Source organism: Symsagittifera roscoffensis, chromosome 1 (genome assembly GCF_963678635.1).
Source record: "Symsagittifera roscoffensis chromosome 1, txSymRosc1.1, whole genome shotgun sequence".
Taxonomy (NCBI): Eukaryota; Metazoa; Xenacoelomorpha; order Acoela; family Convolutidae; genus Symsagittifera; species Symsagittifera roscoffensis.
The window spans coordinates 26849214-26919748 of record NC_087062.1 but is presented as its reverse complement, the minus strand read 5'-3'; the positions used below and the strand labels follow the sequence as shown (position 1 = coordinate 26919748).

General features: G+C 35.6%; 7 protein-coding genes and 1 long non-coding RNA gene across 9 annotated transcripts in view; 6 read left to right on the top strand and 2 right to left on the bottom strand.

Moving 5' to 3' along the window:
* Window positions 1-4858, top strand: part of LOC134842013 (uncharacterized) — a 16521-nt gene extending 11663 nt beyond the window's left edge. Inside the window, exons 8-9 of the mRNA XM_063858155.1 lie at window positions 3373-3514; window positions 3916-4858. Coding sequence (XP_063714225.1) covers window positions 3373-3514; window positions 3916-4117 — 344 coding nt within the window. The 3' untranslated portion in view covers window positions 4118-4858. The remainder of the gene's footprint in view (window positions 1-3372; window positions 3515-3915) is intronic.
* A 17428-nt stretch (window positions 4859-22286) lies between these two features.
* LOC134841994 (leukotriene A-4 hydrolase-like) lies at window positions 22287-45798 on the top strand. 2 transcript variants are annotated; one of them, XM_063858136.1, is made up of 5 exons: window positions 22287-22710; window positions 23011-23190; window positions 23770-23917; window positions 43454-44449; window positions 45195-45798. In XM_063858136.1, exons 1-5 carry the CDS (start codon window positions 22377-22379, stop codon window positions 45418-45420), a joined length of 1884 nt encoding a protein of 627 aa, XP_063714206.1. In that variant the 5' UTR covers window positions 22287-22376; the 3' UTR covers window positions 45421-45798. The 2 variants fall into 2 exon arrangements, with proteins under 2 accessions (XP_063714206.1, XP_063714197.1); XM_063858127.1 differs by lacking the exons at window positions 22287-22710; window positions 23011-23190; window positions 23770-23917 and adding exons at window positions 41385-41739; window positions 42040-42219; window positions 43044-43191.
* Window positions 24269-26565, top strand: LOC134856045 (leukotriene A-4 hydrolase-like). The gene is made up of 2 exons (XM_063872417.1): window positions 24269-25180; window positions 25924-26565. The coding sequence occupies exons 1-2, from the start codon at window positions 24327-24329 to the stop codon at window positions 26147-26149; spliced, it is 1080 nt and encodes a 359-aa protein (XP_063728487.1). The 5' UTR covers window positions 24269-24326; the 3' UTR covers window positions 26150-26565.
* LOC134842007 (uncharacterized) lies at window positions 29135-30360 on the top strand. The gene is made up of 3 exons (XR_010162478.1): window positions 29135-29205; window positions 29506-29685; window positions 30280-30360. It is a non-coding gene; the product is annotated as an uncharacterized LOC134842007 (long non-coding RNA).
* Window positions 30802-33062, top strand: LOC134856035 (leukotriene A-4 hydrolase-like). The gene is made up of 2 exons (XM_063872409.1): window positions 30802-31677; window positions 32421-33062. The coding sequence occupies exons 1-2, from the start codon at window positions 31031-31033 to the stop codon at window positions 32644-32646; spliced, it is 873 nt and encodes a 290-aa protein (XP_063728479.1). The 5' UTR covers window positions 30802-31030; the 3' UTR covers window positions 32647-33062.
* Window positions 35653-37712, top strand: LOC134855036 (leukotriene A-4 hydrolase-like). The gene is given in 6 exon segments (XM_063871419.1): window positions 35653-35703; window positions 36004-36183; window positions 36779-36910; window positions 36953-36959; window positions 37180-37381; window positions 37383-37712. Coding segments are annotated over 5 exon segments (813 nt in total). The 5' UTR covers window positions 35653-35703; window positions 36004-36041.
* A 1595-nt stretch (window positions 45799-47393) lies between the features above and the next one.
* LOC134841984 (vacuolar protein sorting-associated protein 8 homolog) lies at window positions 47394-58958 on the bottom strand. Its single transcript, XM_063858116.1, has 9 exons — window positions 55970-58958; window positions 54623-54772; window positions 53677-53872; window positions 51474-51589; window positions 51069-51250; window positions 50623-50759; window positions 49944-50186; window positions 49233-49450; window positions 47394-47807 (listed from the first exon to the last, which is right to left on the bottom strand). The coding sequence occupies exons 1-9, from the start codon at window positions 58785-58787 to the stop codon at window positions 47467-47469; spliced, it is 4401 nt and encodes a 1466-aa protein (XP_063714186.1). The 5' UTR covers window positions 58788-58958; the 3' UTR covers window positions 47394-47466.
* Window positions 58959-59799: 841 nt separating this feature from the next.
* On the bottom strand, window positions 59800-61460 carry LOC134841977 (methyltransferase-like protein 17, mitochondrial). Its single transcript, XM_063858103.1, has one exon. The coding sequence runs from the start codon at window positions 61371-61373 to the stop codon at window positions 59835-59837; it is 1539 nt and encodes a 512-aa protein (XP_063714173.1). The 5' UTR covers window positions 61374-61460; the 3' UTR covers window positions 59800-59834.
* Window positions 61461-70535: the final 9075 nt, after the last annotated feature.

Below are 70535 nucleotides of genomic sequence, written 5' to 3'. Positions count from 1 at the left end.
GCTGGTTGTTAAGCGTTCGTGGCCGAGAGGGTAGGGTGTTAGACTCCAATTCTAGGGGTCGCAGGTTCGAAGCCCATATTTAGCAAGTTTTGCTAATTCGGGGCCTGTTTTCCATCTTTTTATTTCACTTTAAGTTCCTTTTTTCTGGTGGTAAAAGATCATTTACTCATCAATTCACGTTTTTCTGACACATTGAGTGTCAAGAAATTGTAGAAGTCATAGAACAATCCAAGAGCATATATAGATAGCACTAGTTATTCAACATAAATAACGTCTTCATAAAACGGCTGAAGGAACTGATTGTGGATCCATTAGAGTTGATTTTTAATTTCAACTGCGAGAGCAAGTCACTTAAAATTGGAAACTAGACTTTTGTTTCCGTAAACAACTTTTCTTAAACTTTTACCGCTCAATATTTTTTGCTGCACAGATATGCTCAATTTCCTGAAACTTCAAAACTACTTCTTAGTTCACTTAAGGTTGTAATTAATTCTTTGAATTTACTTATTGAAAAAATATTAATGTTTTTGCTGACTTTTGGTTCTCGTCCTAATTTTGCCGACTGATTTTCAGATTTTTTTCCAAATGCAATCTGTAGTTTCTGGTGTGCTTTTTTTTCCGAATCTTAGTCTATTAATAATTCAAACAGTTTGCTTCTGTTTGATAGAAACATGTGTTTTGAAAATATATGGGATTTGGTTTCTTTTTCATTTTTTGCCTGGTCTATTTTTTACTGAACTCCAGTTTCTACTGCCTTCGGAAAAGTCAGTGGGGGAATTTTGACCCATTTTTTTCAGTTTTTCGAACACTACCTTCCCAAATATGAGATTTTAGACAGCTTTAGGCAGTAGGAAGCTCTACTGTTTAAGCTGGTTTCCACAAAAACTTATGGTCCTCGGAAAACATAAATTTTTGACCATTTTTCAAACTGTTCTAATTTTCTTGAAAACTAACCTTCTTAATCTTGAGATTTTGGGTTCAATGGAGAGAAATGTTTGCGAGATTTTGTAGCAGTCTGAAAAACAGGTTGAGTGATGCTCGCGGCTATGCCCAAATTTTTCTTCACAATTTTTATGGCCCTCCGAAAGGTCAAATATTCTCAAATTTTCTCAAAAACTACCCTCCTAAATCTGAGATTTTGGATTCAATCAAAAGACAGTTGAGAGAAGCTCCCCTGGATAAGCGGTTACGTCTAATTTTTCTTGCAATAAATTATGGCGCTCAGAAAAGTCAATATTTTGATTTCTTCTCCCTTTTTTGAAACTTTTTGACTATTTTCGAAAAAATGGTAGTCCAATCTGATAGTAGGTTTTAAATGAGGCATGAGGTTGTGGGAATTCTCCATGTACAAGCGGCTACGCTTTAAACATCAGAAATTTATTTGTTGGGAAAATTCCAATCTCTCAAAAAATTTCAAATAGGTACCTTTAGATGGGCTCCTAGTACTATAATTGAAAATTGTTCTGTAGGTTGTGATTTTAGCAACTCTGATTTTGAATAATTGTAATTTTTTTTCGTTAAACGGGTCCGATTTATGTTATATCGGTTTTGTCAACTTATGTTGCGTAGTTTCTCGGATTTCTTAAAATATTTTTGCCTGTTGCAGGAGGGGTGGGTCGTAAATTTTTTGATTTAAAATTTTGTAGCTTGAAATTTTTCTAGAAAAAGTTTAGTTTTCGGCCTAACGAGGGTCGACCCATTTTTTTTGCTTTATTTGCCGCTTGACCATTGATTCTCAACACTTGCTAAAACTGTTTCTGAGTCAGTTTCATCCAAAACAGAGGTATAAAACTGTTGTAGTGTAGTTTTTCGGCTGGTTTTTCAAGTAATTTTTTCAGCTCAATTTTTTTAAAAAAAATTACTTCTTTTTTCTCTATTCAACATCTTTTAATAATTTCGCAATTTAATGCGAAATAATCTGTTTAATTATTTCGCAATCGTTGTGAAGCTCCGCTTAGCCTCTGGTATTTTTTTCTGGTATTTTTCCCAAAATGCTTAAAAGTGCCAACAGCAGAATTAGTGCCAATTTATAAAGGTGTCTTTCTAGGTATTTTTGCAATATGCTTCAAAATAGCACAAATAGAGCCATTTATGACCAATTTCACTTCCTCCAATCATAAAAAAGATTTTTGAAATGTATATGTATGTATCGCGGATCTAGGCGTAGAAATTGTGGTCAATATAGAGTCTTTAGAGTGATTTGGGAGAGCTCTGAAGATCAATTTGGTAGACCTAAAAAAAGTCGAGAAAAATTTAAAATTTTTTGAAAATCCGCCCCCCCCCCTCGAGAAATTCCTAGATCCGCGCCTGTATATATCGTATGAAACTTTTTTCAAATTTATTTACCTCCTTTCCAATAATCAATTGGCGGGCGATCAAATGTAGACGCAATTGTGATCTTAATTGAAGAAATTAAGAGTCATACGTAACCAAACACCATTATGCAATGCATTTCCACTTGCAGTAAGCATTTAATAAATAGATCATTAAATACTTCTTCTTAAACTCCTGTGCTTTGGTTTAAGCAGACCATTTCATCAACTTCTTAAGTTCATTTCTGTGAACAAGGGTGTTGCAATCGGGTATTGACTTTTTCCCAGTATTGACTGTTTCCCAAAAATAATTCCAGGTATTGACTTTTTCCAAATAATTGTTTAATAGAATTTCCTGAAACTTCATGATATGCTCAGTTACAGAAAATTTGCATAGAGCTACCGTTATTTAGGTAGTATGGAGTTGAAGCTTGTTTTTTTTTTAATTTTTTTTGTCCTAGTTTCGGTCGGTTTTTTTTTCAGACTTTTCCTTAATGCCTTTTGTTTTAATCGGTACAGTTGTTTGTTCGTTTACTTTCCAAAGCATGGGTTTACTCTGATTTATACAGTTTCAATATAGTTGAAAGTTCCATTAATATTTAATTTACCAACTCTGTTTTTGAATAATGTTATTTTATTTTTTTTTCGTTGAACAGCTTTCACGTCAGAGCAAGTTAATGATTTCAATCATCAATTTCTTTCAAGTTAATCGTTGACACAGAAACGTGTAAAGTTTACAAAATCTTATCAGCGGGGTATGGTGTTGTTTCTTTTTTTTTGGTTTCTAGATCTCGAGCATTATCCAAACAATGGAAGAACAAAAACAGCCTATCTTTTTTCTTTTGTCCTAATGGCGTCCTTCTACTCTATATATTCGTAAACGAGTAAATAGAAGCCCTGAAATGAATATGGCAACCCTAAATTCGGAAAAAAATTTACGATTATTATTAAACAGTAGTTGGCAAATTTGTCTGCCTCGGTGTCTCTGATTACTAGGTTGTCTTGTCACCATGTAGTCTTCATTAAATATGTTGAAATGGTTATTTTTGTCGTGTTTCAGATGCGCAGACATGGTCTCTGGGACCGGAGACAAAACAGAAAGTGACTCGCTACTTACTCTCTCTAGATAAATCCTCACAAGTCCAACTTGGAAGAGCCTTTCTGGATATTTTCAAACTAGAAGCACAAGCACAGAATAGAAGGTAATGGCACTTAGTTGAAATCAAAGTCATTTGTTCAAAGTCATGTTTTTCTATACGTGATTTATGAGGAATGGCGATTATTTCGGTTATAGTTAGTGGTTAGTGCACTCAGTTATGTCAAAAAAGGTATTAAAGGTATTTGAAATAAGGCGATGTAAAGGTTGTATTTCTTTAATACTGCTACGTGTCTGTTATGACCGGTGAAAATTGTCCTACATATTTTATGCGATTTTGGCAGCCGTTCCTGAGTAACATAAATATGGAATATTTTGATGTCGATAAAAGATGCTTTTATGACTAGAATGAGCCTCGGATCATGAAAAAAATTGTGACATGTCTTTCTGAGCAATTCATGTAATATTGGTTTTAAGTTCCTGATATTGTTGTATTTTCTCTTAAAGGCTAAAAATGGACGAAGTGGTTAAGCTAGTGGTTAACGACAGTCAAACTACAGTGTATGACCTGGTGCTGACGACCTTCAACAATTGTATGGACATCAGAGTAGTGGACGCAATTTGTGACGAGTTGTTCTCCGCCAAGAAGAGAGCACAGCAAAATACTGCAGCAGTGAACTTAGACACAATTATAGAAGCAAATGCTTAATTTTTTGCTTTTGTAAATGTGTAAAATTATAGAATAGTTGGTTGACCTTATAATTACTGAGCGCAATCAGTGAATTTATGGTCGAAACAATTTTAAAGGCGATAGACAGTTTCTTGTGTTAGTACATGAAGCAAAACGCTTCGAAATTGGTCAATTGCTCTATGAAGTTAATGTGTCTGTGAAGTTTAGTAAACTCTATCATTGACGCCTAATTGTTCGAAAAAATAGCAGTGATCTCGCATTCTATGAAAAAGTGTTCCAGTAATCCAGTTTACAGCAAGATTTTGTAGATCACCAAAAATGCCGTAGTAATCTGGCATTAATTATGAATCTGAATTATTCGATTCTGTTGCCTAGAAAATTTTCATAAACCTAGATCAACCAGAACTCAGATTATAGTTCCTATAGATGGAGTTGAATGTGTTAACATTACCAACCAACTTCATTTGAAGTTTTTGAAATTGAGTGCAAATCATTTTTAAATTTTGCTTTTATCGGCTAGTCTTTACGATAGTATATAATACTTGGTTTATGTTTCTATCAGTAAGAGTTATCTCGCATCCAATTTTGATTATTTATCGAAATTTCTATTTAATTTTCTATCATGATATTTATGATTCTTTCGATCATTCTAAAAAGCGCAGGAAGCAGTGCTAATTTTGCAGTATTTAGTAATTTAAATTTAAATTTGTAGTGAAAAGCAAGGCTTGTTATGATTAAAATACTAGATTTTCAATGTTTAAGTTTGTATGAAATAGCAATTATGAATTTACTAATCAAATTTAAAATGTTTTCAGTTGGAAGTAAATGACTGAAAAGCTCCTTCGCTGATCCAATTAAAGAGCTTGCCCACCTAATTTGGTCGTTTTTTCAGGTATTTTTAAAAGTTTTTGTTCGCAGCTGGTCTTCATGCTTAACTTTTTCAGATTTGACTTTTGATTTATTTTTACACTTGCGAGAGCAAGTGTATTGTAATCTGGAACTATAACCTTTGCTGCTTGGAACTCTGGTTACTTTATTAGTGAATTTCGTAGACTTCGATGCTTCTTTTTAGCCTAGAGGTTAAGTGTTTGTCTCTACACCCTAACGTCAGTGTTTCGAGTCTCGGTCGTACCTTGTTTTTTTCAGTATGAATGAAATGAAAGTTTTTTCGCAAACAATTGAATTTTCAGACTTCCGTTTGTCTGTTTTTATTTCGTCGGCTCAGTTGCCACATTGTGTATTTTTTGTGCGGTCGGAAGTTTTATCATAGATGCAAGTGTTGTTAATATTTTTATGCAATTTTCATCATTGCGATAACTAAGGGTATTGCAATCGGGTACTAGACTTTTTTCCCTAATTAACTTTGCTTACAGATGGTGTTTTCAATTGAAGTAAAAATGTAGGCGTGAATTATAAATGCAGTAAAACTGAAGCTCAACTTCAGCTTCAGTTTTACTGCATTTATAATTCATGCTTACATTTTTATTTCAATTAGAAACCAGGACGTAGATTTGGAAGCAAAGCATAAACCGCTCGGTGATATGCTCTTAATGAATAAAAACAGATCTATAGAATAGAGTAGTAACTTAAAAATTACCAAATTGTTTTGTGTTAGTTGCGTACTAACTACTTAATCACTTAACATACTACGGAATTTTGTAAAAATGTGGAAAAAAAATCAATTTCGACCTTGTGTGGTGACCTTGTTTGATCGTGTAAATTTGAAATCGGTTTAAATTTTTTGATTTCCTTCTAGAGACAGGTTAACTGTTTTTGATAAGGTCTTTCAGCGTAACCAACCCCTAAAGAAAAAATGAAAAAAGAAAGAGACGCAAAAAAATGATCATCGCATTTGATGACAATCTGAAACAATAGTTTTGATTTCCTGATTACATTTTTTAAAAGGCTTTCAAAATTAGATTGGAACGAAATAATTGAGCCCAAAATTAAGCTAAACTAATTACATTCAGATTTTTGAAAGTGGTTAGCTTTTTTGTTAAGCCGTTTTGTTTTATGTTTTGCTTTTCGTTTATAATGAAACATTATCAACTCCGATTTCGAAGCATTCAACTTCAAGTGCTTGGGTCGAGAAAAGTCAATTAAGTCGTCTATTGATTTTTGTCAAAGAGCGAGTGATTCTTTCGCTGGAATAAATGAAGCTATTATCATACACATGCCTGCCATAGTGAACCAAAGTGAACTCAGGAGAAAAGCATTTCCAAAAAATATTTTATCAAATTTCAAGCAATAATATAAAATCTAATTCTTTCTTCTTCCTTCGTATCGCATCACGCACCAAAAAGAGCACAAAATTTTAAAAAATTTATTTATATTTTTTGTTGTTCAGTTTTTGACGAGTTGGTACTTTGCTTGGTACTTGCAGATTAAACTCGAAGTTATGGCCTTAGAAGCTTAAAGTGTTACTCTTTTAAAAAACTTCATGCCAGGTAGAGCAAATTTCTCTAATATATCCAAAGCTCATGTACAACATTGTAGAATCAATTTCTTTTCAAGTGCAAAAAGGGCCAAATTTTTTTTAAAAAAATTCGAAAATGCAGATGTATTTGATATGTGTCCTTTTTGTTATAGTTCTATAAGGGATCATTTTTTGTGGCGAGGCTTCCTATTTGTTCTTATGTCTTGTTATTTAGGCTATCCTGACTCATAGATGTGATACCTTGGTGCTGCAATCTAAACGCTCGTTATTGACGCGCGGCGAAATATGCCGCACCACAAAATCGTTCCAAATCAATCCAAATGAAGCAAGCTAATTGGTTTTATTAATTCCACACAAGATTCTTACAATTAAGCTTAAAAATCATGTATACCCATAACACCAGTTTATGGACAATCGTAACATTCAGGTAATTGCCCTGGTACGAGCAGTCATGTCTTGTCTGTATTGATTGACATTTGGACTTTTAATTTGGAATTTTCAAAATTAGGACATTTCAAAATTAGATTGGAACGAAATAATTAAAGCCCAAAATTGTGCTAAACTACTTACACTCAGATTTTTTGAAAGTGATTAGCTTTTTTGTTAAGCCGGTCTGTTTTATGTTTTGCTTTTGTTTTTAATGAAACATTATCAACTCGGATTTCGAAGCAATCAACTTCAAGTGCTTGGGTCGAGAAAATATCAACTAAGTCGTCTGTTGATTTTTTGTTAAAGTGCGAGTGTTTCTTTCGCTGGAATACATGAAACTATTATCATACAATTGCCTGCCATAGTGAACCAAAGTGAAGTCAGGAGAAAAGAATTTTCAAAAAATACTTTATCAAATTTTAAGCAATAATATAAAGTCTATTTATTTCTTCTTCCTTCGTATCACATTACGCACCAAAAAGAGCACATTTAAAAAAATTTAATTATATTTTTTGTTGTTCGGTTTTTTGACGGGTTCAGATCAAAATCAAAATTTTGGCCTTAGAAGCCTAAATTGTTACTCTTTTAAAAAACTTCATGCGAGATAGAGCAAAAGTCCCTAATATATCCAAAGCTCATGTACAACATTGTAGAATCAATTTCTTTTCAAGTGATGTTAATTGATGTAATTTTCTAGTTTTGCTTTGATTTCAACATACAATTTTTCGTAAAGAACTTCGAATATGCAGGTGTATTTGTTATTGTTCCGACTTTCGATACGAAAGTAACGGAATATTTGTGCTCGGGGTGGTTTTTTTTTCTTCAGACAAATTTCGACTTTTTAACTAGCCATTTTTGACCGAATTTTTTTATATCATTCAAAAGGTATTGTTGTCTTGAGCTTAAATTTGAAAAGTTTTTCCACCTGTGATCATTTTTCGTAAAGTTATGAGGGTTTAAAGATTGCCATTTTGATCAATTTGGGACAATTAACGCGTGATATAATTCGCGCTATTAACGCGTAACCGGAGATTTAATCCGTCTTATAAATCGTTCCAAATTGGTTGAACGAAGCTTATTTGCCATAATTGATTTGTTACAAGGAACGAAATCTCTCTTTTTGTACTTTATATGGCGTGTGGGGGGGATGATTTTCATAAAAAAGATTTCCATTTTTTTTGTTTCATTTAATTTTTTTATGTTATTACTGCTGCTCCTTAAACCTTAAAAGGCAGTCGGAACATTCAAGGCTTCGCCCTGATACGAGCAGTCTTGTGTGTCCTTGTTGTTATGGTTCTATAGTGGATCATTTTTTGCGGCGAGGCTTCCTATTTGTTCTTATGTCTTGTTCTTTAGGCTATCCTGACTCATAGATGTGATACTTTGATGCTGCAATCTAAACGCTCATTACTTACGCGCGGCGAATTATGCCGCATCACAAAATCGTTCCGAATCAATCCAATTGAAGCAAGCTAATTGGTTTTATTAATTCCACACAAGATTCTTAAAATTAAGCTTAAAAATCATGTATACCCATAACACCTTTTTATGGACAATCTGAACATTCAGGTATTTGCCCTGGTACGAGCAGTCGTGTCCTGTCTATATTGCATGACATTTGGACTTTTAATTCACACCAGAAAAATAATTACAGCAGTTGCGGATTTAAGAAGCGCTCAATCTAACTCAGCTTACAACGGAAGCGGATCCAGGATTGTTTTGGGAGGGGGCAGATTTTCAAAAAAGTTTCGAAAATCAATATAAATCATCGCTCGGTAAATCAATATAAGCTATCTAAACGAATTTTAAAAATTGACCAAAATTTCGAATTTTTTAACCCCTCCCCTCTTCTGATGGCAGCAGTTGTAACATTCTGTGCTGCTTTTGAGATTTTTTCAGAAATTGCAGTATTTTTGACGTCTCTAGAAACTCTGAAATGCTATGGTAAAACATGAGCTTCAGCATAGAGTTCATTTTAGTTTATCTAACCTCTGCGTCCGCAATCTGACTGAAGAACAAGACCTAATTGAGATCCGCAGATCGCTGCTCATCGGTAATTTCTTTTTGACGAACTAATAATTTTCTCCTAAACCACGCAGGTTTTTTCTCTGATTGCGTCAGGTAAGTAAATATCAAAGGTGTGTGACGCAGCTGAACACTCTATTGTACATTATGTTGTAGATTGGTACCGCTTTCGCCCTAATGAAAACTCTCTCGTTTCGTCTGATCACATTTTGGAGTAATTAAGGTTCATCTACGGGCTTATTCCGTTTAAATGCATTCGACTACGTTGAATAGGTATTAATTAATCAGGAAATTAACGAGTACTTGAAATGCTCCACTGACTTTGGCCGAACTTTTCAGTTTTAAGTACTTTTTAAGTGATCTCTGACGTCAGCTGGAAAACTTAATCACCGTTAAGTGGAAGTGTATATCTCGCGTGCCATTTCTTACCCAAACAAGTCACTTTTTGTCTTCTTAGCCCACTGAACAGTCCACAGAAAATTCAAACCATCGTTTCGAAAAAAAATTCGAAAATCACAAAAAATCACAACCAAAACTTCGTTCTTCTTTGTGAATCAAACTGCCCTAAATACAATTTGAAACCAAAAAATGTCCGAAGAATTGGTGGTACTTATTCTAATTCTCGGAATAGCGTTGCTCTTGTCGGCATTCAAAGTAGCTTTCCATTTGATGTACACAGTTAAAGAAGCGGAAGTGGAGTCTTCGAAATATCTGCCGAGCTTCAAAGCTCCTCACCAGCCTCTTTCGCCGATTAGCGAAGAGACAAGTCAGAGTCAAAATTCTTCGTCCGAAGTCGCGCTTGGAATCGGACTGGGACCACCCCTCTCTCTCGTGTCACGAAAAGCGACTCTGTGTCTTCCCATCGAGGACTCCAATCATCAGCAATTTCATGAACACCAAGTTTGGATCCCAGAAATTGTCGTGACTGAACACTACTAAACTAAAAGGTTGATATCTAGTTTTATTTCCATTTGCGATTAGGGCCTTGTTACATTTACGAAATACGAGTAATTTAAGTTAGTTTTTGAGGGCATTTTTGAAACACAAACAACTGATGAAAATTTTTGAAACTCAAAAACCTAAAAAAAAAAAGAATTTAAATTATTAGAAGTTTGATTTTATAAAGTTGACTCAAAAATTTACCTAAAATTTTTTGTCTACATTATAAGCCGACTACAATTTTTTCAATTTTCCTCAAACCCAAATGGGTCCTATTGTTGCCAAATTGGCTTCAGCGCCACGGGCAATGTTTGCTCAACAAATCAATCACTTTTGAAATAGTTTTCAAGTAGGTGTTTAAGAAAATGCTTTCAACCAATCTCAAATTAGTCAAAATTGAACAAAATACTTTGTTCTTTCATTGACGCCGTAAAATACTACTCATTTGGGTCTTTTTGTGTAGTGAATAGGTCAAATTACCAAAAACAGAGGGTTCCCATAAAACCCAAATCCATTACTGTAAAAAACTCCTGTGCTGTTTAGAACCTTTCCTTTAGGTCAGTGTTGCTCACGTGTTCACATTTTTTCAGCTCTGAATCTATTTCTAGCCCTGTTTTCATCCTCTGAATAGTCTGATTTTAGGATCGAAGTTTGCCCGGAGATTTTTCAGATACTCGTCTTAGTAGAATCGCAACGCACCTAACCGACATCATCGAATCGACATTGCCCAGTATCTATCTATTTGTGTCGACTTCTTTGGTAACGTTTTCCTTTTTGTAGCATGTCTTAATCGCAACACTAAAATTCATCTCAATTTATGCAAACTACCCAAAATATCAAAAATTTGAATGTTTTCGTGTGTTTCAGGTGAAAACACTGGCCATGCGACTAACTGAACTGGAACCTGGAAAATCAAATTTCTAGCGGCGGAGTTATCCTCATTGGATCCATGTCTTTGTTAAATTGTTGCAGAATTTTAGATTATTGTGTCTTATTTAGAGTTGATATCTATTTTGATGGTAAAGCAGTTGGTATTTTTGCAAAATATCTTATCAATGTAAACTCCTTCATGTATATCGGAAACGCATCCTGGGTTTGGGATAAGATTTCAAACTCAACTTTTGATTTTGCTTTCACGCGCATTACTGAAGCTCAGGCAATCGAAAAATTGACTATTTTAGCACATTATCAAAAATTTCCACAATTTATATTCATCTGGGATCGAACGAAAGAACAAATTTGGCTAGGTATGACGTGACCAGATTAAAGACAACCCTCTAATTCGCTTCCGATTTATATTTTCGCCAATTTTTCCGTTTATTCATTTGTGCAGTATTTGAATTACAAAAACTTAAACTCGATGCCGGGGGTGTAAAATGCACATCTATTCCTGTTCAACTCAGCAACTGTTGAAAACATGGCTAATTCCACAGAAATAAGCAGTAAAAAAACAGTCCATTTGGACAATTTACGGGCTGCTGATTGGGTGAAAACTTAATGCATTCGCTCTTTCTATTTTGAGAACAGCCCCCTGAGTTTTTCGCAAATTTTGTACCGTATATGGAACACGGTACCAATTTTCTTGGCCTTACTTGTCGATAATGTTACGATATTACTAATGTTCAATTCATTTTGAAATCAAGCAGATAATTCAAATGAAAAGTTCCGTTGCATAGTGACTTTTCGTTCTAGTAAAATGTGCAGGCATATCAAGCGTTTTTTCACGAACCTTCGTAGATGCATGAATTGGCGGAGAAAGAAGTGTAATTTTCCCCTTGCAGCAATTATCGTTAATATTTATTGCATACTCACCGTATCATAATTGATACAGTACTACTCAAATACAACCATTTACAACTAAGGTGTGCGCAAAAGTGTAGTTAACCTGGTGCCAAGCAAATTACGATAAAAAACGTAACAAATTACGTTTTTCATCAGACGGCTAAAAAAAACTTGATGAAAAATTTCGTTCCATAAAGTATTTAAAATTATCCGACAAGTCTTGACTTTGCGCACCCCTGGTTGGTATTATTTATCACCGCAATATTTCAGCCTTTAGCCTTTGTGCAACTTCCAGTTGCATGGCAAACATCCTCGTATCACCACTATTAGTTCTTCCCTTACCATTGCAATGTACCACTCCATTCATTTCATGGCTATGTAGATGTGCTATTTTGTATTTAATGTCAAAAAACTTGTATATTCATTCGGTATTGTATTACTAGATGTCAAAAAAATTAAACATTCAAATATTACCAGTTTTCTGCATACAAGAGAAACGACAAATTACATTAAAACATAAGAGCAGATGGCTCATTCTAACTACCTGTTCAGAAACTTATTGTCGTTACAAACTTTGAAAAGTAAACATAGCCAAAAGCAGTAAAAGCTTTCAAATTAGCTTCAAACTAGGACATACCTCAAACAATCGAGGGTTGTCCTCCATAGGACACAACATAGGCCGAAATCTTCTAAGTTGATATCCCATTTTCAGCGAAAAAAAAATATTTACAAAAATTGGTACTGGTTAAATTATAAACTACAGGAATACGTCAAATTACTCTCAATTATATAACAAATTGATTCATAGCAAAAAAGCATGCGAAGGAAAGTGAGCCGAGGGAAGTGAGCCGACACAATTAACCAGACAAACACTAGTCACAATTAACTTATTCCAAAAATCGGATTACTGGGTAATTTGTTTATTCCACGACAAAAAAGTGTAAATAATATACATTTTTTGTTCAAGTGCAATATTTTTAGTTTTTAATAGAGATCGTTAATATACTTCCGCTTCCAGGCCCTTCCCCTTACTCCGCTACCCGCCACAACTCACCAAATCATCAACTTTACACTGTAACCAATAGTTTTAGGTTGAAACTGAACCCGCTTTAAGATGAATTTGAAAGTGAGCTTGAGTAGAAATCGAAAATAAAACCTCGAACCAAAATCTAGAATTTTTTCTTTAAAACGAAGAAAAATCCAAGCAACCGAAATACGCGAAAATTCATTTTTTTGATAAACATCTAAAAATTTAGGGGGAGATAGTTTTACCAAAATAATGGCTCTTCTCTCAACTGTTTATGAACAAATTAGGTTATGGTAACACGTTTTAAAATCTAGAGGTTCAGAAGAACCAGTTTCAGTGAAGATCTTTTCAAAAACAGGATAGCCCAGCATGTTCCGACCACACTCATAAAAAACTACAAGAAATAGTTCCGTTTTTTGTGATGAGTTAACTTTACAAACACATAAAAGTTGCTATAGTATACAGAATTAACAACACTTGTCTTCAAAAATTGAAAAAGAAACAAAAATCTAAATTTTAGCACAAAAATTTTTCAGTGCCAAGGAACCGCTAAATGAAGCTTTCAAAACTAGTTGTCATTTCATAACATCATTTTTTATTTAACTAACATTACATGATCGATTTACTTCTTCGAAGCTGGACTGAAAGTCAAAAATTTCACACCAGTTTTTGTCAACATTAACGTCGGTAGAGTAACGACTGAAAAGACTCTAATATGATATATCACTCGTCCCATTCCAATTATTATTTTTGGTATCTGATTTTTCGTGAAAAAAAACAAAACACAGCCGAGACACAGTTCCTTCCTTTTTAATGGTCAGAACTAAAAGCAAAAAACTGATATTGATGCTCAGTACCAGCGTCCAATTTAGGTTGATTGAGAAGAAATAAATTAACTCATACAAAAGCAAAAAATTACAACACAGAGGCAGAGCGGAGCTTCGTACCAATTGCGAACACAAAATAGCTGGGCAGTAAGCCGGAAAAATGTAAGAAAACGCATTGAAAAATAGCTAGGCAGTAAATCGGCAGAGAATAAAGAAAGTAAAAGCAATTGAGCAATCGCAACTAGCCGCAAGATTTTCAACTCCTGGATACTATAGAGTGACCAACTAGAGCGTTGGGAATTTCCAATTTTCACACTTTCAAAGCAAAGTGTATTAGTACGGACTTTCTTTTTTTCAACCCAAGTCGCAAATAAAAGTGCAACCTTTGGCGGCCTTTTTTGAGTTGGTAGGCTGCGGTAGCAGTATAATGTCATGTGTGCTTTGACATTTGTTTAGTAGAAAGTTAACACAACTGATGTATTTTTAATTCAGCAAATGAACCGAAAAAAAAAAATTTTGCAAATAGCAGTACAATGTTAAAAAGCTCGATTTCAGAAATTTGCCAACTCAATGTTTTTTTGAAATGCATAATTTATACATAATTTGTCTTTATGCTTTCCAATTTATAACATGCAAAATTGTTTTTTGTTGTATTTGATGATACTTTTGCTGCATCGAATTCGCAATTTATTAGCATATGTAGCTGCGTTATTGGTGGCTGGTTTTTTGGGATTTTAAGCATCCGTGGCTGAGTGGTTAGTGCTAGTTAGCAAATTCGAAGCCGAGTTTTTGCTAATTCGAGGCTTATTTCTACTTTTCATTATTTCATTTGGTAGAGCTGCTTTTTGGTTGTTTTCTCGCTTTTTGGTCCTGTTGGTCAGGGCGAGGAATTTTAATTTTTGAAAACTTTTTAAAGTCAAATTATGGAAAACTACAAAGATTTGAGCAATCATTTTTGAGGCAAGATTGGCAACCCCTGAGAGTCTTCTAAAAGCCCTCAACTACTGGGTTGAAGCTGTACCTAATTTTGAAGCACCTGCGGTTACAAGTTTGCTCAGAATAAAGCTCTTGTCCTTTCGTATAGTATTCCTAAATTGACCGTTTTTCTGTAAAAATTGACCATGCATGAGAAAATCTCAAATCAAAAAGTCAATTCCTCACTTAGAAGCTTTCAGTGAAATAAGATCTTTAGAATGTCTTATATAAGTAATGATTAAATTTATTCAACAGCTAGCAACGCCATACAGTGCTGATTTAAATTATCGGACAGAACTAACAAAGCTTGAATTTTCAAACACATTGTTTTCAAATTGGGATAAGATTAGACAAAAAGGGAAGAGAACAAAAGTTGCATCAGAATTCATATGTTTTGTCAGAAAATTTTGTGCTATAAATTTTTAGGCCCTTCTTCCTGAGAAGTTGAAAGTTGTTAAGGTTCAATAATAAAGCAAGTTCAACTTTTTACAGAGCTCTAAGAACAGTTGTTTTTGAGAAAAAGAGTCTATTTCTCCATTACAGGTACACTTGTTGTCGCAAGTGAAATAAGGTCATGGAAGAATGAACTAGAAAGTTCAACAACTTTTTTGCCTCAGGAAATCTATTGCTGGCTGTTGAAACTGATACTCAAATCAAAGGGCAGATATTGACGGTGAGAAACTTTTGACTGAAATTTATAAGGAAAGCATAAGATGACACCACAATAATTGAATGCTTTCTTGCCTTGATCTACTTTAGTTCTCTGGTATTATTATACTGGATGGCTCAAGTTTGATCTGAGTTCTTTCTCTTTTTCTTTCATCTTTTTTGTTGGAACGGAATGACTTAATTTAAAATTCGTTGAAAGTCGTCGTACGAACCTTCAACGAAGAAATATCGTAACCCTTGCTACAGTAAAGACTAAAGATGCAATTGCACACATATATGCAAAAATCGGTCCACAAGTTTTGGATTAAGTCTAACTAATTCAACGAAAAAATCGATATCCTACATACCATCATTTAGAGCTTGAAGAGCCATGTCTCTGCTTTTTACGATCTCTGATTTTCCCTTCAGATCTACTTCTAGATCGTTGTCTCTTTTCCTTTCTTTTGAGCTTTTCTTCCCTTTGTGAGATTTCTTTCTCTCAGACTTAGATGACGAAGATTCTGACTTTTTACTTTTTTGGACTTCTTTCTTTTCACTTGATGAAAATTTTCATGGCCCTCGGAATAGTCAAATATTTGTTTTTTTAACCGTTTTTGAATCTTTGAAGTTTTACTTTTTGCTAAAAGTAGATTTTTTTCTCAAAGATCTTTCTAACGATTTTTACAAAAATTATCTATAGAACGACCGCCTAATGTTTTATCTGCCTGCGTACTGTTTTTGAATCTTTTTCATTTTTTTCTCGAAAGTTAACCCCCAAACCTGGGGTTGTTGAATCAACGGAAAGAAAGAGTGTAATGGGAAGTTCTCCTGCATGGATAGCTACTCACACTTTTTTTACTCAAAAAGTAATCGTCCTCAGAAAAGGCAAGTTTTTTATAATTTTTTGCAAAAAATTTTTTTGACCGTGTTGTGAAACTTTCGAGAACTACCCTGCCAAACCTGTTTTTTGTGGGTTCAATCGAAATTACAAATTGGGTGATTACCTTCTGCATAAACTTCTACGCTCAATTTTTTTAAAACAAACTGCTATGATTCTCGGAAATGTCATCTATATAATATTTAGTTGTGCTAGACATTTCCAGCCATGTTTTAGAGTTCCCTATGTTGACATGTTTAAGAATTTTATTTTGTCTACATGTTTCAGCTTGAGTCTATTTTTTCATAGCTATACTGTGTTTATATGTTTGAGCTTTGTTGATTTTAAGCATCTACCAACCATCTTTTATCTATCTTCAATATCTATCTGTTTATCTATCTTTTTAATCTATCTTTTAATCTAACATTTTTGTTTATCTTTTGTATCTATCTTTTGTTCATCCATTTTGTCTTCATTTTTGTCTATGATTTGTATCTATCTTTTATCTAGCTTCTGATCCATCTTTGGTTAAAAAAATAATTTTTTTTATCTATATTTTCTCCTATTTTTTCATATTTATTCATACTAATTTTTTATCTAATTTTTTATCTATCTTTTTTTTCTATCATTTGCATCTACATTGTTTATCTATCTATTTTTTTCTATCGTTTTTTTTCTATCTGTTAACCCATCGCTTCTATCTATCTTTTTTATCTAACTTTTTTTCTTATATTTTTTATTGATCTTTTTATCCATCGTTTTTATCTATGTTTTCATCTATCATTTTTATCTGTCTTTTTTACCTATCTGTTTATCTATCTTTTTTATTTTACTTTATCTATTTTTTAATCCTCACTTTTGTCTATCTTTTTTTATCTATCTGTTTATCTATCTATCTTTTCATCCACTTTTTTAATCTTTTCATCTATCAATTTTATCTATCTTTTTTATCCATCCGTATATCTATCTTTTTATCTTTTTTCTAATATAACTTTTTTTATCTATCACAATATCGATCTTTTTTATCTATCTGTTGATCTATCTTTTTTAACTATTTTTTGTCTATCTCTTTATCTATCATTTGTATCCATCTTTTTATTCTATCACAATATCCATCTTTTTTATTTTTCTGTTAATCTATCTTTTTAACTATCTTTTTTTATTCTAATTATCTATCATTTGTATCTTTTATTTCGACTATCTTTTTTATCTATCTTTTTATCTGTCTTTTTTCTTTCTTTTTTTGTCTTTTTAATCTACCTTTTTAATCTTTCTTTTTATTTTTTTTTCATCAGTCATATTATCTATCTTTTTTATCAAACTTTTTTTTATCTAACTGTATATTTATTTTTCAACTATCTTGTTTTATCTATCTGTTTATCTATCTTTTTATCTAACTTTTTTTCTTTCTTTTTTAAGCTATTTTTTCTATCTGTTTATCAATCTTATTTCTTTCTTTTTATTTCTTTTCTATCTTTCTTTTTATCTTTCTTTTTTATCTGTGACTGTAACTTTTTTATCTGTCTTTTTCTGTTTTCTTTATCTTTTTTTATCAATCTTCTTTATCTATTTTTTCTATTTTTATATATCATTTGTATTTATCTGATTTATCTATCTTTTTATCTTACTTTTACTTATCTTTTAATCTCTGTTTATCAATCACATTATCTATCTTTTTTATCAAACTTTTTTAATGTATGTTCATCTATCTTGTTTACTATCTTTTTATCTTTCTGTTTGTCTATCTTTTGTATCTATCTTTTTCATCTACCTGTTTTATCTATCTTTTTATCAAAATTTTTGTCTTTTTTTTTATATTATCTGTATCTATCTGTTTTATCTATTTTTTTATTTATCTTTTTCTATCTCTTTTTCCTCCGTTATATGTCTCTTTTCTTTCTCCTAATATAACTTTTTTTCTATCTGTTTTTGTATCTTTTTTTAAAATCTTTTTTAGTTTTTATAGATGAATACGATCCATGTATAAAAGGCAAAAATCAAAAAATACTTGCTTTCAGCTTTCTTTTTGTAAAACTAAAAGAACAATCCTTTCAATTTTGAAAAGATATACTAAATGATTAAATTTTCTGTTGGAAAATTGTGTTCTTCCTGAAATTTTTCAAAAGCTATCCAAAATGGAAATTGATATCACAGTTCACAGAGATATGTCTATACTAAAGAATACAGAGCTTGTGCTTGCATATTCTTGGCTTGATTTTAAAATGGGTTTGTCCTGTTGCTGGCAGGTGGTGCTCACCATTTTCCAGAAAATAGGTTTAATTGTCTTATGACTATTGACCCCAAGTATGGGGAGGCAATGGGCTTTTTACCTGTCATGCGAGGGGGGCTGGAACCTTGAATATAAAATTGATTGTGTTCTGATGCGGGGAAGGCTGGTCTGGATCTGCTTTCTTTCAGAAGATGAGGCGTTGTCTTCGCACATAGTCATTTGACTATTCAAGCCTGAGTATGGGATTGCAAATCTGGGTTGCTCAATTTTGCATCAGTAGAATATCGTCATATTTCTTGAAAATGCTAAATTTGTCAAAAAAGGGGCGCTACTATGCCCAATTTTGTAGCGGCAAGTATGGTCGAATTTTTAACTGAGATCGGATGTGTTTTATTTTATTGTAATATCTAAATATATAATTTTGTTTTAATTGATATTTTAACTTTATTTTAATAGAGCAGATCAGAATATTCCTTCTTTAAGGTAGGCATTTATTGAGTTATCAAACCCACTGCATAGCCACACTCTTTCACAGTTGTTGCCGTATTAACTAATTTTTTTTACTTATGTAAAAAATGACGAATTCTTGGGTGAAATTGTATTATATATGAAAAGCGAAATATATTCTTCTTCTTTTTTTAATTATCATTTTTGTCTATCTTTTTATCTATGTTTTTTTTCTATCATCTGTAATCTTTTGAATCTATGTTCTTTTTTATTTATGTTGTATCTTTTCTGCTTGCATTTGTATCTATCTTTTTTCTGAAATTTTCTTATCTATTTTTGTTTTTCTTTTCTTTGATCTCTTTTCTTTCGTTTTTTGTTTTGTTTTTCTCTATCTTCTTCATCTATCGTTTTTATCTACCTTTTCTATCTATCTTCTTCATCCATCTTTTTCTTCTTTTTAATCTATCATTTTTAAATCTATATATCAAAAATTTTGAAAAATATTCAATAATTTTTGTAATTATGATAAGTAAAAAGACAGATAATTATGATAGATAAATAAAATAGATAAAAATATAGCTAAAGAAGTTAGCTAGAAGGAAGATGAAAAAAAATATATGTAAAAGTTAGATAAAATAGATCATAAAAAAGATAAATAAAAAGAAAGAAAAAAAGGTCAATAAAAACGATAGATGAAAAGATAAGTAAAAAATGAACGATAGATTGGTTTAAAAAAGATTGATAAAAAGAAAGAAAAAAACTTTTAAAAAAAATTTTGTTTAGTTTTAAAAAAAAATTGAAGAAATTGAGGTAAAAGTTTTAGATTGTGAAGAAAGATGAAAAGATAGATTGGATGAAAGAGGTAGATAAAAAATATATTTAAAATAAATTAGATAAATAAAAGATAGATGAAAAAGATACTTAAAGAAAATAGATAGAAAGATTAAAAAAATAGATAGAAAGATAGATGAAAAGAAAGAAAAGATAGATCAAAAGACAGATAAAGTAAAGATAAAATGATAGATTAGATTGAAAAAGATGTTGATTAGAAAAGGAAGAGAAAAATAAAAATATAAAGAAAGAAAAAGAGAGATAAAAAAAGGAAAAAAAGAACGATGAAAAACAGATAGATAAAGTGTTAGATGAAACATATAGAAGAAGAAGATAAATTAAAAGATAGATAGAAAAACGATGAAAAGATAGATAAAACAGAAAGAAAAAACATAGAGATAAAAAATAAAGAAAAAAGAGAGATACAAAGAAAGAAAAATTGATAAATTAGAAAGATAGAAAAACAAAGAAGAAAAGATAGATAAAAAAGATAGATAATTCATAAGAAAAAAAATGCCTGATAGGAAAGACATAAAATAATCACATGGCATCAAATACATAACAGTTTTGTACAGTTTTTACAATCCGATAATTGTTTTTCAAATTGGGTTAATACTTGTTCATTTTTTTTCGTAAATTTTGGGTGTTTTGTTTTTAAAATGCCAGTCGGATATTGTTTTAAATAAAATCTGCTGTTTTCATTAATCTTTTTCAGAAACACTTTTTAGTTACGTGAAGCATAATTTATGAAATTTACCCTGGTATACATGTGTTATGTTTGATAGCTGTGTATGGTTTGCTTTATTCAGTTTTAACAGTAAATTTATGTTTGTCGTTTTTTTTCTGTTTGAGCAGTCTTTTGTGCTGATGTTTGTTTCAGCCGAGGCTTCCAGGACTCTCGGAGACCTGTATTCCTTCTCCGTAGGTCCTGGAGAGAAGGAGAAGAGGCCAGCGTTTTCTGTTGATTGACGATAGTGTCGTGGACCCGATGGGATCCTCGACACCAAAATCAACTAACTATGTTTCTTTCTGCATATCTATATATGAATTGAAACCTAAATTAAAAATTTTTTAATGCAACAAGTGCTTCACCGGGTCGCTAGTTTTTCTAATTTGACCGTATTTTGGACTTTTCTTAATAACTGCTGATGAATCTGATATGATAGGTTTTTTCGACACAACAGTTTGTTGAAAGCTCGCCTTCATAAGTTGCTACGCCCATTTTCTTTCAAAAAAAAATTATGGCTTTCAAACAAGTGAAAATAATAAATCTGGCCGTTTTTTGAAGTTTTTTTCTACTTAACTCGAAAATTACCGTGCAATTCTTGGGTTAAATGTTCAATCGAGAAACCGAATTTTTTGGAAGCATCGGTTTTTTTATTTGTCACGACCTGCAATGCTATGGATTTCGCAAAGTTTTTTTTGAAATTTGACCGTTTTTTAGAAACTTTTATTTTTCTTAAAAACTACCTATCATATCTGAGATTAAAGTTTCGATCGAAAGTAGCGGTTGCGCGATTTTTTCTTGCAGAAGCGGTTACTCCTTATTTCTTTAAAAGGAGAAAGATTAAATTTTGAGGAAATTTTTAAATTCTCAAAAATTTCACTCTTATCACTTATTTTAGTAAAAAAACATAACTTATTTTAGTAGAAAAACAACTAAGGTTATGGGCAAAATCCAAGTTTTGAAATTACGCATTTCGTCCCGCAAAAACCAGTAAAAGCGTGCCTAGGTGGCCTTAATCGAGACATACGAAGCTTTAGCGTACCTAGGTGTCCTTAATCGAGACATACGAAACTTTGGTTCATCTAGTTTTTTTTTCGAAATTTTTCATTTTTTTTCGACATTAAATTTTATGATTGTGTTGTATCGCAAGTGGTGCGAAGCTCAGCTTTGCCTTTCTGTCAAAATGCGCTGTTTGGACCGAGACTTCAACAACGGTGTTTACGGAAATGCGCTGTTTGGAACGTTTTATGATAATCCTGTGTATTTTAAATATTGAATATCGATTAGGCAAGTTCAGAGTTTGGAATCAGCCAGCTCATTGAAGAATTATAGTTTTAATTGCTGTTTTACTTAGCCCGGTTTTCGATTCCTTAGACTTGTTTGACTTTATTTGTCTTTCGGGCCACTTTTTAATGGTTAAAGTTTAAAGGAATGTAGTAAAAAGAACTTAGAAAAGAAATGTGAGCTATAGTTTTTTTCGTTTTTAGGAAAGTCCTAAAATTTGATTACGTGATCAAATGTGACTTTTCGCAGTTTGACTTTTTTGTTGTTAGTTCAATTTAAGTTACTTGTGCTAGGCAATTGTGCTATCCAAGGCACAAAAAAGGCAATTGTGCAATCCAAAAGGCAATTGTGCTATCCAATTAAGAAACCGAAAGTGGCGCGAAAAAAAACGTGGATGTCCTCAAACGTGGTTTCAAAAGTAGATTTTTATCCTTGCGATTAGCAAGGGTGTTGCAACTGCAGACTAGATTTTCCTTCGTAGTCTTGGGAGTGTAACAGCGTGGTCCATGTGACGGATTGTTTTGTGCTTCTCTCAACACCGATTAAGTATCAATACTTCGCGGTCAGGTTACGTTAGTTCTAGCTTTACTAGTTATCTCAGAAATCAGTTTCTTTATTAATAGATTAATTTTTGGCTAGTCTTTATAATATTTTTTGCAAAAATTAATGAGCCTGAAACGTCTACGCTACAAAAATTTTCAATACCATTTTGTTAAATCTGAGTCATAATTTGGAATGTGGCTAAAACTCATCATTGTTTGTTTCAGATTTTAACTTCGAATTATTTTAACCATGGATGACAAACCTGACCCGAACACCTTTTCAAACTACTCTGCTTTTAATATTCGAAGTCTCCATTTGGACATTGAAGTATGTTTTGATTCTAAAATCTTGAAAATATCGACTGAAACCAAGTTTACTGTGAAACAAATTGAACCCAAATTGCTCCTTGACACGGAAAAGTTGAATACCAGAACCGTCCACATAAAAGTGCCAGAATCTTCCGACGAGTATGTTGAGGCTGCTTTCGAGCTTCAAACTGAAACGAGTGTGGGTCAAGCGCTGTGCATCGATCTAAGTAAAGTCGGACCTCTTAAAGTGGACCAAGAGTTGCTTGTGAAAATAGGTGATGTATATGTATCATATAGTAACTATCGCTCTTAGGATTTTTCAAAAGGCAACTCATATTTTTCAAATGCCATTGAATGACGGTAAGCGTTATAATTTGAATTCACCTTTTCGTAAAATATATTGAATCCTGATAGCACTTTCTGTCCCTCGCTACTTTGTAACGTTGATTGGGCCCACTTATATTATAAGCTGTAATACATGCATACTGGAAAGGTTTCAAAATTTCTCTTCTTAAATGAAATTACGAAAGTGATTCTAAATCTGCCATTTATTCTTATACATTGCCTGTATTTAGTCTCTGAGACGACAGCTGACGTAACTGCTCTGCAGTGGATGGAGAAGGAGGAAACGAGTGGGAAAGAGAAGCCGTATTTGTACACTCAGTGTCAGTCTAGATTCTGCCGATCCCTATTTCCCTGTCAGGACACACCGGGAGTCAAGTTCCCATACACTGCCAATGTCACTCTGGAGAAAGGTTAGATTAAATTTGATTTTGTATTAAGTTTAAAAATAATTACTTACTGGTACAAATTTAGAAATACTTCATTAAGAAGGGTCAACAAAGTCTGCGGAAATAAGAACATTTCAACCATGCTTTTGCCCAATGCTTAACAGTGTGGATTTGAAATTTGTTTTTTTTTGGTTAAAAATTGCATTTATTTGTAGCCGGAATTGGCTCTTTTCCACTTTCTTCTCACATTTCTTATTTTCAGATTTGTTTTTACATGTAATTATGGCTAAATGCGTGACGTTACGATATAACCTAGGAATGGTTTTACTGTCTTTTTCATCCAATAGTGGTGTAATTCTTGGCCCCAAAGTTGATCAATTAGGTTTAGAGTTGATAAATTGTGACCAGAAATGAACACGCAGATCAAAGAGTAAGGGTCCTAAAATAAAGTTTCTAATAATTTGAAAAGTTTTGTACCGAAGAGTTCAAAAATTTGAAGCTAAGTTGTTTTCCTTTTTTGTTTAACCATTTTCCAAGCTCTTTGGTGGGTGATTTCTTGCATTTGGAACTTCTTAAAAAGTTGAACACGAAGCTGATTTGCAGGGCTGGCAGTGGTGATGTCAGCCATCATCGACGGAGAAGGAACTGCGACTGGAGAAAACAAAATGTGCTACAAGTTCTCCCAGAAGCAACCCATTCCTGCATATCTCTTTGCCATAGCTGTGGGAAATCTAGTCAAGCATGAATTCGGGTGAGTGGTCATATTTCGATACTAGGAAAAGGGTATTGTCATGCACTATAGATAATTGTTAATAAAATAGAAGCCGTATGGTAGGGTTTTTGGTGGCGCGATTCAAGTATCTCTGATGACAATGCTTTAACGCGGCAATAAGTGTCAAAAGTAACTTAGGCTGTAATCTATCTATGAATATTCGATCAATGGACTAAATTTAAGAAGCTTCTTAGAGGCGAATATTCTTGAGATTTCCAGTTTTAGAAAATTCCTTTTGTTTTGCAGGAACCGATGCGCTGTATGGACTGAACCAGGAATTCTTGATAGATGTGCTTATGAATTTGCCGATGTCGAGAGTATCCTGCAAATTGCGGAAAGTATTTAAGGGCCATATCAGTGGACGAGATATGATTTCCTGGTGCTGCCTATGACTTTTCCTTATGGAGGAATGGAGAATCCTAATATGACCTTTTTGTCGCCTACTTTACTGACAGGAGATAGATCTATGGTGTCTGTTTTGGCACATGAAATTACTCATTCGTGGACTGGCAATCTGGTAACAACCGTCTCATGGGAGCACTTCTGGCTGAACGAAGGCTGGACCAGATTCATTGAGGATAAAATAAAAGCGGTAATGGAAAAAGATGAAACATATCGCAAGTTTCTGTTGAACAAGGAGCAAAAACACCTGAACGATAGTCTCGAAGAGTTTGAAAGGTTGCAGAAACCAGAATTGACAGCATTGGTTCCAAATTTGACCAATCGCGACCCAGAAGATGCTTTCTCAACAGTGCCTTATGAAAAAGGATGCATGCTGCTAACCTATGTTGAAAGTTTAGTCGGCGGACCCGAAGCTTTTGCGCCATATATCAAAAACTACGTGGAGACTTTCAAAGATACACCAATCAGGACCAAAGCGTGGCTGGAGCATCTTATAAAGTACTTTCCAGCTAAAGCTGACATCTTAAAAGCACAACCCTGGGACCAGATTTTTACAAGTCCTGGAAAAAGTGTTGTATCAATTGATTTGGATAATCCGTTGACTAATAAATGCAAAAAAGTTGTTCAAAAATGGATAGAAGCCTCCACTGCTGAAGATTACGATAGAATCGTTGCCGAATATCCGGACCTGAAAACGTGGAGTCAGGACTTGAAAATTGCAATTTTGGGCACTTTGAGAGAACATGAATTGATTTGGCCGGAGGACAAGTTTGAAAAATTGACTGGACAATTTGAACTGAGAGACACGAATAACATTGAACTGCGGACCCCTTGGATAAGGTATTCTAATGCGCCTGTTAAAGAAACACCAGTTAGATTAGTGGTTCTAAGAGAATATTTGTTTTGAGAAGAACTAGTTCGTTTAAATATAAAATCGCTATTGCACTTCAGTTATACCGGTTATCAAGTTATGTTTTTTTTTCGAGGATTTCCGGAAAATTTTTGATGAAAGTGAACTCTTTTTTTTTGCACATTAAAATTGCTCTAACGAAGTGAAGGCGTGTCGTGTCTGTCGATAGCTTAGTATAAATTACCATATATATCTGAAGTGGTTCAGCTTTAAAATTGAAAGAAAAGGTAATGCTCGAAGTAGGTGTGCGGCAGACTAGTTATAACGAAGTTTACATGTAACAAAAATGAGAAGTTGCAACGAAATTTCTCAGATACTTTTTTTCGGTAAAATTTTGCGGCACAAATCATGTGCAATTGATAAACTTTTTACAGCAGAAATTTAAGCAGACCTTTCAGGTGCGACCGTTTCAACTAAATTACTGGGAAATTGTTTCTTTTCATATAATAGAAGTTCTTAATAATTTGAAATCTTTATTTTTTGAGTTGCTATATGAAGAGATATTTGGTATTTTTAAGAGCCAATTAAGTTCAAACCGTTGCAGTCGATGTCTCTATATTTCGCTAAATTTTGCTTGGTTCAAACTTATCATTTCTAAAATTGCATCTGTGATCGGAACTTTCTGTTGTAATAGCACAACAATATGCTTTTCTGGTAACCTCCTATGTTTTAGAATGGGCCTCAAAAGTGGGATCGATTCCTCCATCGAACCGGCACTGGAACTGGTGAAAACATGCGGGCGAATGAAGTTCCTCCGACCTGTGTACGTGTCGCTCTATGAAAACGAGAGTTCTCGGCAGAGGGCGATCGACACTTTCCTGAGTATGAAACAGTACATGAGCCCTATTTCAGCTGATTGGGTCGCGATTGACCTGAAGTTGAAAAGTGAGCAGGCCTAAAATAAATATGAATTAACAACTGTCTTCAACTGGATTTTGGTTTCTGAACTGATTCATCGTGTTATCATTACTTCAAGTAAATAAACATATTTTGTAATTGGATTTTTTTTGCTAAATGCTATATGATTTTAATGGTGCTGTATTAATCAGATCGTTTTTTTGTACTTCCATTACTTGGAGTATTGTATAATTTTACCCGCCTGAATTGTTGCATTAATTTTTACCAAGCTTTGCTAATAAAGTACGTTTTGGGGGCGAAAAAATGACTTCAACCGAACAATTTAGTCATTTTATTGACAATAAAATCTAATATTAGAAGTTTGTTGAATTTCGGTTGCAAATAAATTACATTCCATCATTGAGCATAATGTTGTTTAAATTGATTTAAGTGTCTTTTAGCATAAATCTGTACAAACTTGCACAACTAATAATTTTTGAGAACAAGTTTTTCATTGACACTGTCTTATGAGGTTCTGTCTACCTTAAAATGTCATCCCCTATCAATTATGAGCATGTTTTCGTCTTAGACGCCCTTTCAAAATTTACTTTTTAGTTGGTTGTAAACTTACCAGCTCTGGTTTGTCATGAGTTCAGTTTTTTAATTATTCCATGGGGAAGTCCTGGGAACAGATGTGTGCATTGCAGGCCCTGAAACGCAAATTTCTTCTGTTTCCAAGCCTTCTAAACGATAAGTTTGATTTGCAAAAAAAATCGAGTGAGGACTTGTCGGCTTTGTTGCCGCTCTAAGTTTTTTCCGATTCGTACTTCATACCTTATGGTCTTGGCATGTTGTTTTTTTTCAAACTGAACGCATGTTGTTGTTTGGTCTTGGCATGTTGTTGTTTTTTCAAAGCATAGCGAAACATGAGCAAATATTGGTAGTTCAATTTCTGTCGACTAATTTGCCAAGGTTTTTTTCGTGTTGTGATGCAAGGGTGTGAATTTTGAAAAAACTCTATAAATGGCTAATAATTTTTGCCTAAAAGTTTTATGTGCATATTTTAATTATTTAGTTGCGACAGTCTGAAGAAATAAGCAAGAATCAATGGAATAAATGGCTAATAATTTTTGCCTAAAAATTTTATGTGCATATTTTAATTATTTAGTTGCGACAGTCTGAAGCAATAAGTAAGAATCAATGGAATTTGTGTTAAGTGAAAAGCTGTAAAAAGTCACTATGATTTTAGTCAAAATATTGTGCGCTGGTTGAACAGCAATCTGGGAATCTCCGTAGCGTTAGATGTTATTTGATCATATCTAAACGAACTACCAAACAAATAAATAGCGTGCTCTGTTGCTGAGCAAAAAGCACCAAATTTTTCGAAGACAGTTATTTTTGATTAGCATATCTAAATAAACAGTGCAAAGGGCCTTCATATAAAACTACACTCTACAAAAGAAAAGGCTGAACTAAGGAACCTGAATTCGCTTTGAAACCCCGTTCGTCATAATTTCTCCCAATTCTGATTTATAGGAGCAAAAATTATGCGAATAAAGAACTGAAAGTATAGAACATTCAAATTTTGCGTTGTCCAGGACTATTTCGCTGAAGGCAATATGATACGCGTTTAGAAAAGTGAGAGAAAACAGATAAAGGGTAGAGACAGTATTAGCTGAATGGCCGGATCTAACTTCAAGCGAGCGTTATCAACTTTGAATACAGACTTTTTTCGGGTGAAAAACTTGTTTAACAAAACCACTTGCGTCAGGAAGAGTCGGAAATTTTGTTCAAGTTCTGTCGGCGTCTGTACCTACCTAGTATTTTGTTTCCTACAAACTTCCGCTTGTTGTTTTTGCAAGATCGATAAAACGCTGGATAGTTTTTGTTGTAGTTCTTTCAATTGTTTTGTTATTTCTTTGTTGTTTCGTAACCGATTTTACAAGCGCAGTTTTTTACTGTTCATGTATCGCAAGTTTTAAAGGGACCTACCTTATTGCGTTAGAATATTAATTATTATTTTTCGAAAAGTTTTGAGCTTTAATTACTTGCATTCTGCGCTGTTTTTCCCACCTACGATGATGCTCACCGCGTAAACTTGACTTAATTGAAGTGCTCAAATAACCATTCCAAATTAAATTGAGGCAAGTCAGTTGGTCGTATAATTTCCCTAGCAGACTCAAAGTCCTTACGAATTTGCCAATAAAAGCTAAAATACTGTTAAATTAACTTAATTAATATATAGCGTGATTTCATAATACGTGAAAGGATTATTGTCCTCTTGCGATAAATTGGTCGGAAAAGCTGCAAAATGCAGACCAGGTAATTTGATGCAATCCTAATCTTTGCTGAAAGGGATCTTATTTGAGACTTAATTGTCTGTTTAGCATTGAATTTCATGTGATTTATTAAGTATCTTCGATGTTTATTATTTTTTTTCTGATAATTTTATTATTGTTTTTCTCCTTCGTAGTCTTGGGAGTGTAACAGCGAGGTCCATGTGACGGATTGTTTTGTGCTTCTCTCAACACCGATTAAATATCAATACTTCGCGGTCAGGTTACGTTAGTTCTAGCTTTATTAGTTATCTCAGAAATCAGTTTCTTTATTAATAGATTAATTTTTGGCTAGTCTTTATAATATTTTTTGCAAAAATTAATGAGCCTGAAACGTCTACGCTACAAAAATGTTCAATACCATTTTGTTAAATCTGAGTCATAATTTGGAATGTGGCTAAAACTCATCATTGTTTGTTTCAGATTTTAACTTCAAATTATTTTAACCATGGATGACAAACCTGACCCGAACACCTTTTCAAACTACTCTGCGTTTAATATTCGAAGTCTCCATTTGGACACTGAAGTATGTTTTGATTCTAAAGTCTTGAAAATATCGACTGAAACCAAGTTTACTGTGAAACAAGTTGAACCCAAATTGCTCCTTGACACGGAAAAGTTGATTACCAGAACCGTCCACATAAAAGTGCCAGAATCTTCCGACGAGTATGTTGAGGCTGCTTTCGAGCTTCAAACTGAAACGAGTGTGTATCAAGCGCTGTGCATCGATCTAAGTAAAGTCGGACCTCTTAAAGTGGACCAAGAGTTGCTTGTGAAAATAGGTGATGTATATGTATCATATAGTAACTATCGCTCTTAGGATTTTTCAATAGGCAACTCATATTTTTCAAATGCCATTGAATGACGGGAAGCGTTATAATTTGAATTCATCTTTTCGTAAACTATATTGAATCCTGATAGCACTTTCTGTCCCTCGCTACTTTGTAACGTTGATAGGACCCACTTATATTATAAGCTGTAATACATGCATACTGGAAAGGTTTCAAAATTTCTCTTCTTAAATGAAATTACGAAAAAGATTCTAAATCTGCCATTTATTCTTATACATTGCCTGTATTTAGTCTCTGAGACGACAGCTGACGTAACTGCTCTGCAGTGGATGGAGAAGGAGGAAACGAGTGGGAAAGAGAAGCCGTATTTGTACACTCAGTGTCAGTCTAGATTCTGCCCATCCCTATTTCCCTGTCAGGACACACCGGGAGTCAAGTTCCCATACACTGCCAATGTCACTCTGGAGAAAGGTTAGATTAAATTTGATTTTGTATTAAGTTTAAAAATATTTACTTACTGGTACAGATTTAGAAATACTTCATTAAGAAGGGTCAACAAAGTCTGCGGAAATAAGAATATTTCAACCATGCTTTTGCCCAATGCTTAACAGTGTGGATTTGAAATTTGTTTTTTTTTTTGGTTAAAAATTGCATTTATTTGTAGCCGGAATTGGCTCTTTTCCATTTTCTTCTCACATTTCTTATTTTCAAGTTTTTAATTTCAGATTTGTTTTTACATGTAATTATGGCTAAATGCGTGACGTTACGATATAACCTATGAATGGTTTTACTGTCTATTTCATCCAATAGTGGTGTAATTCTTGGCCCAAAAGTTGATCAATTAGATTTAGTGTTGATAAATTGTGACCAGAAATGAACACGCAGATCAAAGAGTAAGGGTCCTAAAAAAAGTTTCTAATAATTTGAAAAGTTTTGTACCGAAGAGTTCAAAAATTTGAAGCTACGATGTTTTCACTTTTTGTTTAACCATTTTCCAAGCTCTTTGGTGAGTGATTTCTTGCATTTGGAACTTCTTAAAAAGTTGAACACGAAGCTGATTTGCAGGGCTGGCAGTGGTGATGTCGGCCATCATCGACGGAGAAGGAACTGCGACTGGAGAAAACAAAATGTGCTACAAGTTCTCCCCCGAAGCAACCCATTCCTGCATATCTCTTTGCCATAGCTGTGGGAAATCTAGTCAAGCATGATTTCGGGTGAGTGGTCATATTTCGATACTAGGAAAAGGGTATTGTCATGCAATAGAAGCCTTATGGTAGGGTTTTTGGTGGCGTGATTCAAGTATCTCTGATGACAATGCTTTACCGCGGCAATAAGTGTTAAAAGTAACTTAGGCTGTAATCTATCTATGAATATTCGATCAATGGACTAAATTCGATCAATGGAAGCTTCTTAGAGGCGAATATGCTTGAGATTTCCATTTTTAGAAAATTCTTTTTGTTTTGCAGGAACCGATGCGCTGTATGGACTGAACCAGGAATTCTTGATAGATGTGCTTATGAATTTGCCGATGTCGAGAGTATCCTGCAAATTGCGGAAAGTATTTAAGGGCCATATCAGTGGACGAGATATGATTTCCTGGTGCTGCCTATGACTTTTCCTTATGGAGGAATGGAGAATCCTAATATGACCTTTTTGTCGCCTACTTTACTTGACAGGAGATAGATCTAGGGTGTCTGTTTTGGCACATGAAATTACTCATTCGTGGATTGGCAATCTGGTAACAACCGTCTCATGGGAGCACTTCTGGCTGAACGAAGGCTGGACCAGATTCATTGAGGATAAAATAAAAGCGGTGATGGAAAAAGATGAAACATATCGCAAGTTTCTGTTGAACAAGGAGCAAAAACACCTGAACGATAGTCTCGAAGAGTTTGAAAGGTTGCAGAAACCAGAATTGACAGCATTGGTTCCAAATTTGACCAATCGCGACCCAGAAGATGCTTTCTCAACAGTGCCTTATGAAAAAGGATGCATGCTGCTAACCTATGTTGAAAGTTTAGTCGGCGGACCCGAAGCTTTTGCGCCATATATCAAAAACTACGTGGAGACTTTCAAAGATACACCAATCAGGACCAAAGCGTGGCTGGAGCATCTTATAAAGTACTTTCCAGCTAAAGCTGACATCTTAAAAGCACAACCCTGGGACCAGATTTTTACAAGTCCTGGAAAAAGTGTTGTATCAATTGATTTGGATAATCCGTTGACTAATAAATGCAAAAAAGTTGTTCAAAAATGGATAGAAGCCTCCACTGCTGAAGATTACGATAGAATCGTTGCCGAATATCCGGACCTGAAAACGTGGAGTCAGGACTTGAAAATTGCAATTTTGGGCACTTTGAGAGAACATGAATTGATTTGGCCGGAGGACAAGTTTGAAAAATTGACTGGACAACTTGAACTGAGAGACACGAATAACATTGAACTGCGGACCCCTTGGATAAGGTATTCTAATGCGCCTGTTAAAGAAACACCAGTTAGATTAGTGGTTCTAAGAGAATATTTGTTTTGAGAAGAACTAGTTCGTTTAAATATAAAATCGCTATTGCACTTCAGTTATACCGGTTATCAAGTTATGTTTTTTTTTCGAGGATTTCCGGAAAATTTTTGATGAAAGTGAACTCTTTTTTTTTGCACATTAAAATTGCTCTAACGAAGTGAAGGCGTGTCGTGTCTGTCGATAGCTTAGTATAAATTACCATATATATCTGAAGTGGTTCAGCTTTAAAATTGAAAGAAAAGGTAATGCTCGAAGTAGGTGTGCGGCAGACTAGTTATAACGAAGTTTACATGTAACAAAAATGAGAAGTTGCAACGAAATTTCTCAGATACTTTTTTTCGGTAAAATTTTGCGGCACAAATCATGTGCAATTGATAAACTTTTTACAGCAGAAATTTAAGCAGACCTTTCAGGTGCGACCGTTTCAACTAAATTACTGGGAAATTGTTTCTTTTCATATAATAGAAGTTCTTAATAATTTGAAATCTTTATTTTTTGAGTTGCTATATGAAGAGATATTTGGTATTTTTAAGAGCCAATTAAGTTCAAACCGTTGCAGTCGATGTCTCTATATTTCGCTAAATTTTGCTTGGTTCAAACTTATCATTTCTAAAATTGCATCTGTGATCGGAACTTTCTGTTGTAATAGCACAACAATATGCTTTTCTGGTAACCTCCTATGTTTTAGAATGGGCCTCAAAAGTGGGATCGATTCCTCCATCGAACCGGCACTGGAACTGGTGAAAACATGCGGGCGAATGAAGTTCCTCCGACCTGTGTACGTGTCGCTCTATGAAAACGAGAGTTCTCGGCAGAGGGCGATCGACACTTTCCTGAGTATGAAACAGTACATGAGCCCTATTTCAGCTGATTGGGTCGCGATTGACCTGAAGTTGAAAAGTGAGCAGGCCTAAAATAAATATGAATTAACAACTGTCTTCAACTGGATTTTGGTTTCTGAACTGATTCATCGTGTTATCATTACTTCAAGTAAATAAACATATTTTGTAATTGGATTTTTTTTGCTAAATGCTATATGATTTTAATGGTGCTGTATTAATCAGATCGTTTTTTTGTACTTCCATTACTTGGAGTATTGTATAATTTTACCCGCCTGAATTGTTGCATTAATTTTTACCAAGCTTTGCTAATAAAGTACGTTTTGGGGGCGAAAAAATGACTTCAACCGAACAATTTAGTCATTTTATTGACAATAAAATCTAATATTAGAAGTTTGTTGAATTTCGGTTGCAAATAAATTACATTCCATCATTGAGCATAATGTTGTTTAAATTGATTTAAGTGTCTTTTAGCATAAATCTGTACAAACTTGCACAACTAATAATTTTTGAAAACAAGTTTTTCATTGACACTGTCTTATGAGGTTCTGTCTACCTTAAAATGTCATCCCCTATCAATTATGAGCATGTTTGCGTCTTAGACGCCCTTTCAAAATTTACTTTTTAGTTGGTTGTAAACTTACCAGCTCTGGTTTGTCATGAGTTCAGTTTTTTAATTATTCCATGGGGAAGTCCTGGGAACAGATGTGTGCATTGCAGGCCCTGAAACGCAAATTTCTTCTGTTTCCAAGCCTTCTAAACGATAAGTTTGATTTGCAAAAAAAATCGAGTGAGGACTTGTCGGCTTTGTTGCCGCTCTAAGTTTTTTCCGATTCGTACTTCATACCTTATGGTCTTGGCATGTTGTTTTTTTTTCAAACTGAACGCATGTTGTTGTTTGGTCTTGGCATGTTGTTGTTTTTTCAAAGCATAGCGAAACATGAGCAAATATTGGTAGTTCAATTTCTGTCGACTAATTTGCCAAGGTTTTTTTCGTGTTGTGATGCAAGGGTGTGAATTTTGAAAAAACTCTATAAATGGCTAATAATTTTTGCCTAAAAGTTTTATGTGCATATTTTAATTATTTAGTTGCGACAGTCTGAAGAAATAAGCAAGAATCAATGGAATAAATGGCTAATAATTTTTGCCTAAAAATTTTATGTGCATATTTTAATTATTTAGTTGCGACAGTCTGAAGCAATAAGTAAGAATCAATGGAATTTGTGTTAAGTGAAAAGCTGTAAAAAGTCACTATGATTTTAGTCAAAATATTGTGCGCTGGTTGAACAGCAATCTGGGAATCTCCGTAGCGTTAGATGTTATTTGATCATATCTAAACGAACTACCAAACAAATAAATAGCGTGCTCTGTTGCTGAGCAAAAAGCACCAAATTTTTCGAAGACAGTTATTTTTGATTAGCATATCTAAATAAACAGTGTAAAGGGCCTTCATATAAAACTACACTCTACAAAAGAAAAGGCTGAACTAAGGAACCTGAATTCGCTTTGAAACCCCGTTCGTCATAATTTCTCCCAATTCTGATTTATAGGAGCAAAAATTATGCGAATAAAGAACTGAAAGTATAGAACATTCAAATTTTGCGTTGTCCAGGACTATTTCGCTGAAGGCAATATGATACGCGTTTAGAAAAGTGAGAGAAAACAGATAAAGGGTAGAGACAGTATTAGCTGAATGGCCGGATCTAACTTCAAGCGAGCGTTATCAACTTTGAATACAGACTTTTTTCGGGTGAAAAACTTGTTTAACAAAACCACTTGCGTCAGGAAGAGTCGGAAATTTTGTTCAAGTTCTGTCGGCGTCTGTACCTACCTAGTATTTTGTTTCCTACAAACTTCCGCTTGTTGTTTTTGCAAGATCGATAAAACGCTGGATAGTTTTTGTTGTAGTTCTTTCAATTGTTTTGTTATTTCTTTGTTGTTTCGTAACCGATTTTACAAGCGCAGTTTTTTACTGTTCATGTATCGCAAGTTTTAAAGGGACCTACCTTATTGCGTTAGAATATTAATTATTATTTTTCGAAAAGTTTTGAGCTTTAATTACTTGCATTCTGCGCTGTTTTTCCCACCTACGATGATGCTCACCGCGTAAACTTGACTTAATTGAAGTGCTCAAATAACCATTCCAAATTAAATTGAGGCAAGTCAGTTGGTCGTATAATTTCCCTAGCAGACTCAAAGTCCTTACCAATTTGCCAATAAAAGCTAAAATACTGTTAAATTAACTTAATTAATATATAGCGTGATTTCATAATACGTGAAAGGATTATTGTCCTCTTGCGATAAATTGGTCGGAAAAGCTGCAAAATGCAGACCAGGTAATTTGATGCAATCCTAATCTTTGCTGAAAGGGATCTTATTTGAGACTTAATTGTCTGTTTAGCTTTGAATTTCATGTGATTTATTAAGTATCTTCGATGTTTATTATTTTTTTTCTGATAATTTTATTATTGTTTTTCTCCTTCGTAGTCTTGGGAGTGTAACAGCGAGGTCCATGTGACGGATTGTTTTGTGCTTCTCTCAACACCGATTAAATATCAATACTTCGCGGTCAGGTTACGTTAGTTCTAGCTTTATTAGTTATCTCAGAAATCAGTTTCTTTATTAATAGATTAATTTTTGGCTAGTCTTTATAATATTTTTTGCAAAAATTAATGAGCCTGAAACGTCTACGCTACAAAAATGTTCAATACCATTTTGTTAAATCTGAGTCATAATTTGGAATGTGGCTAAAACTCATCATTGTTTGTTTCAGATTTTAACTTCAAATTATTTTAACCATGGATGACAAACCTGACCCGAACACCTTTTCAAACTACTCTGCGTTTAATATTCGAAGTCTCCATTTGGACATTGAAGTATGTTTTGATTCTAAAGTCTTGAAAATATCGACTGAAACCAAGTTTACTGTGAAACAAGTTGAACCCAAATTGCTCCTTGACACGGAAAAGTTGATTACCAAAACCGTCCACATAAAAGTGCCAGAATCTTCCGACGAGTATGTTGAGGCTGCTTTCGAGCTTCAAACTGAAACGAGTGTGTATCAAGCGCTGTGCATCGATCTAAGTAAAGTCGGACCTCTTAAAGTGGACCAAGAGTTGCTTGTGAAAATAGGTGATGTATATGTATCATATAGTAACTATCGCTCTTAGGATTTTTCAATAGGCAACTCATATTTTTCAAATGCCATTGAATGACGGGAAGCGTTATAATTTGAATTCATCTTTTCGTAAACTATATTGAATCCTGATAGCACTTTCTGTCCCTCGCTACTTTGTAACGTTGATAGGACCCACTTATATTATAAGCTGTAATACATGCATACTGGAAAGGTTTCAAAATTTCTCTTCTTAAATGAAATTACGAAAAAGATTCTAAATCTGCCATTTATTCTTATACATTGCCTGTATTTAGTCTCTGAGACGACAGCTGACGTAACTGCTCTGCAGTGGATGGAGAAGGAGGAAACGAGTGGGAAAGAGAAGCCGTATTTGTACACTCAGTGTCAGTCTAGATTCTGCCCATCCCTATTTCCCTGTCAGGACACACCGGGAGTCAAGTTCCCATACACTGCCAATGTCACTCTGGAGAAAGGTTAGATTAAATTTGATTTTGTATTAAGTTTAAAAATATTTACTTACTGGTACAGATTTAGAAATACTTCATTAAGAAGGGTCAACAAAGTCTGCGGAAATAAGAATATTTCAACCATGCTTTTGCCCAATGCTTAACAGTGTGGATTTGAAATTTGTTTTTTTTTTTGGTTAAAAATTGCATTTATTTGTAGCCGGAATTGGCTCTTTTCCATTTTCTTCTCACATTTCTTATTTTCAAGTTTTTAATTTCAGATTTGTTTTTACATGTAATTATGGCTAAATGCGTGACGTTACGATATAACCTATGAATGGTTTTACTGTCTATTTCATCCAATAGTGGTGTAATTCTTGGCCCAAAAGTTGATCAATTAGATTTAGTGTTGATAAATTGTGACCAGAAATGAACACGCAGATCAAAGAGTAAGGGTCCTAAAAAAAAGTTTCTAATAATTTGAAAAGTTTTGTACCGAAGAGTTCAAAAATTTGAAGCTACGATGTTTTCACTTTTTGTTTAACCATTTTCCAAGCTCTTTGGTGAGTGATTTCTTGCATTTGGAACTTCTTAAAAAGTTGAACACGAAGCTGATTTGCAGGGCTGGCAGTGGTGATGTCGGCCATCATCGACGGAGAAGGAACTGCGACTGGAGAAAACAAAATGTGCTACAAGTTCTCCCCCGAAGCAACCCATTCCTGCATATCTCTTTGCCATAGCTGTGGGAAATCTAGTCAAGCATGATTTCGGGTGAGTGGTCATATTTCGATACTAGGAAAAGGGTATTGTCATGCAATAGAAGCCTTATGGTAGGGTTTTTGGTGGCGTGATTCAAGTATCTCTGATGACAATGCTTTACCGCGGCAATAAGTGTTAAAAGTAACTTAGGCTGTAATCTATCTATGAATATTCGATCAATGGACTAAATTCGATCAATGGAAGCTTCTTAGAGGCGAATATGCTTGAGATTTCCATTTTTAGAAAATTCTTTTTGTTTTGCAGGAACCGATGCGCTGTATGGACTGAACCAGGAATTCTTGATAGATGTGCTTATGAATTTGCCGATGTCGAGAGTATCCTGCAAATTGCGGAAAGTATTTAAGGGCCATATCAGTGGACGAGATATGATTTCCTGGTGCTGCCTATGACTTTTCCTTATGGAGGAATGGAGAATCCTAATATGACCTTTTTGTCGCCTACTTTACTTGACAGGAGATAGATCTAGGGTGTCTGTTTTGGCACATGAAATTACTCATTCGTGGATTGGCAATCTGGTAACAACCGTCTCATGGGAGCACTTCTGGCTGAACGAAGGCTGGACCAGATTCATTGAGGATAAAATAAAAGCGGTGATGGAAAAAGATGAAACATATCGCAAGTTTCTGTTGAACAAGGAGCAAAAACACCTGAACGATAGTCTCGAAGAGTTTGAAAGGTTGCAGAAACCAGAATTGACAGCATTGGTTCCAAATTTGACCAATCGCGACCCAGAAGATGCTTTCTCAACAGTGCCTTATGAAAAAGGATGCTGTTGAAAGTTTAGTCGGCGGACCTGAAGCTTTTGCGCCATATATCAAAAACTACGAGGAGACTTTCAAAGATACACCAATCAGGACAAAGCGTGGCTGGAGCATCTTATAAAGTACTTTCCAGCTAAAGCTGACATCTTAAAAGCACAACCCTGGGACAAGATTTTTACAAGACCTGGAAAAAGTGTTGTATCAATTGATTTGCATAATCCGTTGACTAATAAATGCAAAGGAGTTGTTCAAAAATGGATAGAAGCCTCCACTGCTGAAGATTACGATAGAATCGTTGCCGAATATCCGGACCTGAAAAAGTGGAGTCAGGACTTGAAAATTTCAATTTTGGGCACTTTGAGAGAACATGAATTGATTTGGCCGGAGGACAAGTTTGAAAAATTGACTGGACAATTTGAACTGAGAGACACGAATAACATTGAACTGCGGACCCCTTGGATAAGGTATTCTAATGCGCCTGTTAAAGAAACACCAGTTAGATTAGTGGTTCTAAGAGAATATTTGTTTTTAGAAGAACTAGTTCGTTTAAATATAAATTTAAAATCGCTATTGCACTTCAGTTATACCGGTTATCAAGTTATACGTTTTTTTCGAGGATTTCCGGAAAATTTCTTGATGAACGTGAACTCTTTTTTTGCACATGAAAATTGCTTTAACGAAGTGAAGGCGTGTCGTGTCTGTCGATAGCTTAGTATAAATTAGCATATATATCTGAAGTGGTTCAGCTTTACAATTGAAAGAAAAGGTAATGCTCGAAGTAGGTGTGCGGCAGACTAGTTATAACGAAGTTTACATGTAACAAAAATGACAAGTTGCAGCGAAATTTCTCAGATACTTTTTTTTCGGTAAAATTTTGCGGCACAAATCATGCGCAATTGATAAACTTTTTACTGCAGAAATTTAGGCAGACCTTTCAGGTGCGACCGTTTCAACTAAATTACCGGGAAATGGTTTCTTTTCATATCATAGAAGTTCTTAATAATTTGAAATCTTTATTTTTTGAGTTGCTATATAAGAGATATTTGGTATTTTTAAGAGCCAATTAAATTCAAACCGTTGCAGTCTATGTCTCTATATTCCGCTAAATTTTGCTTGGTTCAAACTTATCATTTCTAAAATTGCATCTGTGATCGGAACTTTCTGTTGTAATAGCACAACAATATGCTTTTCTGGTAACCTCCTACATTTTAGAATGGGCCTCAAAAGTGGGATCGATTCCTCCATCGAACCGGCACTGGAACTGGTGAAAACATGCGGGCGAATGAAGTTCCTCCGACCTGTGTACGTGTCGCTCTATGAAAACGAGAGTTCTCGGCAGAGGGCGATCGACACTTTCGTGAGTATGAAACAGTACATGAGCCCTATTTCAGCTGATTGGGTCGCGATTGACCTGAAATTGAAAAGTGAGCAGGCCTAAAATAAATACGAATTAACAACTGTCTTCAACTGAGAATTGATTTCGGTTTCTGAACTGATTCATCGTGTTATCATTACTTCAAGTAAATAAACATATTTTGTAATTGGAATTTTTTTGCTAAATGCTATATGATTTTAATGGTGCTGTATTAATCAGATCGTTTTTTTTGTACTTCCATTACTTGGAGTCTTGTATAATTTTACCCGCCTGAATTGTTCTGGGCTATTTGCATTAATTTTTACCAAGCTTTGCTAATAAAGTACGTGTTTTGGGGGCAAAAAAATGACTTCAACCGAACAATTTAGTAATTTTATTGACAATAAAATCTAATATTGGAAGTTTGTTGAATTTCGCTTGCAAATAAATTACATTCCATCATTGAGCCGAATGTTGTTTAAATTGAGTTAAGTGTCGTTTAGCATAAATTTGTACAAACTTGCACTAATAATTTTTGAAAACAAGTTTTTCAATGACATTTTCTTATGAGGTTCTGTCTACCTTAAAATGACATCCCCTATCAATTATGAGCATGTATGCGTCTTAGGCGCCCTTTCAAAATTTACTTTTTAGTTGGTTGTAAACTTACCAGCTCTGGTTTGTCATGATTTCAGTTTTTAAATTATTCCATGGGGGAAGTCCTGGGAACAGATGTGTGCATTGCAGGCCCTGAAACGCAAATTTCTCCTGTTTCCAAGCCTTCTCTATCTTTTAAGCGATAAGTTTGATTTGCAAAAAAAATCGAGTGAGGACTTGTCGGCTTTGTTGCCGCTCTGTAAGTTTTTTCCGATTCGTACTTCATACCTTATGGTCTTGGCATGTTATTTTTTCAAACTGAACGCTTGTTGTTGTTTTTTCAAAGCATAGCGAAACATGAGCAAATATTGGTAGTTCAATTTCTGTTGACTAAATTGCATTTTTTACTCATATAAAACTACACTCTACAAAAGAAAAGGCTGAACTAAGGAACCTGAATTCGCTTTGAAACCCCGTTCGTCATAATTTCTCCCAATTCTGATTTATAGGAGCAAAAATTATGCGAATAAAGAACTGAAAGTATAGAACATTCAAATTTTGCGTTGTCCAGGACTATTTCGCTGAAGGCAATATGATACGCGTTTAGAAAAGTGAGAGAAAACAGATAAAGGGTAGAGACAGTATTAGCTGAATGGCCGGATCTAACTTCAAGCGAGCGTTATCAACTTTGAATACAGACTTTTTTCGGGTGAAAAACTTGTTTAACAAAACCACTTGCGTCAGGAAGAGTCGGAAATTTTGTTCAAGTTCTGTCGGCGTCTGTACCTACCTAGTATTTTGTTTCCTACAAACTTCCGCTTGTTGTTTTTGCAAGATCGATAAAACGCTGGATAGTTTTTGTTGTAGTTCTTTCAATTGTTTTGTTATTTCTTTGTTGTTTCGTAACCGATTTTACAAGCGCAGTTTTTTACTGTTCATGTATCGCAAGTTTTAAAGGGACCTACCTTATTGCGTTAGAATATTAATTATTATTTTTCGAAAAGTTTTGAGCTTTAATTACTTGCATTCTGCGCTGTTTTTCCCACCTACGATGATGCTCACCGCGTAAACTTGACTTAATTGAAGTGCTCAAATAACCATTCCAAATTAAATTGAGGCAAGTCAGTTGGTCGTATAATTTCCCTAGCAGACTCAAAGTCCTTACGAATTTGCCAATAAAAGCAAAATTACTGTTAAATTAACTTAATTAATATATAGCGTGATTTCATAATACGGGAAAGGATTATTGTCCTCTTGCGATAAATTGGTCGGAAAAGCTGCAAAATGCAGACCAGGTAATTTGATGCAATCCTAATCTTTGCTGAAAGGGATCTTATTTGAGACTTAATTGTCTGTTTAGCATTGAATTTCATGTGATTTATTAAGTATCTTCGATGTTTATTATTTTTTTTCTGATAATTTTATTATTGTTTTTCTCCTTCGTAGTCTTGGGAGTGTAACAGCGAGGTCCATGTGACGGATTGTTTTGTGCTTCTCTCAACACCGATTAAATATCAATACTTCGCGGTCAGATTACGTTAGTTCTAGCTTTACTAGTTATCTCAGAAATCAGTTTCTTTATTAATAGATTAATTTTTGGCTAGTTTTTATAATATTTTTTGCAAAAATTAATGAGCCTGAAACGTCTACGCTACAAAAATGTTCAATACCATTTTGTTAAATCTGAGTCATAATTTGGAATGTGGCTAAAACTCATCATTGTTTGTTTCAGATTTTAACTTCAAATTATTTTAACCATGGATGACAAACCTGACCCGAACACCTTTTCAAACTACTCTGCTTTTAATATTCGAAGTCTCCATTTGGACATTGAAGTATGTTTTGATTCTAAAGTCTTGAAAATATCGACTGAAACCAAGTTTACTGTGAAACAAGTTGAACCCAAATTGCTCCTTGACACGGAAAAGTTGAATACCAGAACCGTCCACATAAAAGTGCCAGAATCTTCCGACGAGTATGTTGAGGCTGCTTTCGAGCTTCAAACTGAAACGAGTGTGGGTCAAGCGCTGTGCATCGATCTAAGTAAAGTCGGACCTCTTAAAGTGGACCAAGAGTTGCTTGTGAAAATAGGTGATGTATATGTATCATATAGTAACTATCGCTCTTAGGATTTTTCAATAGGCAACTCATATTTTTCAAATGCCATTGAATGACGGTAAGCGTTATAATTTGAATTCACTTTTTCGTAAAATATATTGAATCCTGATAGCACTTTCTGTCCCTCGCTACTTTGTAACGTTGATAGGACCCACTTATATTATAAGCTGTAATACATGCATACTGGAAAGGTTTCAAAATTTCTCTTCTTAAATGAAATTACGAAAGTGATTCTAAATCTGCCATTTATTCTTATACATTGCCTGTATTTAGTCTCTGAGACGACAGCTGACGTAATTGCTCTGCAGTGGATGGAGAAGGAGGAAACGAGTGGGAAAGAGAAGCCGTATTTGTACACTCAGTGTCAGTCTAGATTCTGCCGATCCCTATTTCCCTGTCAGGACACACCGGGAGTCAAGTTCCCATACACTGCCAATGTCACTCTGGAGAAAGGTTAGATTAAATTTGATGTTGTATTAAGTTTAAAAATAATTACTTACTGGTACAAATTTAGAAATACTTCATTAAGAAGGGTCAACGAAGTCCGTGGAAATAAGAATATTTCAACCATGCTTTTGCCCAATGCTTAACAGTGTGGATTTGAAATTTGTTTTTTTTTGGTTAAAAATTGCATTTATTTGTAGCCGGATTTGGCTCTTTACCACTTTCTTCTCACAGGAGTGCAGCCAGTATTTAGACAGCCGCGTATTCATACTGGTCAGTATTTAGACAAATACTGTATGAACCAATCAGAATCGAGAAAAAAACATAAATAATCCAAAATAAATAATAATTATTTATTAATTTCTTCTTTGTCTCGATTCTGATTGGTTGAAACAGCATTTGTCTAAATACTGACCAGTCTGAATACGAGGTTGTCTAAATACTGACATGTAACCCTTCTCACATTTCTTATTTTCAAGTTTTTATTTTCAGATTTGTTTTTACATGTAATTATGGCTAAATGCGTGACGTTACGATATAACCTATGAATGGTTTTACTGTCTATTTCATCCGATAGTGGTGTAATTCTTGGCCCCAAAGTTGATCAATTAGATTTAGTGTTGATAAATTGTGACCAGAAATGAACACGCAGATCAAAGAGTAAGGGTCCTAAAATAAAGTTTCTAATAATTTGAAAAGTTTTGTACCGAAGAGTTCAAAAATTTGAAGCTAAGTTGTTTTCCCTTTTTGTTTAACCATTTTCCAAGCTCTTTGGTGAGTGATTTCTTGCATTTGGAACTTCTTAAAAAGTTGAATACGAAGCTGATTTGCAGGGCTGGCAGTGGTGATGTCGGCCATCATCGACGGAGAAGGAACTGCGACTGGAGAAAACAAAATGTGCTACAAGTTCTCCCAGAAGCAACCCATTCCTGCATATCTCTTTGCCATAGCTGTGGGAAATCTAGTCAAGCATGATTTCGGGTGAGTGGTCATATTTCGATACTAGGAAAAGGGTATTGTCATGCACTATAGATAATTGTTAATAAAATAGAAGCCTTATGGTAGGGTTTTTGGTGGCGTGATTCAAGTATCTCTGATGACAATGCTTTACCGCGGCAATAAGTGTCAAAAGTAACTTGTAATCTATCTATGAATATTCGATCAATGGACTAAATTTAAGAAGCTTCTTAGAGGCGAATATTCTTGAGATTTCCAGTTTTAGAAAATTCCTTTTGTTTTGCAGGCACCGATGCGCTGTATGGACTGAACCAGAAATTCTTGATAAATGTGCTTATGAATTTGCCGATGTCGAGAGTATCCTGCAAATTGCGGAAAGTATTTGCGGGCCATATCAGTGGACGAGATATGATTTCCTGGTGCTGCCTATGACTTTTCCTTATGGAGGAATGGAGAATCCTAATATGACCTTTTTGTCGCCTACTTTACTGACAGGAGATAGATCTATGGTGTCAGTTTTGGCACATGAAATTACTCATTCGTGGACTGGCAATCTGGTAACAACCGTCTCATGGGAGCACTTCTGGCTGAACGAAGGCTGGACCAGATTCATTGAGGATAAAATAAAAGCGGTGATGGAAAAAGATGAAACATATCGCAAGTTTCTGTTGAACAAGGAGCAAAAACACCTGAACGATAGTCTCGAAGAGTTTGAAAGGTTGCAGAAACCAGAATTGACAGCATTGGTTCCAAATTTGACCAATCGCGACCCAGAAGATGCTTTCTCAACAGTGCCTTATGAAAAAGGATGCATGCTGCTAACCTATGTTGAAAGTTTAGTCGGCGGACCCGAAGCTTTTGCACCATATATCAAAAACTACGTGGAGACTTTCAAAGATACACCAATCAGGACCAAAGCGTGGCTGGAGCATCTTATAAAGTACTTTCCAGCTAAAGCTGACATCTTAAAAGCACAACCCTGGGACCAGATTTTTACAAGTCCTGGAAAAAGTGTTGTATCAATTGATTTGGATAATCCGTTGACTAATAAATGCAAAAAAGTTGTTCAAAAATGGATAGAAGCCTCCACTGCTGAAGATTACGATAGAATGGTTGCCGAATATCCGGACCTGAAAACGTGGAGTCAGGACTTGAAAATTGCAATTTTGGGCACTTTGAGAGAACATGAATTGATTTGGCCGGAGGACAAGTTTGAAAAATTGACTGGACAATTTGAACTGAGAGACACGAATAACATTGAACTGCGGACCCCTTGGATAAGGTATTCTAATGCGCCTGTTAAAGAAACACCAGTTAGATTAGTGGTTCTAAGAGAATATTTGTTTTGAGAACTAGTTCGTTTAAATATAAATTTAAAATCGCTATTGCACTTCAGTTATACCGGTTATCAAGTTAAACGTTTTTTTTTCGAGGATTTCCGGAAAATTTCTTGATGAAAGTGAACTCTTTTTTTTTGCACATGAAAATTGCTCTAACGAAGTGAAGGCGTGTCGTGTCTGTCGATAGCTTAGTATAAATTACCATATATATCTGAAGTGGTTCAGCTTTAAAATTGAAAAAGGTAATGCTCGAAGTAGGTGTGCGGCAGACTAGTTATAACGAAGTTTACATGTAACAAAAATGAGAAGTTGCTACGAAATTTCTCAGATACTTTTTTTTCGGTAAAATTTTGCGGCACAAATCATGCGCAATTGATAAACTTTTTACAGCAGAAATTTAAGCAAACCTTTCAGGTGCGACCGTTTCAACTAAATTACTGGGAAATAGTTTCTTTTCATATCATAGAAGTTCTTAATAATTTGAAATCTTTTTTTTGAGTTGCTATATGAAGAGATATTTGGTATTTTTAAGAGCCAATTAAATTCAAACGGTTGCAGTCGATGCCTCTAAATTTCGCTAAATTTTGCTTGGTTCAAAATTATCATTTCTAAAATTGCATCTGTGATCGGAACTTTCTGTTGTAATAGCACAACAATATGCTTTTCTGGTAACCTCCTATGTTTTAGAATGGGCCTCAAAAGTGGGATCGATTCCTCCATCGAACCGGCACTGGAACTGGTGAAAACATGCGGGCGAATGAAGTTCCTCCGACCTGTGTACGTGTCGCTCTATGAAAACGAGAGTTCTCGGCAGAGGGCGATCGACACTTTCCTGAGTATGAAACAGTACATGAGCCCTATTTCAGCTGATTGGGTCGCGATTGACCTGAAATTGAAAAGTGAGCAGGCCTAAAATAAATATGAATTAACAACTGTCTTCAACTGAGAATTGATTTTGGTTTCTGAACTGATTCATCGTGTTATCATTACTTCAAGTAAATAAACATATTTTGTAATTGGAATTTTTTTGCTAAATGCTGTATGATTTTAATGGTGCTGTATTAATCAGATCGTTTTTTTGTACTTCCATTACTCGGAGTCTTGTATAATTTTACCCGCCTGAATTGTTCTGGGCTATTTGCATTAATTTTTACCAAGCTTTGCTAATAAAGTACATGTTTTGGGGGCGAAAAAATGACTTCAACCGAACAATTTAGTAATTTTATTGACAATAAAATCTAATATTGGAAGTTTGTTGAATTTCGGTTGCAAATAAATTACATTCCATCATTGAGCATAATGTTGTTTAAATTGAGTTAAGTGTCGTTTAGCATAAATTTGTACAAACTTGCACAACTAATAATTTTTGAAAATAAGTTTTTCATGGACACTGACTTATGAGGTTCTGTCTACCTTAAAATGTCATCCCCTATCAATCATGAGCATTCTTCTTAGGCGCCCTTTCAAAATTTACTTTTTAGTTGGTTGTAAACTTACCAGCTCTGGTTTGTCATGATTTCAGTTTTTTAATTATTCCATGGGGGAAGTCCTGGGAACAGATGTGTGGATTGCAGGCCCTGAAACGCAAATTTCTCCTGTTTCCAAGCCTTCTAAGCGATAAGTTTGATTTGCAAAAAAAAATCGAGTGAGGACTTGTCGGCTTTGTTGCCGCTCTGTAAGTTTTTTCCGATTCGTACTTCATACCTTAAGGTCTTGGCATGTTGTTTTTTTTTCAAACTGAACGCATGTTGTTGTTTGGTCTTGGCATGTTGTTGTTTTTTCAAAGCATAGCGAAACATGAGCAAATATTGGTAGTTCAATTTCTGTCGACTAATTTGCCAAGGTTTTTTTCGTATTGTGATGCAAGGGTGTGACTGTTGAAAAAACTCTATAAATGGCTAATAATTTTGCCTAAAAGTTTTATGTGCATATTTTAATTATTTAGTTGCGACAGTCTGAAGAAATAAGTAAGAATCAATGGAATTTGTGTTAAGTGAAAAGCTGTAAAAAGTCACTATGATTTTAGTCAAAATATTATGCGCTGGTTGAACAGCAATGTGGGAATCTCCGTAGCGTAAGATGTTATTTGATCATATCTAAACGAACTACCAAACAAATAAATAGCGTGCTCTTTTGCTGAGCAAAAAGCACCAAATTTTGCGAAGACAGTTATTTTTGATTAGCATATCTAAATCAACAGTGCAAAGGGCCTTCATATAAAACTACACTCTACAAAAGAAAAGGCTGAACTGAGGAACCTGAATTCGCTTTGAAACCCCGTGCGTCATAATTTCTCACAATTCTGATTTATGGGAGCAAAAATTATGCGAATAAAGAACTGAAAGTATAGAACATTCAAATTCTGCGTTGTCCAGGACTATTTCGCTGAAGGCAATATGATACGCGTTTAGAAAAGTGAGAGAAAACAGATAAAGGGTAGAGACAGTATTAGCTGAATGGCCGGATCTAACTTGCAAGCGAGCGTTATCAACTTTGAATACAGACTTTTTTTCGGGTGAAAAACTTGTTTAACAAAACCACTTGCGTCAGTTGGTATCTTGGTTGAGAATGAGTTGAAATGTCTGATTTTACGGCATACTTGGTCTTGAGGTAACTAGTACACGACTCTTTTCCAGTTCCCCCCTTTGATTTTTTCTGAAAATTGTTATATGACAGTCTATTTCAAATGATTTTTGATGTTTACACAAGCAATGCTTGTGTTATAGTATGAACTAAATATGTACTTGAAGATATAAATCTTCAAGTCGCTGGAGTTTAAAGCTAACGAAGAATCAAAGCTTAATCTGACTCGGCTTCAGATACCACAATCCAACTTTCTTAACTTTAAATTTAAATCAATTATACAGCAATTTAAGTGAAATAAAAACAACCATAGATACATCATTTAGGAATCATTGCAAAAATAATAAACTATAAATTTAATTAATTTTCTTACATACTAGTCGTTGGAATCAAAAATGTTTTTATTCGGGACAATTTTCGGTTTCAAGCTAAGTTTAAGAGATGAATCCAGAGCGCTAGAAGAAGAACTGTATGAGTAACTACTATACGCGAAGCTGTTTGCAGTCCTGAAGCGACCGACTAAAGAGGAAGAACTTTGAACTGAATTTTGATTGGATGTCGCATCAAGAATTCTTTTTGATCTGTACATGCAAGAATGAGCTCTTGCAACATGATCTTCCATTTCTTTCTCCGCAGAATTGAGTGACTTTTGCCTCGATAGAGTTCCCGTTGTCCCAAATCCGCTGCCGTCATCTGAGTAAAACGATGCAGAAACACCTATAAAATAAATATAGATAATTTAAAAAACATTTTAATAACAAGCTTTTGCTCTCCCAACACGAAAATAAAACTTCCGGCTTTCATTTTCACGCTTGCGATTAGCAACCGTTATAAATCGGAACACATACTTTTTTCGGGTTAAAAACTTGTTTAACAAAATCACTCGATCATATGTGATGCTACTATTTTGCTGATATGCTCAATTTCTCAAAAATTCAAATTTAGCTACTGGCTACTATTAACTACTAAACGCTATATCCAGAATCCTAACCTCGCTATGTTCCATTATAGAATTTCCACATTATTTTTTACCTATGATTTTTCGGCTTCATGGTTCTCGAATTAAGCTCAGTGGGTCTCGTTTCCAAATCATTTATACTACCTTCCGTACACTACATATATATCACTGGAGGATCCTATTTGTGCAGTACATACATTTTACTTTCCTATAAAATTTAGCCAAAAAAATTTTGGCCGATTTTCAGCTTGTTGGACGTCGCCTTTAATTCTGTCGGCTTATTTTCCTAAATTTTTGTCCTCGAATCTCCAAATTTACCAACAATTAGTTAGATATCAATAAAGCAGCTACAAATGCTTTTAAATTGCCATTTCTTGGAAATATACCAAAAGTCCCAACAAACGATCACTCTTAGCTGCGATTTGGGTTCGAAAAAAATTTGCTTCGTAGCATCACACTACTCTTCACAAGTGTTATTAAAGGAAAACTTTTGAATTTAAAAGCTCGGAAAATCAATTTGGTCGACCTAGGAAAAAAAGATAATAAAAATTTTCGAAACGTTTTTGAAAATCCCCCCTCGAGAAAATCCGCCCCTGCTAATACACTAGCTGCACGCTAGTGTAATCAAGAATTTACGGTTGCTATGCAGGTTTTGCGACCGTTACTTTTGAAAAGTAAGTACAAAATAGTTTTTTGTTTCTTTTCTCATATTTGTGCTTGTTATGCGTGTGGCGCGAGATGAACTATTATTCAACAAGAAACATTGGCGATGATTTTGTTTGACAACAGACATCTCAGCAAAATGAAGAGGCAATTAATGTCGACGTTCATTAGCCAGAAAAGCAAAAGAATCTGCGCTTCGCATTAGCCAGTAAAATTATCCAAAAAAAAACTGACTTAGAAAGCCTGGAGAGTTGATTTGAAACAGTAAACATCCTTCAAAATAAAAAAACACAACTCGTGGAATCAAATCTGCGTCCTGTAATTTTACCGTCACCCACAGTTTCGCCAATCACGTTCGTCAAATGAATTGGTTTGAATTTGAACCCCGTTCTCTCACACTCAAAAACGATACGCGAAAATCATGCAATGTGCGCAATCGCAATGGAAAACCTCTTGACGTTTAAAGTTATTATTTTATTAACATTTGCCAGAAAAGAAACGAAAACGAAGAAGGTACCTACCTCTTCCTACATTGGGATTCACACTTTGTCGACTTTCGAAGTTGGGATCCTTCCTGGATTTGCAAATTAAACAAATATTTCTAATTGTAGTTTCCGGCAACCCTGAAACCTCCGTAATCACTTCTTCCCAGGATTCTGACCTGCTCAGACAATCCACGTGGTACCCATGCCCACATTGAAACACTGCCAGACTGCCACTGTTGGCGCCACTAGATGACCTTGAAATGAAATGATATGATAAAAAACTTCGAGCTTCAAAACTTTAGCTTTTTGAAAACAAGACGGGTTTTTGCCGTGTTTTCAGCTTCGATTGTTTCAAACCAAATTACCTTACTATGGCAATGTGTAATATTTCAAAGTAATTTGGTTTGGAAAAAAAATTGAAACCGCAAATACGTCAAAAGAGTTTTGAAGCTCGAACAGTTTTAATTACGTCAGGTTAGATAACTTTTCAACGTTAAATTTAAACAGGCGCGAATACACGCCACAAATAGTGAGCAATTTTGAGGGGACTTTCATCATTAACATGAATTTTAAAACAAGAAAAATTTTTTGAAGCACGTGCGAGGATCCACCTCTGTGATAAGAACATGCAAAAATCTCTGGATGAATCACTCTAACTCACTCCGCAGGATAACTGTTATGGATAATTGTTAAACAAAAGAACTTTCCACACCATCAGATGTTGCATTATTGAATCATTCGACTTACCTCAAGGAGTCTACATTCGTCTGAGCTGATGACGTAACAGTATTACGTAACTTCTTGTAGCATATTGCACAGGACATGGAGATAGGTCTTGTGCCCTTGGTGGCTGATACTTTCAGAGCGAGAAAGTTCGAGAAAATGTCCTGGTCGAGAAGTTGACTGGTGATCGTCAGAAGAGTTGATTCGTATCTGCATGTCTCAAACATCCCTGTGACTAAGTGGCGAACATCATCGTAGGTTCCAGAGCTGAAACCGCACCAAAATTGCAGACGTATTAATGCAAAATGATCGCGTTTTGATTTAAATATATTAGAATGAGTGGGACGAAATCGGAAAAACCGCAAATTTGAAACAAATTGTACCCCCATTTGAGTGAACCTTAACCCACGTGATGCTGATGAAAAATGCTAACGAAAAAAATCACTAAACTCATACGGTTTTAACTATTTTACAGACCATTTTCCAGCTCAATATTTAATAATTTTAACTAACTGGTGTTTCTGGTTAACTAAATAGTTGCAGGATGAGACTCGCAGGAAGACTAGTCGCTAAAATCAACAACTCAACTCAAAGATCAAACCTTCTCTAACTCGGTATTTTTTTGCAATGACGAAGGAGGTGGTTAGTAGATCCGATTTGATTAAACGTAAAGAACCTTATTAAATACTAATAAGATACTGACTCGTAAGCTGTGTCTGCGAATACTTTGGTGAGTATGTTGGGCAGAGAGATGTATCCGATCATGCTGTTCAGAAGGGAGAACAGCAGGTGCTTGAAACTGTCCGCCCACTCACTCTCCTTACACTTCACAGGCGTCACCTAAAATATCCAACTTCACTACTAAAAAATATAAAAATTGATTTGCGAGAAAGTAACCACTAAGACAGTTAGAAATATTTGTTGTGATAAAACTGGCATTAGAAAAGAAAAAAATCATAAGGTTCGTGATTCTATGCTTTCTTTTTGAGGGAGCTGCTGCTGCACTAAGAAAATGAACTTTCTGCTCAAGTTGCATTTTTTGTGCAATTTGTCGCCTTACGCTTCGATACATCGCCTAATCAGGCAAGCGAGGTAGACTTTCACTCAACTAATTACAATGATGAAACCATTTTTTTAAGCTTGACTTACCACCGTATCTAGTAAAGAGAACCATGAGTCCTGTACATGTTTCTCCTCCACATGGTAAGTGGCTATCATCTCTCGTAGCAATTTGGCGCATTTCTCCACCATGTGTTTCACTTTCTCGAATGTCAATGGCTCAGAAGTGGACTGAAACCCGTCTCCGTTACCTCCCAAGTCACTTTCCGAATCTGCCATGAAAGTACAAAAATTAGTTCACGCAAGATTCAGCTTGAAAATCAATGTTATGGTTAGGCTCAGATTGGATAAGGTTCTTATTTCTGCTACCAAAGCTACTGACTAATCAGTGTATATCGACTAAGTACGCTGACTTAATTTTTTTTCTTCAAAAACAATGCAAAAGAAACTTTGTCAATATTCATAATTGTCGAAATAGATCTGGGTGGTGCTTACCGTATTTGAGGAATGAGGATATGAGTTTATCTACGTAGTACACAAATGTCTTCATTGCCTGAAGATGGTTGCCTGCTCGCACGTGCAAGTAGGACACCAAGTGACCCAGGTTATACCTAAACAAAGTTCTTCAAATGCAAGATACCAAATTGAATCAGCAGACGCTCGGCAGGTGACAATTCAAAATCTCGATGCTTACATGTCAAGCTCACATAATGTTCCGACCATATTCATGAAAACTACAAATAAAAGTTCTTCAAATTATTAATATCTTCAAATTAGTGTCGTTTTTTATGCGTGGTGTGATGAAAAAACCATACACACGCGTTGAAAGCTAATAAATTAGGTATAGCCGACAACAGTTGTCTTCAAAAAAGAATAACAAAATAACAAATACCAAAGCGAATATATTTTTAAGAGACAGTTTTCGTGCCAGGGAAGTGCCAAATATAGCTTTCAAAACAAGCTTCCGTTTGGGAAAAAACAAGTTTTTAGCCGAAATGACCAATTTATCACCACTTTATTTGGTCGAAATTACACGAAACACCAAAAATTTTAAACCGGTTTTTCTCAACACTGAGTTTTTTTTGAAAAATTTCATAAATTGTTCGGATCACGACTGAAAGGGCTTTGTTATGATATATCACTCAACCCTGTCCGATGTTTCTTTAATGCACCTGATTTTGCGTCGGAAAGAAAAAAATTAAAACACATCCGACTACAAAGTTCCTTCCAAACTTCAATGGTCGGAACAAAAATAGGATAATAATCACACAGAGGCGAACTTGCACTTCTTATACACAAGCAAAATTATGACCGATAACGCAACTGGGGAAAACTGAATGAGTAAAACTTTGAGGCTACAAAATTTCTTAAGTGACGCACGCCAATTAAGAGTCTACATAACTGCTAAGTGACACAGGCCAATTATGACGCATTAGCAGTGAATTAAAAAAAAAGAAATTTACCAAGTAACATGCCTCAATTTATAGAGCGGACGCATTTTAACTACTATACGAAAAAGTTCATTAAAAACATCCGACCCTGCCCAGGTTCGAACCCTCTTATTTTGTTGCTGGTCTCCTTCCCTACCTCTACGCTACAAATCCATGATACCTCGAAGCTTAAGTGCTAATTGTAATACAATAGTCTGTGTTAATATCCTTAGCATTGGTTGTACTTAATAGCCGGATCAAAATGAACACTTTCAAAATGAACTCATTTTGTCGCAGCAATTGCATCGCAACAATATTTGCTACTTAGGTTGGTAAAAAAAGAGAGTTTACACTATAACACAAGCTCTGATTATGTAAACATGGTATTAATGTTCCGACCAATTAAACTTGGAGGAACTTTGGATTCGCGTGTTTTATACTTCTGTTATGACCATTTGAAAAATTGGGAGGAACTTTGTATTCGGGTGTGTAGTCGTTTTTTTCCCCACGAAAAATCAGCTGCCACAAATAATCATCGGAGAGAGATGAGTGATATACCATTTAAAGCCCTTACAGTCGTGATTTGAATGACATTAAAAATTTCAAGAAAATTTCCCAGTGTCGAGAAAAACCGGTTTGAAATTTTTGATTTATCGTCTTAATTCGAGCAAAAAAAGCGAGCGAGCAGACTTACATTTTTTTTTTCGTTTTTCTAGTCTTCTTTCTACAGAAATTGTTTTTTCAATTTGCTTACTTTGTAACTCGAGTTTGATAAGTCATAACAAGCGACCAGCCTAGTAAAAAAAATTATAGCCCTCTCACTGTGACTTTTGTGGAAGGGGGCTATGTTTTGCTATAGAAGGGGTTTTCGTAAATGGAGATTGAAATTGGTCTTCCTTCTAGAGAACGAATATGAATCAAACCTCGAAAAGCCAAACCTCGAGGGGTCAAATTTGAGCGTGATCAAATTTTAAGACTTTTTGCGTAAAAAACGCGAGCTGAAAAATTGTTTCGTATCTTCAATTCTCACCTTTTCTAACTCATCAATAATAATTCTTTCATTTGAGATGATTTATTGATGAGTGAAAGAACCAATCAACGAGCTGTTCGGCTTATTAGAGAGTGTCCCTATTGTGTCCCTGGTTATGAATTACATGCAAGGAGCACAAATCATGAGGTTCTCGACCCAATGACCTTTCAATTGAGATACTTTAAAAGCCTTCTTCCACAATCCGAATAGCATTAGAACGTTTAGACCTGCTACTCACCCCTGGCAAATGTGCATGGCGTCCTCTATGCTCTTGGAGGAGAGAGTGAGAGCCGGACTCTGTCTGATGAATGTCTCCAGGGACTCCACCTGCAGCACAGCTGCTAACTTCATGTACTGCTGCACCACTCCCCGCACCCACTCACTCCCACTGGAAGAGGACGGAAGAGCATCACTGCTGTCAGAGTTATTCAGGCCTAAATTTCAATTACATCAAGTTCGATCACAACTTTTCTGACATGCCTTTGTACTGGATCCTTTGAAATACTGAAATCATACTGAAATTGCAGATTGTTTGTGTAAATCGGTAATTAAGGAAATAACACTGAGATCGGCGTATAATTAGCTTTACTCTTTTCAGAGAATTCTATTTGATTGTTCCGACCATTGAAAACTGGGAGGAACTTTGAATCCGGAGGTGTTTTAGTTTTGTTTTCTTTTTTTTTTCCACGCAAAATCAGGTACCACAAATAATAATCGGACTTGGTTGATTGATATGTCATATTAAAGCTCTTCCAGTCGTGATTCGAACGGCATTAAATTTTTTCCCCCATAATTGAGAAAAAGAAACGGATTGAAGTTTTTGAGTTTTAATCAGCTTGCTCAAAATTAGACTATAAGTATTGATTTAACTAGTGATAAACTTAGTTCTACTACGGAAAAACTAATTTAGAAGTATCATGTAACGCTAAGAACTTCTGAAACTTTTTTCATTTATGTAATTTTGGAAGACAATTGTAGTCGTTTACGCCTAATTCCATAAATTTATACGCGTTTGTATAGTTCTATCATCACAAGACGTACGAGAAAAGACACCAACTTAAAGGAAAAAAAATATAAAACCCTTGTTGATATTTTGCAACCAAACGTTCATGCTCTGCCTAGGGTCGGTACATATGCATATATTCTACGGAGACTATTATGAAGCAGATGAATCCACTTCTTACCTTCAGCAGATTGCTGCTGTTCGATGGAATGTATGGATATTTTATCCCTTGAGATCAGTTCCACCACTCCAGACAGGAACTGGAACACCACTTGCGCCTCGTGATCAGCAGACAATTGGCGAGTCACTCTCTCAACCGGAAGCTTCAACTCTAAAAACACAACAGCATGATATTAAACTTGTTCATTTAAAACTGTTTACTTTCACCGGAAGAAACCAAAATTGAACCTATTCGATTACTGTTTTGACCACTGAAAGGGGAGAGGAACTTTGCCTTCGGATGTGTTTCAATTTTCTAGGTAAAGCAAATAAGTCAGGTACCGCAAATAATCCTCGGAATGGAACGGAATATCACATTAAAGGCCTTACAGTCGCAACTCGAAAGATATTAAAAATTTTCTCAGTTTGGAGAAAAACGGGTTGAATTTATTGATTTTTAATCAATTTCGAGCGAATAAAGCGAGCGAGCAGTCTTGTAATACGAGGATAAGCTTTTATTGAAACCGTGAAAATTCTTTTTTAATTCAGTTAGCACCTTCTAGTTTTTATTAGCGCCTTCTTGTGAACAAAAATTTGAAACAATTAAAAAAACTGACTTGCACAAAACTTGAAACTTTTGGGTTCGTTTTTAGATTTTACATTTTATTTAAAAACTGTAGTCAAACATGCCTACTTTACCATAGCTATCGAGTATTTAAGCATTCGTTCAGAGCCTCTCATCACACCACGGACAAAAACACAATTTTAAAAATAAGAAAGAGTTTTTTTTAGTTTATTATTATTCAGTAAGGCAACCAGATCTACTTAACAATTGCCCCCCTTTGGTATCTACTTAAGAATTGTCAACCCTATTAATAAAAGCAGTTAATTAGCACTGAGCTTTCTATTGAGAATTGGAATTTTGCTGCATTCTGATTGGTCAAAAATGCGTTATTTTAATCTACTTAACAATTGCCCCCCCCCCCTTTCTTAAGGGGGGAGGGGGCAATTGTCAAGTAGATCCCGGCAACCGGCTATCCTTGTTTGCATTGCACTATTTTCAAATTAAAAAGTAATGAAGATGCAATCACTAATAAAAGCCATCACTTTCAGCTATCATTTTGCAACTATCTGAACACGGAGGACGGTTCGTGGGAAAGTTTTTGAGAAAACGCCTTTGTATTCATTCCAGTTCATTGCCTATGTTGCAATTGACTGAACACATTCAAAGGCACACAGTAAGCGCCTAATGCCAGTTTCAGGACTCAATTTAAAAAAAAAATTAGGATGATTCTGGGTCTCAGTTTTCAAAAAAAAAATAGAAAGATTCTCTTTAAGTAACGAATGATTCGTTAGCTGAGCATCTTACCAACTAATAGGAGGTTGGCAGATTTAGCTGGGTCAATCTGTATGAGCAGCGATATGTTTTGATTAATCTCACTGATCAACAGCTGTTTCTGCTCATCAGTCACGTGATCCAACTGGTACAACACGCTTCTGATGAAGCGAAAAATCATTCTACTCCTCTCGCTCATCTGACAAAAACATCTCAGCATCTTGTAGTACTCGCCTCTTTTCTCGTACATGAACTCCAACACCGAGTAAAAATTAGCCGTCAGTAATTTCTCTTCCAAATTTTGATCATCTATTGATAGCACACCATTTATAAGCAACTCAGTAACGACCCTTTCTCTCTCAATTTTAGTCGATTTCAGCTCTTGTTTAGTTGAAGTTAGGTAATTCACAATTTGCGAGAACACTTCGGGTTCCAAATTCAGACTAGATTTCATCAACTCACGAGCTAGAAACACGTAAATGCTTCCCAATTGTAAAGACGTGAACTCCTTTTCATTCAGATCAACTAACAGCATTATCATATCTATGATTCTCTGCCTTACACGTTGACCTTCAGTTGTGGTAAACTCACTTTCTCCGAAGGCTATAGACAAAACGTTCAAAAACTCCCTCGTATCTGAGAGCAAAAGCAGCTTCGAGTTAGGAAACCTTTCGACTGGTGTTGCGTTTGGCTGATCGAATAGTAAAAATTTCCATGACTGAATTTTTGCATTTCTGCAAAGCGGTTCTGGAATGCTTCCGTGCATGTAATCTCGGCCTGTCATGCAGCATGACAAGTACACTAGTATTGTATTAACTAATTCTCTATTATCGCCATCTTTCGATCTCAAAAACTCCGTTAACTCTTCGAGGGGCATTGAGTAGTTTTTAATTGCTCGGTTGTACAGGTAAATTATTGCATCGAAAAGTTTATTTTGCCAGGAAAGTTTAACAACTTGGTCGATATCTATCGTTGATATATCGAGCTTCAAAATTATATCCTGAATCGAGCTTATAGTTTCCATGTCTATATTTAGGTTTATCAGATCTTTCAAAATTGTCGGCGAGACTTTCGAAATGCGATCTGAGAGAATGCAAGATTGCATTGAGGAGAGAAACACAGATCGGGCAGTTATATCTGCTTCGAAAATATTGTACACTTCGTTGGTGAACTCGAAAATCTTGAACAAACAGCACGTTTCAATTATTAATGGAATCGTATCTGAGTAATAGGCCTCTAAAGCGTCGACTGAGCCTTGTTGTGGAGCTGAAGCGACGGCACTCGACGCGATTTCATTCAACAAACTGCGACTATTCTGTAGGAGAAAAGACTTTTGTGGTCCTAGACTCCCGACGACCGCTTTACAAGTTCCTTGAAAAACCTCTCTTGAAAGCATGAGAGCTTCGGTGTACAGTTTTGACTTCTTCAAGGAGTTTATTCTTTCAAACCAAGTTCGAATCACAAAAACGTGCACCGACTGCTGGCCCAAAATCAGAAGCTGCCTTGCGGTCATTGTGAGAGAGTAATAACATGCAAAAGCACTTGCAGCAACTAAGGATGGCTTATTTTTATGTTCATTGGCTAATCCTTTGAAAGCGGATGTTGCGTACACGATCTGAACCGCCTGCAGATCCAATGTTTCCAGAATTTCCTCACTTTGAATATCAATCAGGTGTAAATTTTCTTTCTGATCGGAAACTGCAATTGTTTTGTTATTAAACCAGATGAGGTTAGTCAAACTATAGCCTAAGCTTAGGGTCTTCAGCACCCTTACTCCCGTAGCACCAGTAGTGGAGGTTTCCAGTAAAGCGAACACTATTTGGGAATCGCGCCCAAATAAAGCGACCGGGTCAAACGAAACACTGGACTGATTAACTTGTAATTTAATAAACTGCCATGAAATAACAGGTAACGTTGAATGATGTCCCTCGAGAACATAAGAGAACACTTTCGCCAGTTTCGGCCTTAAAACTATGATAATAAATTTTCTTAAAGTTGCAAGTGCGATAACAAACGGATTATAGATGTTCAGAGGATGGTCGGAGACATTGTTCGAAATGATTAAAGGTTCCAAACATACGACTTCAGAGCCCGAGAAGACTTCGTGGAAGTCACAAACTCGAAGACCAAGGGGCCTCCTGAAATTCATCAACAAAACAGCCCCTTGAGCATTGCACATCAAAGCTTTCGTTGGATCATCTGTGAATTTAATATGCAGCACTGGTGCGTTTGTCATGTAACTGAAAGTTCGCAACACCTTCCCTGTATCTGTATCCCACATATTAATGGTTCCACGTTCATGTCCTGCAAGGATCCGGGAGGCATCGACATTAAAACTCAAAGCAGAGATACCCCCAGAATCTTCAGGGGGTTGTAAAAAGAAACGAAGAAGCTGTTTCCGGTCGAACAAAAGGAGGTAACCGAAAGTAGTCCCAATTGCTATTATACTATTGGTTGCAATTGCCGATGGAAACCCAGCATTTCTTTTATGCGCCGATACAATATTGGCAGAAACTCCTTTGAGTTTTATGCGTTTTACAATCGAAAACTGTGAAGCATCACTTCGGAGAGACGTTGATTGCAGGGAATCGTACGAGCCAAAGGATGCCAGGGAACCAAACTTTTTATGGTTGAGGCCTAGTTTAGAATTCGAAGGACTTGCGGTCGGCGAAAAATCAAAATTCTCCGCCAAGACATCGTCAAGGGTCGGAAATTCAGATTTGAACTCTGGAATGTTGAATTGAGATTCATCAAAGTTGTCTAGCTCGTCGTCCTTCAAAGGATCCGCGAGTAACTCAAGAGAAGCAACACTGATAAGATCGTCATTCTGCAGCTTTTGCAGCGCATTCATTCGATCTTTAAAAATGAACTTGTAGAACTCGTCCAATTTAATATTTAGAATAGTACTTCGCCAATTTGCTTGCCCAAAAAAATCACTTATGCATAAGCTCTAAAACTATTTCAGCTCGGGCGAATTAGTTAAGATAAGAGTTTGTTGGATTTCTTTTGCAATGCTTATTCAAAAATCAATATTTTGGTTAATCATAATAGAATCTCCTTTCATCGCTTTTTTATCTGAGAAAAATTAAAGGAAAAAAATCAATGCAACTTTGTTGGAATTCAGAAGAATCAATTAAAAGTTTAGCAATTCTGGTTGAAAACAATTACCTAAACCATTAGAAAAAAAACTGCCTATCATCAAACAACTTTATAGCTTTCTGTTAACTAAGAGATAGAACTAATACGCGAAAAAAAATGAAATTTTGTTCAAAAAGCCTAATTCAAAAATTTCCAAAGAAACTTCACAAAAAATCTTGGAATCAACTGCAAGCCGATCAGGAGCACTTGTGCATAAGGGTTACATTCTTTCCTTCCCTATAACTCAGAGCAAAATTAAAGAACAAATTATTTGACGCTTATACACAAACGTAGATGGAAAAGTAAATTGAAAAATGGATAATGTGGGGAAAAAACTCCATATTCAAATATTTTAAAAGTATATAAAACATACATTTAGAGGCCAAAAAAAATACCATAGCTAAGACTGTAGATGACTGATTTCAGTCATCCCATGAACAAAGTGTAGTACTTTCTTGCAAAACCCTTGCTTATCACAAGAGTTATAAAAATTGGAACGTTTTTACGACAGGAAACCCAGAAGAATTGGAAGAGCTAATTTTGTATATATACGTTTTTTGGAATATGATGCCAACCAGTTTTCGCCATTTCGCCAAAATTCATAAAAAAGGTCCGAATTTTCTAGAAAAAACACAAACATTTTTTTTCAGGATCGTTTGCAAAAGAAACTATCCCAACAACTAACAATCTTATCCCAACAACTTATGATCTTAGAGAAAACAACACATCGTAGAAAATTTTAACAAAAAAACATCTAATTTTATTCTGCACCTCCATCATTATTTCCCTCAACTTCATCATCAACAGAGGAAACTGATTCCGATTCTATTTCAAATGCTTCCAAACTAGGTAGAGGCAGCCTGTCCCCAAGATTAATTTTCTTGCACATTAAATAGAAAAAACTCGGATATTTCCCTTTGCTCACGATAGACTGACTGGCTGTCCCATCTGAGCTACATAGCCTCAACGTCACGTGACCTGTACCAATTCTCGGAGGTTGAACAACTCGGGGCCAACGCATCTCAGCGTCATCCTCTTTCTGCGAAACAAGATCATCGGACGGTTTTCTTCTAAAAACAAGGTACGTGAACTGTTCTGAACTTGCATTAGGTTTTGTATGGTTCCGAACCGGAAAAGGCAAATAGGTCACTGAAGTTCGACATATCAAAGATTTACGTTGCTGCTTCAGATTTGTCAGTAGGAGAGGGCACGGTTTCAGATGTGGGCAAGGAGCGAAAATTTCAAACTGATCTGCGAAGTTGGATGCAACGTATTCTCTCACTTCCTCCATTAAGTGATGAGACCTCAGAGTTCCATTTTCGACAAACACAATGTAACTCTTTGTGCATTTAAGCATATGTTTAATAGCTGCTAATCGACTTCCAGGACCATTTAACTCCGATAGAGTGTAACCACAGAATACCAGATCAAAATTCGGTCTTACGTCTGCTGGTAGATGCTGTTTGAAGTAAATTCCATTAGCAATAGGGTTGAAATCCACGTCGTCACCACTCAGAATCGATGAAGCCACGTTATTGAACTCGTTTGATACGTCATTCAAATAGAAAAACTTGGTTTCTTGAGGCCACATGGCTAACAGGGACCAAACTAAAGACCCACAGCCTGAGCCAAAATCTAGCACAGCTTCTGGGCTAAAACTAGGATCCCTTCGAGCGATCTCACTGAGGATTCGGATGGCAACTGCGTAATTTGGTGCCGCTCGGCAAAGAGTATACGCCAGACACGCATTGTGTGAGTCATAGCTGATTGACTTCCAGAAGCCTGACATCTGCTTCAACTCAATTCTTCTCCTTTCACCTTCTGTTTCGATCTCCTCGGCGTACATTTGTTGTTGTCCAGGCGTTAAATCGGCGTCCAGTGCCTCTAATCTGGCCATCATTTTAGCTTTCCACTGATTTTTGTTGAACTTAGTTTGACTAGGATTAAGATAAGGAGCTGTGCGGGATTTCAGGTAGGCATCCAACGTAGCAGCATCTCTTTTTATTACTTTAAACAATCCTTTCTGTGCATACAGCAAATCATTTACGGCGTCTACGATGACTGGTGGCAAGGCAACAGCGGGTACTTTCAAATTTCCTAAATGATTTCCACGGCCGAAATTAACAATTGATTGGATATCTTCTTGTGTGAACTTTGCGGACAAAGAAGGCTCATACCGCGAAATATCGTTTAGCTTAACGTCTTCATTCGTGGGACCGGAGCACAGACGTAACAGTTTTATATGAGTGCAGAGCCGACATCTTATAACTGATCTTGTTTTCATGAAAGCAAGATCCATAACTATTTAGCAAGCTTATTAGTTCATCGCCTACTAAAAAAACTGCTAAATATTAAAAAAATATATAAGAAAATAAAACAAATATAAACTCAAAATGTTATTGTTGATGTGGATTTACTGCCGTACATGTTGGTAAAACGTTATTTTCAAAAGTTCTGTAAATATCAAACATAAAACAAAGCTAGCCGGTTGTTGAGCACAGAATGTCCGGACCACAAGTTCAGAAGAAGAAAAACTTCTCCGTTGATGATACATTTAGACGAACTCGTAGAAAATTAGTGAATTACGCATAAATTATTTCAATGGTCTTCGAATAAAGAAATAAAATGTGATAAACTTATCAAATAGTTCCAGATAACATGATCGATTCGAGGAGTGCTAATTGACACTCCCTTCATCTAATCAACCGCTATCGTCCGATTTGCTGTACCGTCATTCGTTCGCGTGTTGTGCGACCACATCGAGGATCGAATCACATATTGCGTGTATGTGCGAACAACGTGGAAGGAAAGCGACCATCAATCTGTACGACCAATTTCTGTAACAGTCGCCTACTTAAGTCACATATGAGGTTTAAGAAAAAAAGGCCCTATAACCATTGGCTCAAGAGTCAGGGACACTATCTCTTGTGTTTTTCTACCTCGAACGGTCGGAGCCAATTCGGTTCACTTGCGACATGAGACTACAAACAGCGTTACAGCTTAAATACTACTACCAAAATACCCCCCCCCACTCTAGAAATAAGAACGCCCCCATGCTTAGGTCTCCAAAAATACCTAAAACACACGAACGCCTTTAAAAACAGGGTCGGAACCTACGTATACAGTTTCTTTTTACTAGACAGTGGACCTTTGATCCATTTCAGATGACTGGAATAGCCTTTCGCTTTGGCCTGAAGAATATCAAGCTTCAGCCTTGGCTGCCGTGTAAATGCAGAGGACTATGTTTCGCCAGCGGGCTCGACAGGATGCAATGTCTCTAAGTTTGAGTAGGTCGTGAAAGTTTGTTAGTTTATTGATTTTGCGTGTCTTCTGGCAGCCTTAGTATATGTCCAAACAGTCGCCACCTCCTTTCCAATCTGGAGTGACAACAGTTCAGTCTCACACCTGGCATACACAGAGACGTTCGGTAATTGGTCTGGGAATTTAGTGTTTAGGACTCTTCTTAGTTGCTGTCGATGAAAGCCGTTTAGCTGATTTTGCCTGGTCTTGGTTAGGCCCCATGTCTCGCTGTTATAGAGAAGTATTGACTTGACTAGCGAATTGAATATTTGCAATCGTCTCGTCAGCCTGATTTTATTTGATTGTCTCCAGAGATGTTGTAGTTTCGCTAAAGCTGCAGTTGCGAGATTCTTTCTCTGAACGATGTCTTCTTCGTCACCTAGTAGTGATCCTAATTTCTTGACTCTTCTCCAGTGTTCTTCATTTCTTGGCCCGCGTTTGACACATGTGAGTTCTGTTTTGTCAGGATTCATTATCAGGTTGTGATCCGCTAGTATGCTCCCAATTTCTGAGGTTATTTTAGATTGTTGTTCTTGACTCGTTGTTATAAAATCGAAATCGTCAGCATATTCCAAACTTTTTAAATAGAGTCTTTTTCATATTAAATGTCTGGTGCTACGACGAGGTCAAGATTGACCTCTAAAAGTCAAGAGTGTTGCACCATGTGTTCGAAGTCAGTGGGGAGGAACGAAAAGTGGACGGTAGCTTGTGTATGGGATACTCTCATGATATATTCAAATTTCTGGAGAGGACCGCAAATGTAAAGTTTCTGTGCAATGGGTGCCTAAGTGCTGATATTCGTCCAAAATCTACTGTGGATGTGGGCGAGCTGTCAAAAGGCATTGAGGACATCAAAGAGACACTGGAGATCATAAAATCTCGGCCTCCGTGAAATCCTTCTCGTCCCCAACTGGAAGCTAAGTATTCTAGTGTCGTTAAATCTAGTTCCGATATATCTCAAGAATTGCGATTTAGTGGTATGCCGGAAATAAGCATGGATATTCACGGCAAAATTGATAAATCGAATATTTTTGAGCACGATGAAAAAATGATATGCGATACAATGAAATTTCTTGGTGCAAATGCAGAGGAAATTTCCTCTTTCCGCAGATTCGGAAAATTTAACGCAACTAATAAAAGACCCAGAAAAATTTTGGTGAAGTTTCGAAATGTTATTACGACAGATAGATTATTTGCGCGTGCAACCATGTTGAAAAATTACGAACCAAACATCAAGAAAAACAAATATTCATTTTTTCTATCAAAATCCTTAAATAAAGGGGACCAAGAAAGGGAACGAAACTTGTAAAAGAAAAGACGCGAATTACTCGAAAGCGGAACCGAAGCAAAGGATATAAAAATTAGAAATAACATATTATACCTGAAAAACCAAGCAGTAAATTGCACTAAATGACTACCAAACAAAACCGGAGAATTAAGAGAATTATGTTACAATGTGAGAAGTTTATTCAAACGAGAAAGAAGACAAACTTTTTCGAACAGTATGATTTTAAAGAACTTTGATATTATTAGCCTGTCTGAAAAATGGCTTACAAATGAAATCCGCGAATCCGAGACTTTTCTTGGAAATTTTAACTGTTTTCTATCAAACAGAAGATCTTCGCTGCAATCAACATCTCACGGTGGAACATTATTTGGCGTAAAGTTCGGCTTAATGTCAGAACCTGCAAATTTTAGTTATAATACCAACGGAGCGGTAGTAGCATGCTACCTCAAGCTAGATAAACGGAAATTGCTTGTTGTCTCTTGTTATCTACCGCCTGCAAATAGCAAATATGCTCTGAAACCAAGTGAAATAAATAACATGTTTAAAGACATAAATAAATTGCGGAAGAACTGAGATTTGTTTATTTATGGTGACTTCAATTACCCCTCAGAAAATTGGTGCAACATCTCATCAATTAAAGAAACCAAAATATCATTTTTGGAAGAAATAGAAAATCTTGAAGTTCATCAAAATGTTAAGTTTAATACTGCCTCAACTGGTACTCTCGTTTTGATCTTCACCAGCAATAAAATCCATGTAACAGATGTTCATACCTTAGACAGTAACCATAAATTGGGAAAACTTTCTAACCTTTATCCGGTCGAGATCTCTTTCAACGTAGAGTTATCGGATCTTAAACGTCGCAAATTTATTAAAGAATCCATATTTAGTTATTGCAACGGTGATTACGGTTTATTCACTGAGCAAATACTAGAAAACCTTTTTGACTCTTACTGTTGGTTAAATGTAAATGTGATAATAAATCATTGGTATAACTGGTTATCCTCGCTTATTAAAAAGTGTATTCCAAAGCACACTAAACATAGATCATCCTTGCCGCCATGGATAAGTCAATCGACTTCGAATTTCATTAAACGTTTACATACAGCTCGAAAGAAAGATACCTAGTCTCAACCAAAAGTTTTGCACTAAATTGAACAGACAGAAACGAACGCCGAAATGGACAAAGCCGATTATGAACAGTCTCTTGAATCAGAGCGATCAACAAGAAAACTATTTAAATACTTTAAAGCTTTTCATAAGTCAAGCTCACCAAGTTTACTTAAGTACAAAAATGAGACCGCCGATACCGATCCATTAAAGGCAGAACTATTTTCGAATTTTTTCGTTTTTGTGTACATTGAATCGCGTACGTTTTCAGAACCACCCGAACCTAATTCCAATACAGTCCTTGATACAATTAGTTTTACTGAGCTCGAGATACGTGAAATATGACAATCGTTGAACACGAATAAAAATAAAGGCCCCGACGATTTACCGCCTGTGCTGTTCATTAAAACACAAGAATCTCTATCTCATTCTATCTATCAAAAATTTTTTAAAATTATTCAAACTAGGCGTTTTCCAGACTACTGGAAAGCAGCTAAAATCAGCCCAATTCATAAAAAGACAATGAAAGTGACATTGAAAAATATAGACCCGTCTCCCTCCTTTGTATAATTTCAAAAATACTAGAGCATATAATATTTAAGAGATTATACGAACATCTATCATAGTTTCTATGAAACATCTATGGTTCATAGTTCACAACATGGGTTTCGGAAGAATAAATCCACGGTCATACAGCTATTAACTTTCATACAGATAGCCTACAAAAGTCGACAAAAGCGAGTGATATGGAGATCATTTTCACGGACTTTAGTAAAGCGTTCGACCGGGTTGACCACGGCATCCTCTTGATGAAGCTTTTCAAAAACGGAGTAGGAAGAAATTTGATCAAATTAATGAAATCTTATCTATCAAACAGGTCCCAATCTGTCAAAGTGAATAACGAAATCTCAGATCCAAAGCCCGTAACAAGCGGAGTGCACCAAGGCATCCTGGGGCCATTGTTTTTCCTAATTTGTATCAATGACTTGCCTTCTCTTTGCCAAAATGTCACACCTTTACTTTTCGCCGATGATGCAAAATACATAAGCCTAGGATTAGCTAAAGAAGAAATTCAAAATGAACTTAATGTGATATACAACTGCACAGTTCAAAATAATATGCCATTCAATGTTGATAAATGCACCCACGTGAGTTTTACTAAAAGTTCAAACAATACGCAACAATACGGAAATTCGATTAGTGGACACTCAGAAAGATCTAGGGGTTAAAGTTTCAAATGACATGAGCTGAAATCTACACATTGACAAAGCAGGCTTAAAAGCAAATAAAACTTTTTTCTCGATCAAAGGAAACATATCGAATTTAAACAATGAAGCGAAACTGAATTTGTTCAAGTCCATGATAATCCCCGTGATTCCTTACGGAAGTCCGTGTTTTGGTTTAAATAAGTACGTGATGTCCGAATTAGAGACGATTCAGCGAAGAGCAGTAAAATGGATTTGCGTTAATAGGTTCTCAGACAAAGAAAATTTGAAAGTATTAGGGATTCTTCCTTTGGCAATGTATGTTCAGCTAAACAACTTGCTGTTGCTTTTAAAGTTGATTTTGGGACGTTATGAGGCATGTAGTCTAGATATACCATATTACCCAGAGTTCTCACGCGCAAATTTGTTTCAGGTGAGACGTCCAAGGAAAGCCAAATGCGAACAGAACTTCATGCACCAAACCTGTCGACTTGCGTTAAAAATCGATTTAAGAGAAGAGATTGTCTTGAAACAACGACTTCTAAAAATCTTCTGGTCGAAATTCGAGCAATACAATTAGAGCGACAAGTGCATTTGGATTTTAGCGTGCAATTATACGGCGAACAATTGCAGAAATAGAACTGTTTTATCAAACGAGAAACTGACAGGGTCCAAACCCCTTGTGTGAACCACAGAATTCATATTACTACTACTACTACTACTACTACTACTACTACTACTACTACTACTACTACTACTACTACTACTACTACTACTACTACGATTCTGCTTCAATTGGTGATGGCAATGAGTAGTCATGTTCGCTTCGCATGAAAAGCTTCTCTCGGGCGTCACTGAGTGCAGATTCCAAAAATAATGTGAAATTTTTTCCGCTTATTCCATCGCCTTGTGGTGATCCAACATTTGATTCGAGGTTTTTCTGGTTTGTATGATCTAATATTTTGACTTCCAGTGTTGTTCCCGTCATCAGAGCTCTTGTCATCCGCCTCTGGTCTTCATTTGCAATGTTGCTGTAGATGTCCATCAATCGCTGTCGTTGAATGGTATCAAAGGCGGCCGTCATATCTATACCGGTTATAAAGACCTCTATCTGGTATTTCATTGACTTCGCTATGAGCCATTTATTGTCCAAACTATGTTCGTCGTTGACCGTCCGCTTCTGTATGCGCTTTGTGCCGGTGTCAAGAAGGATTCTCTTCTTGCTTTTATCCGTTTGATTGTGATTATAGATGGCATTTTTCTTCTGGTTGGCAGTAACGTGACTGGTCGAAGGTGTTTGAGAACTTCTTTTGGTTTGCCTGATTTTTGACGGCGCACAATGATCCCTTTTCCAATTTTTATGTCTTTGTGTTCTTCAAAAATTTCGTTTGCCACTCTACAGATTTGTCCTTGCAATTTTTTACTTCCTTTTTTCGAGATATTCCGTTCTTATTCCGTCAAAGCCGGGCAATTTTCTGTTGCTCATTGATTTTAGGCTCGTCTTTACTTCTGTTAGGGTGATTGGTTTGTCATAGTACTCAAAAACTATGGGTAATCTGTTCGTCAACTTTGTTTTGGTACTCCTTTCTTGTTTCTTTCTCGTTTACCAGACGTTGAACGTTGTATCTCTCTGGCGTTTCTTTCAATTTTCTTCGAGGGATGGATCAACCTAAGACTCTCCCTAACTCAAAATAATAATGTAAAGCACACTCAAGAAATTTAAATTCGGTACTTACATACCAACACGACTTCTATAATCGAGTAACTAAACTAATAAGCAACTCTAGAATTACTCCAGTAATCAAGTTTAACTCAAGAAGTTTGAAGTGAATAAGATTTAACTCAAGACACAAGTTTTCTGTTTTGACCATTGGTCAGCTTCAGCTGTCCACCTTTCCACCGAAGGTTCACTCTGGTCCACTCAATCTTCTTTATCTCTTCTTGTCACGACTTGTTCTTTCTCTTGGAATGAGACAGCTCTAGTCTCGTTCGATTTATACGGCGAAATTTCGAATAGCAATTTCACACTCCTATTTTTTGCACTACTTGTAACAGTCACCTACTTAAGTCACATATGAGGTTAACGAAAAATAGGCCCTATATCCATTGACTCAAGAGTCAGGACACTCTCTCTTGTGTTTTTCTACCTCGAACGGTCGGAGCCAATTCGGTTCACTTGCGACATGAGACTAAAACCCTCGTTACAGCTTAAAGGCCACTATCAAAATGCCCCCACTCTACAAAATAAGAACATCCCCATACTTAGGTCACCAAATACCTAAAACACGCAAACGCCGTTAAAAACAGGTCGGAACAATCCGTATTGTTACTTTTATTTAGACAGTGGAACTTTGATCAACCTAAAACTCTCCTGACCTCAACATATGTAACATTAGCCCAGAAATACATGTCGATGAAAAATAAAGCTAAGCTATAAAACGACTGGCTAGCGTCTAAATAAAGCTCTACTTGCTTTTCACCGTCTCTGCTCCTCAACTCCTAGCTTCTCTTTATCTGAAATTGAATCGGGATGTTAATTAAATTCAATTCAGGGCATGACCAGGAAGCCAAAAGTTACTATATAACAGTTTGAGTCTTGGGCCCGAGACCCCTCCGAAATTACTCGGTAACAATAGTATCGGCACAATTGTTACAACTGGGAGCGGTTTCTGACAATTTTCAATTATAACTTCAATCTGTCGTTATCTTCTCGTAGTTGTTTTCACTGCAATTATTGTTGTTCGGTTTCGCCGTTTTCAGGGTGTGCGAAATAAAAAAAAACTTATGTGTCGTTCACGTCCCAATCGAAATTTTGAAAATTAGCATGTCAGTTAAAACTGACCCCTCCCGATTCGTCTAATCGTTCCAATAACGTCGCTAATCCGTTCAAACCTTTAATCTTCCAGTTCAGAAGTTTTGTTTTGGTCGATAAAACTTCGAATACGAAATTGCATTTTCGTGCATTCTGGTCGAATGTCACATACTTCCCGGACAGCGAGGTCAATGTGCCCACTGAGTCTCGTAGTCTTCATCAAAATGGTACAGTGCCATCAAACAGAATTTACAAAATGCACGAAATCACTTTTATCTACGTCATATCGACTCACTGCAGAATATAAAGGGCATCATACTACACTACTATAACCTTCCAAAATTTTTCACTAATCTGCACTTTCTAGGATATACTTAAGACAAAAACATTCTCTCTGACATATCGACTCACTGCAACGTCGATATTCAACGTCGGGACTTTCAACGTCAATGCCCTGACTTAAAACTTTTTCTCTTAGGTTTTAAAAGGTGTTAGTTTGCAGGACAGTCCTGCCAACCAACAAGCTAAAATTATCCTACTATGCCTCTTCCCTTCGAAAATATAGTTGTTATTGGTCCGTAATATAAAAATTAAGGAACTCTGTGGTTAGAAGGAACAATGAAAAAATCTCCCTCTTCAAGAGATTACCCAAGCCTTTCATGTGACCACAAAGTGATCGGTCTTCTTAGTTGATTAAAAACAATCATGCAGGCTGGAATATTTTAATATATTCTTCTCTCAGGCCTTTCTAAATAAATAGTAAGTCTCTCTAAAGCCACAATCTAATTTCAAAATGCAAATTTATAAATTCAACAAAATCTTTAATCTTCAAAATTCAACTAAATGTTTTCTTTCCCGTTTCAATTGCAAAAACTTAGTTGCTTTGTTTCTCATTGAGCTTTTTGTCACAAACAAAACATTTCTGAGTTTTAACATCTCCTCTTTTGTCGCTTTTTGTTTCCTTCTTTGTTCGTCGTTTAAAAGTTCTAAAACTTCTAAATTCTTTTAATTTTACTTCTTTTTGCATCTTGTTTTTCGGCCATTTGTCAATGTTCCATCTCCATCTCCCCTGACATTGACTCCGCACTTTCATTCTCTGTGTCTTGCAACAGGTCGGTAGCTATTATGACGCTGCTGGAAGCAGTCCTCCAACACTTCTGCTTTTCTACTCTTTGTTTGCAACAAGGTAGAGGATCAACATTAGATTCTCTGTTTCGGCAGAAGCTGTTGTGTCGGCAGATTCTCACGTTTCTCTCCAAGTCTTCCTTCAACATCTCTTCTTTCTCCCTTCCGTCACATTCACTTGTCCTAGAAGTTCTCTTCACTGCGGTGGTTACTGTATTCCGATGAGAAACAAAAGCTCACTTGAAAGCTCCTGCTCCAATGTCCAGCTGGTACGCACTGTACTCTCTGCTGTGCTTCGACATATGCTTCTTGGCATACTCGTATAACCATGCAGTCATTTTGGCTCTGAACCATGGCTCAGTCGTCTTCTGGCCCATATCTTTTTCACTTCCATCGGAATGTTCAAGATTTTGCACAATGTCTCAAAAAGATTTAAATCTTTTAGAAAATCCAATTCCTGTAACTGTTCTCTCGTCGGCGCCTCCTGTCTATTGTTCTCTTTTACATGAGCTTTCAGCCATCGTATCGCCATCATAACTCCTACTATCACTATCGTTATGGGCTGTGATGAATCTGGTAAACTGATGGAGAGCAGCTCTCCACAGTCCCAGATCAACACCA

What these genes read in the sequence shown, in the direction of transcription:
- LOC134841977 (XM_063858103.1), bottom strand. Translation starts at nt 61,373, where the DNA reads ATGGATCTTGCTTTCATGAAAACAAGATCAGTTATAAGATGTCGGCTC.
- LOC134841994 (XM_063858136.1), top strand. Translation starts at nt 22,377, where the DNA reads ATGGATGACAAACCTGACCCGAACACCTTTTCAAACTACTCTGCTTTT. An exon ending in AGAGTTGCTTGTGAAAATAG is followed by an intron (nt 22,711 to 23,010) that starts GTGATGTATATG and finishes GCCTGTATTTAG; the next exon opens with TCTCTGAGACGACAGCTGAC. An exon ending in CAATGTCACTCTGGAGAAAG is followed by an intron (nt 23,191 to 23,769) that starts GTTAGATTAAAT and finishes GCTGATTTGCAG; the next exon opens with GGCTGGCAGTGGTGATGTCA.
- LOC134856035 (XM_063872409.1), top strand. Translation starts at nt 31,031, where the DNA reads ATGGAAAAAGATGAAACATATCGCAAGTTTCTGTTGAACAAGGAGCAA. An exon ending in CTGCGGACCCCTTGGATAAG is followed by an intron (nt 31,678 to 32,420) that starts GTATTCTAATGC and finishes CCTATGTTTTAG; the next exon opens with AATGGGCCTCAAAAGTGGGA.
- LOC134841984 (XM_063858116.1), bottom strand. Translation starts at nt 58,787, where the DNA reads ATGAATGCGCTGCAAAAGCTGCAGAATGACGATCTTATCAGTGTTGCT. An exon ending in ATCCTCATTCCTCAAATACG is followed by an intron (nt 51,251 to 51,473) that starts GTAAGCACCACC and finishes CTTTCATGGCAG; the next exon opens with ATTCGGAAAGTGACTTGGGA. An exon ending in TTCGCAGACACAGCTTACGA is followed by an intron (nt 50,187 to 50,622) that starts GTCAGTATCTTA and finishes GTGCGGTTTCAG; the next exon opens with CTCTGGAACCTACGATGATG.
- LOC134856045 (XM_063872417.1), top strand. Translation starts at nt 24,327, where the DNA reads ATGACTTTTCCTTATGGAGGAATGGAGAATCCTAATATGACCTTTTTG. An exon ending in CTGCGGACCCCTTGGATAAG is followed by an intron (nt 25,181 to 25,923) that starts GTATTCTAATGC and finishes CCTATGTTTTAG; the next exon opens with AATGGGCCTCAAAAGTGGGA.